This window comes from Oreochromis aureus, linkage group 20, assembly GCF_013358895.1.
Source record: "Oreochromis aureus strain Israel breed Guangdong linkage group 20, ZZ_aureus, whole genome shotgun sequence".
In the NCBI taxonomy this organism is placed as follows: Eukaryota; Metazoa; Chordata; class Actinopteri; order Cichliformes; family Cichlidae; genus Oreochromis; species Oreochromis aureus.
Genome location: NC_052961.1, coordinates 3591958 through 3664046, shown reverse-complemented (window position 1 = coordinate 3664046; position 72089 = coordinate 3591958). Strand labels below are relative to the sequence as shown.

Genomic DNA, 72089 nt, shown 5'->3' with positions numbered 1-72089 from the left:
TCGGATGAGAGGTGAAACGTCTTCAGTGACGATGACCTGGATGACTGAGAACCTTCACAGACATGGTAGCACATATATTAAACATGAAACCAGATTTCGTGTTCAGTGAATGACTCTCAAGTTTTGTTTAAAAATATTCATTCCCACTGTATTTCTCCCACACTGCTGCTTTACACAGTTTCGTTTAATTAATAAAATGTTCAACTAAATAAGCGACTGGTTTTCACTGCTTGCTTGCTTCCAAAAAAAAGCAATCGCATGCATTGTGAGATTGCTATTACTGTTGAGGATAATAGAATTTAGACTTTAACACACACACACACACACACACACACACACACACACACACACACACACACACACACACACACACACACACACACACACACACACACACACACACACACACAATATGAGAGAAAACTGTTTCTCTGAATATTGACCATCATCACTGAGCATACTTGTTTATTTCTCTAACATCACAGCAATGATTATGCTAATCTAGATTATAGTTGAGTTGAGTTGAGTTTGAGTGATTATTTTATTATTAATGTCAAAGCTGAAAGAGGCTACAGAGAATTTGAAGCATGAAAAGAACATTTCTTAAAATTTGTCATGATAAACAGCAAAGATAAGATACTTTATACTGTCTGATAAACTCAATTTACAAAAAATATATTTTCGTGATTATGGCAATAACAGATGTGCGTCTACATCCTTCCTTTGTTTCTCTTGTTGCATCACATATTTTTTTTTTTTTTTCAGTCCGACTCATCAAATAGTGGTTTGCTGTCTGTTGAGTAAAAAGAAGATTACATGAGTAAGACTTACAGCTGCTCCACACACTTTATATATAAAGGGGAATTCTTCAGTTACATATTCAATTTTCAGAACATTTTACAAATAAAATGTGTGATTAATTTATACAGTAGGATATTGTGGACTGTTAAGCAAATTATTATACAAATTTATAATAAAATGTTTACATTTAAAGCCAAACATTACTGAATGCTACATTAAAACCCTTTTTGTGAAGTAATGTTACAGTAATTCAGACAGAATGATACATGAGATATTTCAACAATAGGCTTCTTCTTTGCCCACTGCTGATTTATGGATTGTTCTGCTTAATTCACAGGTGCTGGCTCAGTTCAGACTGTAACTGTCTGCTCTCTGTGTGAGCTCTTTATGCTCACTTTGTCTGTGAAGTGAAAATAATCTGGGCCAAAGTGAACGCTTGAGCCAGTTTGGGGGAAAACAGATACAGCAGAGACCTCCAGTGGTAGATGTATAGATCACATCTTCACATCAATGAGATTTCAGCATTATCATTTCTCATCATATTTGTATTTATTTAAGTTAGATGAACTTAAAATTGTTGGTAGGTGAGATGAAGTGTGTGAGTGTATTTACCTTCTGTCACTGACTGAAGTTCAATATTTTGTCCCTGCAAAACATTTTTAGACCTTCATCAAAAAAGTTAACTTTCACATAGAAAAAGGAAGTGACAGGATTTCTCTCTGTGTTACTGCTTATTTAACACAATTTCTTCTCTGATGTGGTGGAATGATGGTGACTCAGAAGAAGCTAATAACTCAGACAGACAGCAGTAACATTCTGCATGTAAATAACACAAAGCTCTTTACCTCGTGATGTGCTGATCTCGTCCCTTGTTGAGCAGGTTCCCCTGTTTTTGTGCTCTCCTCGCTGATGTCCTCGTTTCTTGCTGCCATCTTTTGTTGTTTTGCTTTATTGATCATTTCCTGAGCAACATTAAAACAGCCGTCCCAGTCGTTCTTTTTTATTTTGGTCATTATTTCTTTAGTTAAATTCTCTTTTGCTGCTTTCCTCAAAAGCACATCCAGAGCTTTTTTCTCTTCTTCCAAAATTAATCTGTAATATAATGTTTTCCTGCTGCAACAGCTGAACTTTTTTTCACAGCATTTTCTCCATCCACATCCGCATGACGTTAAAAAAGCTGCAACAATTACAGCCAGGAGCAAAGAGTAACCAATAATCTGAAAAAAAGAAGCAGCAAATATGGTAATATGTATCCAGTACATACACAGTAATGTTGTAGTATTGATGTGCATTTACTGTAAAGATCATAGTAATTTAAAGGGTTAGTGCAATCGGACCTACTGTGCAAGAACCAAAAAACTCACCTGTGATGTGTTTTTTAGATCAGTGATTTCAGCAACTTCTTCAGATGTGAGGTTTTCTTCTGTTTTGCAGGGTAACATTTTCTTTACTTCATCAATCTTACAGCAAACATACCAGTCTCCATCAATGAACACAGCTACAACCCACAGCAGACCAATTAAAGAAGCTTTGATAGTGCGCTTGATTACAATGCATAAAAAGTAGCACCGTGTTTTGTTGTTCTTCTCCGAAATGTCTTGTCGATGAAGAGCATAATAAAAACACTAAAACAAATGGCAGAGCCATGTATTCATTGCATTGTTTTGTTTGGTCTTTGCAAGTGCATGGCATGTCCCTATGAAGCAAAACAATGTAAGTAAAAATCCCGATCACTGTGGCATAAGTGCCAAGTTCTTGACAACGAAAATGACTCAGGAGATCCATCTCGAGTGTTTCGGTGTCATCTGCTGAGATCTGCAGCCTCTGTCCTTTAAAATGATACCACACAGGAAAACACATATTTCCTGTTTTTTGTACAACAACTTCTGTTGAGGTGGTTATATTTTTTAAATTCAGCTTCTGTATCTCTCTCTATATATAAACACTGCTTTAAAAAAAAGTTCACACTTGAACAATTTTAACTTTGTTTAATTTTGTCTTTGAATCTGAATCCAGCACTCAAAGGTTCGATGATTTTCGTTTCCACTAACCTAATTTTGTTCTTAAGAAATTACACAACATATGTGCAGAAAGATTTTCAACTTGATTTCATTCTTCAGGATCCCGTGTGTGATTTAAGGTTTCCTGTATTGAGTGTGTGAGTCTGCGCACCAAATTTCAGTTCTTGTATCTTATTGGTGTTTTTGAATGTGGCTCATTAACATTTATAATGCATTTACCGCTGAGACAGATCCTGCTCATGTTAGCAAAAGTTATTTTAATATAAATATTAATTACAATTAAATGCTGAGTCATTTACATTTACTTTGCAAGCTTCACTGTAATTTGTCACATTACTGTCACAGAGTGGAGAGATGATTTATTATTAATTCTAAAGATTAAGTTTATTTCCTCTTTTTTTTAAAAAAAGTTATGGCTTTACAGTAACACAGTGTGTTTGATCCAGTAAATGAAACAAGTTCCCTTCTACTCTTCACTACATGTCAGAGGTAGTAATAACTGAAACATTTTATTTATTGATTTGTTTGAGCCATTTTAAAACTGATTGCACAAGACAGATATATAAACAGGAAGCAACAATCGCAGGAAAAAAATGTATCTACAGATAAGAACTTGTTGCCTCACAAACCTCCAGATAAGGAACAGTTACCATTTGTGTCAGGAAATGAAAATCGAATGTAGAAATTATTGCAATCAAAATGGTTGCGATAATGGGTGTGACAGCATATAACTCTCCTTACTATATTGGAATTCACCATATTGCGTTTGTGGCCATTTGCTCAGGTATTTGACTACACAAAGAAAAGTATTATGAGTATACAGCCTATACCAATGTGCTTCCATGCAGTCCTCCATGAAACAAATGGCAAGTGAAAAGTGGTGAGTGAGTCCCTATAGCAGCGTAACTGAGGGCTGGTTCAGGATCACCTGATCCAGTCCTAACTATAAACTTTTAAAAAGGAAAGTATGAACCTCAATCTTAAAAGGGCATCTGTCTGTCACCTCTCTGGGGACATCTCAGGCCCTCAAGGTATGGAGGCCTATCTCCCCCCACCACTCCCCCTGCCAGTGGCAGATGCCCTCAGACATCGGTGCATTGGTGGTTCTTGGTGTCCGGGGATGGGCGTCCAGGTACGCACCGGCTCACTCCTGGTGGCTGCTTGTTGGGGCCTGGAGCCTGGGCTCGCTCAGGCCCCTTCGGTGGTGGGGTGCCTCGGCCTCTTGGCCTGGGGCTCGGTCACTCAGGCACAGCTGGCTGCCGGGCGGAGCTCACAGGCACGCCACTGCAACCCTCCTTGGCTTCTGCTCCGCGGCTGCTGAGTGTCCCCTCATCTGGGACTCTCCTCAGCTCTTTCCGGGATAGTGGCGGTTGCCCCTCTGTTGGTCTTCCTTGGTCTCTTGTGCTCCGGGGTCTCTGGATGTCTGGAGCCTGGATCTCCTCCATACCTGCTTCATGCCCTGGAGGACGGGGCTGTGGCCCCCCACACCCTCTAGCAGATCATTACATGAAGGAACCTTTTAAATACAAGTGCGCTCATGCTCACAGGTGTACAAACAGGTGCTCACACACACAAACTACACCCTTTTTGGCTCCTACCTCAAAGCACACTGTGTGCTGTCAATCTTACGTGCTGCACAATAATGTTTAATATTTAGTATTTAGTGTTATATTCACATAGATTATTGTGATGATATTGTTTATTATATTGCTCTCTTTTTTTGCTTGTTTTCTCTTTTTTCTTTCTGAACAGGTGATCCAGGTGATTGATATAAGTATTTTTGTCTGTTTGTTTTGTTTGTTTTGTTTTTGCCCTTTATCACCGTTCCTCTTCCCCTGACTTTCTTTCCCTACCTGTCTTTCTTTCTCCCTTTTCTTTCCCCAGTCATGTCTGTCCCGTGTAGCAAGGCGAAAATAAAATAAAATAAACAATAAAAGGTGAATCAAATGGACCAATACGACAAGGCCGGGATGGTCCATTTGGTAAAGTAAATCTGTTGGGCATCTTTCTTTGCCTTTAGACAATAATTCTGATGGCAAAAGAACCAAACGGGACAAAAAAAAAAGAAAAAAAAAAAAGGGCGCCTGTCTCCTGAATCCAAACTGGAAGCTGGTTCCACAGAAGAGGGGCCTGAAAGCTGAAGGCTCTTCCTCCCATTCTACTTTTAATTACTCTAGGAACAACAAGTAGGTCTGCAGTCTGGGAGAGGAGTGTTTCACCCATAAAGACAACAGACAAGAACTCTAATCAGCATCCAAGGAGAAAAGAGTTCAGATATGATGGGGCCCAATCATTCAGAACTTATGTAAGGAGAAAGGTTTTAAATGCAATTCTGGATTAATCAAGGCGCAAATGAAGCAAAGCTAATATGGGATGAATATGATGTTTCTTTGTATTCCATGTTAGCACTCTCACTACAGCATTTCAAATCAACTGATCCAGGCTTTTCAGGTAGCGTTTACATAAAAAGAACCAGCTTGATAATAAGAAATTACAATAGTACAGCAAAAGTAGTACACTAGTAGAGCCCCAAATATTTTTTTCCTCTAATCTGCATCCTCAATCTTCATACAGATACTGATACTTAACATATTGTGCAACATGCTTCATAATCTGAAAGTGGTTGCACAATATTTTCAAAACAGTACATTAAATGTGTTTCATAAAGTGGCAAAACAAATATTTAACCTCTTTAACTCTAAGTACATGTTAGAATTCTTCTATAATAGTGCAAAATCTTTATCAAAATATAACATACCCAGACTCATTATCATTCATGATAAGTAATTATTAATTAATTCACTTTAAAGATGGAGTTGATTGCTTAATTATTCATATACTGTATGTATCTACATAATAAAAGAAAGTATTCAAATACAAAGGTATGGAATACAATATCATCACCCAAAAATGTGGAGTAGAAGTAGAAAGCACTATACCACAGACATGTTTAAAGAACAGCTATCAATCCATGTGTTTTGTCAAAGGGCCTGAGGGCCAGTACGTGTGAGTGGACCCAAAAGCAGAGACAATCGAGACAGCGATATGTTTTAACAAGCTGTACTGAGTGCACAGGGATTGGAGATAGCAGAACATACTCTGTGCCAGGAAATCACCGAAATGGAGGGAGAGTGAGATTAGATGTGAAGTGGGAAGGGGCTATACTGGGGAAAGGTGAATACTGAATCTGTGGCCTGGGAGGGTAGCCCGGTGAGCATCAAGTGGTAAGAGATCGAGTGAGGTTCCAACCTTTTCTTTCCAGAACTTGTCCAGAAACTTGAGCTGCAGGTGAGTGAGGTGGTGTCATGGCAGAGAAACACGAGGTAGCTGACAACTGGCAGAGAAATGATTGCAGTGCGGGTCTTTATATACAGCCTCTTAGACTGCCGTTGATGGATGCCAGGTGAGTAACAACAGGTGGGGAACCAAGGCTCCGCCCAGAAGCAGGACACAGGTAAACACAAGCAGGCAGTGGAAAAACACCAGGCACTCACCCACTTCGTGACATTCTTTATACTGTGACAACCCACTCCAATTGACTTCTTTTCGGCCTGTTTGTGTAGCAGATGGTATTTGCAGGCATTTGAAGGCTGGTGTGGTTTGTTTTCCAGTCAGTGACACTGGGCCCAGTATGCAGTGCTCTATAAAACCCCTCAGATCTCAGCTGTGGCGTAGCTCTCCTCCCTGAGACACCCTTTTGGATTTTGGTTTGGGTTCGTGATACAAACAACAACACTATCTAATATTTAGCAGGTATCTGTCCTTTCTGTGAAACAACCACAGTCTGTGGATTCACTTTGCTAACCTAGCTAACTTAGCATTCCACCCTCCCATCCAAAACTGTCTCTTCTGCCGTCGGTCATCTTGTTAAGCAGAAGTATTGTAAATAATGCTGTGAAAATATATTGAAAAAGAAACAGTTCAGATTTTGCTCATTTATTACAGGTACATATGTGTCCTACTGCTTGCCTGATTTTTATGTCAATACCTGATTTTTTTTGGACCTAGTAAGTTCACATTTACCTTTTGGATGTTTCGCCATTCAGTTTATTAGAAATCTCTTGATGTGCACAAAGTATCACAAGAGCCATCGCCATCACTTTCATTTTGTTTTCATTTATTTTTTTAGAGAACACAAGCTGTAACTACTCAGGATGAAGCATCATTTTTCAAAATTTTATTTTTTTTAGGGACCTTGAACAATATATATATTTTTAATTTGCACAGTGAGATTTTTCCATCTGCATCCGTTTTTTATTCATTTATTTTTTGTTTGTTGTGCAATTTGTAGGTTATTTTTAATGTTTTTTCCTTAATCCGTTTTCTTTTTGTACAAATTTGTAGGTTTTTTGATTTAGCATTTTGTGATATCAAATGGAAAAAAAAATATTGTGGCAAAAATAAAATGTTTAGGAAAATTCTTATTCATGGCATTTAAACCTACAATACAATCAAATGTGTTAAGAAAAAGTGAAAGGTTATCAGTGCACTTTAGAAGCTGCTGTAAGTGAGGAAGGAGGAACTTGGGGAACCTGCTTTCAGACAGAGGCCACTCGAGGTCGCTGCTGCATCACAATCCTTTCACATACGGTAATTTTACTTTGTTCTGTTTTCATGTTATCTCATGATTTTATAAATACAACTCTTTGGTCAGCAGCTGATGCTTTTTAATGTGTTATTTAAATAACTTTCCCGATGCTTTTCCTTTACTTCACATTTTAATAATGACATGAAATTACCCTCACAAAAATGCCCAGGAGCTGACTGAAGTGGATACTGACTGCTCTTCAGTAAAATCATATACACTCAAATCACACACACACACACACACACACACACACACACACACACACACACACACACACACACACACACACACACACAGACAAAACAAACAAACTTAATTATTGGCCATTCAGACTAAAAATTGTTATTTTCTTCTAAAATTCTATATTTAAATTAATTATTTCATTGACCGTTCATATAAATAACCAACAAACTTTTAGTCAAGCTGAAAAAAAAATGACAGATTTTCTTTGTGTTGTTGTGCACTGTGCACACACAGGAACACTTGTGGTTTATGTTCAAGGTTCTTAAGCCAAATGTTTCCTCCTGCACATATTTATTCAAATTCATGCATCATGTCCTGTCATCTTATCTTTGCACCGTCTTGACCTTTTCCTCTCCCTGGGTCAGGGTGGATATCTTTGGTATTCGTTTATCTTCTTTACTTCTTTCTACCTTATGACTCTAAGTAGTCATTTTCTAACATCAAGAGATCTATAATGAAATCTTCTCTGCCACTCTGAAGAAAAAAAAATAACTTTAAATAGGCCCAAACTCAGTGCTGAAAATGTTGGGAAGCTGTAGAAAATGCAAATAAAAACAGAATTACAACTCTCACAAAATCATATTTTACTCAGAGCAAAACATAGAATCAGACGTTTAAACTGAAATATTTTATTATTTAATGAAAAATATAAGATCAATTTGAATTTGTAGATACATCTCAAAAGCTGCGATGGTGGTAACCCACCACTTCACAAAAAAGGGCTCCTATAAACAAATAGCTGGATGGGTCACTCCCCTGACCATGTCAAGGGGGCAATCCCTCAGGGGGGAAACTGAAAAACAACACAACAAAAAATAAAATAAAATATTCCTCATTAGATTATAACAACTAAAAAAAATTTATTTACCTAAATTAGATGGCCTATATCAAATATATTGGATCCTAACAATAACACTTCTGATTGGTGCCAACATAATAAAAAGTGTAGGCCAAGTTATAAAAATAAAAGTCAATTCACCAAGTCTTGAAAAATAAAATTGAAAAACAGAATAAAAAAAATTAAAATGAAGAATAAAGTAAAACATCCATCCAGATCTTTACAACCAACAACATAAAATTTATCCTAATTGGATAGCCTAATTCAAATAAATTTGCAAAATAAAGTAAGAGTAAAATAAGACGTCTCCATACAATATAGCCAGTATTTACAAAGCTAAACAGAGTTGGCATAGGAAAAAAACAAAAAAAAAAACAAAAAAAAAGAATTCACTGTGTCTTTTCCTACAATTCTCAAATTAATTTGTAGAACACAACAGATTTAGAACAGAACATTTTAACTTTTTTCTTCTTTTTTTTGTCTTGTTTTAAATGTGTTTGTTTTGCAAGGAACTGAACTCTCAGTCTCCTTTCTCCTCAATCCACCCTACAACAACAGTCTCCTGCTTCCCTTTCCAAAAACTCTTAATATCCAGCCTTATGTGATTATAAATGGATATGGATGAATCTGTAAGACCTTTTATCCGACCTCTCTCTCTCTAGACCTCACGTCGCCTGTCAAGGTGTATAACTTGTCTGTGGTCACTTGCGTTGTTTCTGGAGCTGCGTCACTTGATGTTCTTTTAGGCAGATTCGTCAAATAATGGCATGGTGTCTTTGTTTTCTACAGGGTGGAAAATATTTTTGTCAGAAAACATAGAACTGTGTCTGTACAGAGTAAAATTATTACATTTAAACTGGAGTGAAAACTACAATGAAGTATTGAACTGAATAAAAATAAACGAGACTTGAAAATTGAAAATCCAAGAAATGAACATAAAACAAAGATATACCGGAAATGGTTTGACTGTTTAACTTAAGCCTGAGGAGCCATTTACTGGGCTGTCTACAGGACAGTGGGTGTTTTGTGATCTTCTAAAGTTGTACTTTGAACTGTGTACTTCTGGACCCTGTTCCAGGAAGCATGCTGAGCTAAGTACATGGATGACTAGAAAACGAAAAGATTCATCAGAGGAGCTCTGATATCATGATTCACCATGGCAACATGTTAAAAAAAAAAAAAACAGAGCCTCCATTTTAATAGACTGAGGAATGTGAACATGTGACACTGTGTGTCATTTAGAGCAGTGGCGGAGCGGGGGGTGGGGTGGCTTACTGGGCTTAAGCCCGGGTTGTTTTTTCAGAAGCCCGGGGTCTTTTGGAGTGTAATTTTTTCATAGTTAGATGCCTGGCTGACAACTGTATAAAACAAAAACTACACACAATATCCGAAGCACATAGTGCACACTGTGGGAATTTACAACTGTGCGTAAATCCCCCCTAATATTGGTATGATCCAACGTCAGACTGAGCGAGGGGGCGGGGGGGAGCTGCTGCCTCGAGTGCGCTGTTGGAGAAGCGCAGACAGAGGAGAGCTGAAGTCTGACCAGGTACCAAAGCAAATCATTCGTACTGTACAAATTATGTAAATATGACGGTGTATCACGAAAGATTGATATCAAACTGATCACTTGACCCATATTACGTTACTTGCTCTTCAAGTGAATCAACAAATGGCGAAATGAAAAGCCGAACAACAACAACGCCGTTTCTTTAGAGAGTCTTAGCTTACATGTGTGTTTATTTCATATTTTCAGTTGTTACCCTGCACGGCTAAATAAATCGGTTTCAGTAACGTACTGATATACAAGAATGGACATAAGGAGCTTCTTTCAAAGACAAAACTCTGGTAGATGTTATTTTATATATTATGCTTTGTATGTTGTTCAATATATTTCTATGCAAAACAAGAGGAATTTCAATACACAGCAGTATATTCACAGTTTTATCCAGATATTTACATAAACTTTATGGAAAACACAAGAACATTTTTTGACTGTACAACATCAATTTAGAGTAAACTTGTTTTGTTTTGGATAAATAAATATTGAAATATCTTTTGAATGAGTTAAATGTCAGAATAAAGAGAGAGAGAGCTGTCTATCACTTTCATCATATTTAGGAGTACATATACATTAAGTTTATTGTTAATTATAAGAAAACTCCAGACGATTCCATTCTGAGCTGAAGAAGCTTCTGATAGGTTCGTAGAGTCCATGTGAGTAAATTGGTGGCACACCTGTGGATGCATATAAGGCAAAACACAGAGCCTGTGTTTTGCCTTATATGCCTGTCAACCAAAACACCAGGAAAAGAATTGTGGAGCTCCATAAATGTGGCTCAATTTTGGATACAATTTTGTGCCATTTACAATAAAGAAATACAGATAGTTTCTCTCTTTACTCTTAACGTTAACAAATATGTTTTTTATATTTATCAACCTAAAAAAATTTAAACATTTAGTCTGATTTGATGTTACAATTAAAAAAGTGTTTGTGTTTTTAGCTGAAGAGTATAAATATCTGGTTTCAACTGTATATTTGATGATTGTCAGCACAGAGAGGGAGAGAGAGGAACAGAGAGGGAACAAGAGCAGGTGAGACACATGTTAGGCAAATGGTTGTTTACCAAAAGTATCACCGTATCATAGGTACTCATGTATCTCGTACCTAGTGTTTCTTTTTTGGTTTGTTATTTTTCAAATTCTATATTTATTAAGTTATGCAGGCTTGTTTGCACAACAAGGCTAAATAATTATATAGCCTTTTCTAAATAGTGTACTTTGGTAGAATTAAAAAATAAGTGTAGTGCAGGTCTATGATGATTTTTAGTGCTACAATCATCTAGTTCTGATTCTGGTTCTGTCTTGGTTATGTCCTAAGTAGTCCTGTTTGTGAACTGTTGTAGTCCTGTTTTAATTCTGGATCAGTTCTGGGTCTGGTTGAATTTAGGTTTAGTCCTCATGTCTTGATACAGCCCCGACTTTGTTCTGCCTTGCTGCTTAATTTAAAAAAAACTAGTTTAAGGTGTCCTGCAGATGTGATATATATTTTTTCCTATATGAAGTCATTCTTTTTTGAACAAAACTGAAAACAGAGGCAATTGATCTTTCAGTCATTTCATTTAGGATGAATCATTAATTTATTATAACGTCAGAGAGGCTATTAATGCATTCTAAATTGATCTGTAGATTAGTAGTGATGTAGTGATGGGAATTCCGGCTCTTTTTAGAGAACCGGCTCTTTCGGCTTCCATCCGGCTCTTCAGGTTGTTTTGTTGCTTTAATTAATTTATTATCAACAACAATATAAAATTATGCACAAAATGAATTACTAATGTAAAAAAATGTTTTTTATTTATATATATTTATTATATAAATATGCTTTTATTTATTCACTCCACATAAAATTTAAAAAATAAATTATAAAATACAAAAACCAACTATGTACAACTCTACTTTTAACTATTTAAATTTTCAGCTTTTTTCCTTTTAAGCAAATTTAAAGTGAAACAACACAATACACTGCAAACCACAACACAATAAAATATAAATTAATATGTAAAACAAAAAGGAGATGCACGTTCTCTGATGGGACAGTTCTCAGGTGCCTGTGCAGGTTGTTTGTGGAGCCGGCTCTATATGATATCCTTTTCTCGCAGACTCTACACTCTGCTTGTCAATAAAATTGAAATGATTCCAGATTTAACTTCTTTTCTTGGTGTCACTCATCTCCATTACTATACCTTTCTAGTGTGATGATGTTTTCTCTTGTTGTTGCCTCTGGCTCTCTTTCTCCCTTTCCTTCCTGCGCTACTGTAAGTGTAATTAGCGCCCCTCCCCCTTCTGCTCGGCAAACATAAGGCTCACGTGCAGCGTGAAGCGAAAAAAAGTGAGAGAGAGAGTGAGAGAAGAAAAAAAAAAAGAAACACGGCTCTCAATAAGGAGCCGGCTCCCGTCGTCCACGTCAATGATCCGGCTGTAAGAGCCGTTTCATTGGCGACTGACACATCACTATTGTAGACACTCATTATGAGGGAATTCTTTGCCTGGGTCCAAGCTGTCCTGAATCCTGTAAGTATGAAGAGTAAGGAAGGGTAAAACAGAGACTGCTGCGGTGATAAACAGTAAATGTTTTCACTGCAGAGAAACTGCCTCACAGTCTGACGGCTGCATTACTGTCCACAGAGTCACAGAGTTAAAAAGATGGAGACCATAGATTTTATTTTATAAATTTTATTCTGATTCCAACAGACTTTTCATAACATCAGTCGTCATAAGTAAAACAAAAGGGGAAATAAGAGGACTGGGAGGTGCTGAAAATTAACTTTAGCTTTGATAACTTTATAAATGAGGAAATAAAACTGCTGTTCTGGTGCAGCAGGAGAGCAGGAGACAAACAACGTGTGAATATTTTATACAGTAACACATTGTGGCCAATCTCTAAAGTGATTAAAATTAACTCCAACCCTCAACAGTGCAATATAAAAAATCTCATTATGAGCTATGAGATATAAGATATTTCAACCCTGTGAAAGAAATTATTATTGTTGTTATTACAATTATCTTTATTACTTTAATTGAGTAAACTAAGTAACTGTAACTGTCCTCTGTCACTGTCTGCTGTTTTCTGAGTGACTTAGTTTTTAAAGTAAATGTCTAAACTGAGTTACAGCTGCTGATGAAATTTAGACAGTCTGTCGTGTCTTTATGCTCGCTTTGTAGATGCAAAAGAGGCTTTGCATGGAGCTGGGCCAATGCAAGCCCTCAATGTGAGACTGTCTCATTGAAAACAAGAAAACTCAGAGACCTCTAGTGGTAACTATGTCCTAGCATGTTTGGTGCCTTGGGCAATCACTAATTAATGTTATCTTGTTGTATCTCTGTTGTGGTCAGTGCTATCCTCTATGCTGTTGCATGCTGCGGCAGCAGGTTGAGGGTCACAGATGCCAACAGACTAAATAAACTGATCCACAAGGCCAGTAATGCTGTGGGGATGGAGCTGGACTCAGTTAGGTTGGCGTCTGAGAGGCAGATGTTGTCTAAGATAAGGATAATCATGGATAATACCTCCCTCCCACTCCATGACATGCTGGCTAGTCACAGGAGCACGTTCAGTGAGAGACAGATTACCAAAAAGCACCACTGACTGACACAGGAAATGATTCCTGCCTGTGGCCATCTCCCTGTACAACTCCTCCATCTAACACACTGTAAACACTACAATAGTTACACCCCTTTTACACACACTCTCTTCTAGTCTGTAATATTCTTTTCAATTTTCTTGATATTTATTTATAATCCCCTCTGTTAATCCTTGATATTTAGAACTGAGTGATCTATATATATTTTAGTGCTATTTCCTAAATGTGTAAAATCTGTAACATAATGTATTGTTTGGAGTTTAGTCTGTTACTGTTACTATTTTTACAATTTCTTCTTGGAGCAACTGTAACCCAAATAATTTCCTTAGGGATTAATAAAGTATTCTGATTCTGATTGTTTCAGGATGACCTGCCATTATCCAATGACACATCTGCTTACCTGTATCTTTTGCTCATTTCTCCTCATCTTCTTTTCTTTTTTCTAAACTGAGCACCTGATGGCTGTGAACTTTTATTGTCCATCTTTCATTGGTTTTAATTTTGCACTCCAGTATGAACACAAATCCCCCAACCCGAGGATCACCACAACATAACCTAACAGACCTACACCTTAGTTCACAGATTTGGTTTGTCTAGGGTTTATTTCTGGGATTTCGCACAACCCAGGATTCAAATCATGAATACATAATGGGCTTGGATTTACATCATTATGAATGAAATGTGCTCTATTTGGGAGCAGCCGGCCCCCCTCCCCTTTCGACGGGTTGAGTGAGACTTTAAATCATCAAACTGTAAATTATAAATTTTAAATTGTTACTGATCCCTTTACCCCGAGTCCTAAAGTGTATATTTATTTTCTTACTCTTCTTATATATAGTTTGTTTACTTGCACTGCTGTAACTGGAGCCTCGTCGTCTCGTCTCTCTATTACTGGACTGTATGTAGCGGAGATGACAAAGTTTAATTTGACTTCAGCAGCGAGCAGGCGCACCGAGGGCTCTCGCGCTCACTTTTCGCGTACAGAATTTCGAAAAAACATCGGTGCAAATTATAAGTCTGTATCATAATGTCTGGTGTTTTCGTTTTTGTTGGTTTTTTTTTTTTTATTTTATTTTGCGAGTTGGTTATTAGATGCTGCTCCAGCCAGCCAGAGAATCCCCCGCCGCCCCGCCCTCTCCTCCCTGTGCCGCAAGCAGCAGGCGCACCTCGCAAACGGAGGGCGCCCTTACTCCCAGCAAATGGGCGATAGAAAACCGATCGGTGCCTATGACATCCCCAATATGCGCTGGCTGATGTCGGGGCAGCGTGACGAGCAACTTTTTTTTTGTTGCTTCTCTGGGCCGCCCTGGGCAACCGCCCATGTCGCCCATATCAAAAACCGCTACTGACCACCATCATCACATCAGTGACAGTTTTTAGTATTATCACAGTAAAAGTGAAGTTAGCTGTTGTTAAGAGAGCTGTACGGTGAATTAAGGAGTGTTGGTGCGTTTACCTTGTGCCACAGCATCAAGTTCATAGTTTTGTGCCTGCAAAAGATTTTTATCAATTACTTAAAAAGTTTACTCTGATAGAAAAAAGAAAAAGACAGAATCTATATGCATTAATTATTCACTTTTCATTGCATTTCTTCACAGTGTTAGTAGTTAGAGGTAACATAGATCATATTTGCAACCGAGGGGAAACACAGAGTGCTCTAATGATGGTCTCAAGCCCAGATAAATCAGAGAGTTACATCAGGAAGAACATCCAGCATAGCAATCTGTGTCTTTTTGGTTTCATAGTTAACTAAACAACAACAACATATGTTAACGTTATTAATCATGAGTTGCATTCATATGATGGCGACCTGGATGACTGTGCAGTTCTGAATGCAACAAAAAATAGTTTCATTAATTTAGACTGACAGAGTCTGGCAGCTGTAACATCTGGTATGTAAATAACACAGCACTTTACCTGCTGATGTGCTGCTGCTTGATGATGCTGTCCCCCTCTGTTGGAGCTCCCCTCACTGATCCAGTTGATCTGCTGGTTGGTTGCTTCTGGTTTTTGATGTTTTGCTTTATTGATCATTTGTTGAGCAACATTAAAACAGCCGTCCCAGTCTTTCCTTTTTATGTTGCTCATAATTTCTTTAGTCAGAGTTTCATTTGCTTCTTTCCTCAAAAGCTCCTCCAGAACTTTTTTCTCTTCTTCCAAAATCAGTTTGTAGTAAAACGTTTTCTTGTTGCAACAACTGAATTTTTTTACAAACCATTTTCTCCATCCACTCCAAGTCATGAAGAAAGCGACAACAGTCATGCCCAGGAGCAGAGAGTAACCAGTAAGCTGAAAAGGAAGCAACAAACATACAAAACATACAACATTACATTACCAGCATTAATGTGTGTTTACCATAATTTCATTAGAAAAGTAGAATAAGAGCACATATATACAACAAGAAATCCTCACCTTGGACTTGATTTGCACTTCAGTTTTTTGAGCTTCTTCTTCAGTTGTGACGCCCCAGGTTTTGCAGAACAGCTTGCTCGTGTTTTCATCAGTGTTACAGCAACCATACCAATCTGTGAAAATCAACAATGCTACAATCCACAGCAGACTGATTAGAAACGCTCTGATTACGCGCTTGACTACAAGGCACAAAAACGTGGATGCATGTTTCGCGGTGCTCCGAAATGTCTGGTCCATCAGGAGCATCAGGAAAAACACTAAAAAAACAGGCACGACGATGATTTCATTGCATTCAAAAGTGCGCCCTTTGCAAGCGCACATCATACTCCGCAGAAAGAAAGCCATGCCGACCATCCCGATGACTGTCCCGGGAGTCCCGATTTTTTCAGTACGAACATATTGCAGGACTTTTTTAAACATCTTGAGCAGTTCGGTGCCTGCTGAGGCTGCAGCTTCTGTCCTGTAAAATTACGGCCACGGAAAAAGAAATATTTCCTGTTTTTCACACCAAGTATCACTTTGAAATTCTTTGAAATTCAGCTTAATATCAGGCCTATAGCAGCTGTGAAATGTGAAAAGATAAAGTCCTTCAGTCCAACTGACGATAAGAGCCCTCTTCTCCCACCCTCACATGAACGGTGCTCCCACTGGCAGCAGGACGCTAAGGCAACGTGACGTCATGAGAAGGCGTTTAAACAGCATTCAGTTCAAAATCATTTACTGTCGTGTCAACGAATGTCACGCTTTTCGTTTAGCATCTAAGGTGATTTAAACCACGTAAATTTTATACTGTGAAGAAATCACGTGTCACAGCGAACTTTTTATTAATAACGAAAAATCCCAGAAGACAGAAGTGTGACAGAGTTAACAGATGGCAGAGAGACATCTTATGATGCATGGTTTAGGGCAGGAGGCAGAGCTGGTGTTGACAGACATATTTTAACGTAATGTTTGCACTGACTTTAAGTACATATGCTAGAAAAACTTAATTCAATTGAAATGATTGGACATTTGGCTAAGAACAGCAGCAAGTCGATCTATAGGTGCTGTTTGGTTTGTCAGCGTTTTGTAACCCCAACACCACAGGAAGACAAATGTTTCCTGTCTTTCATACCAACTATCACCAGATGATCTCTAATTTCCTGCTTCTAATTAGGAAAGACTGAGGTTATTGTCCTAAAAATCTTTCAGGTCAACAGTTGCCTTCAGGCCCTTTATATTAAAAGATAAAGACCCTAAACTAATGGTGTAGGACAGAAACATGGTCTCTAACTAGATACTTACTTTGGCCTCCAGTAACACTATGATGATACTCGGAATAACTTATGACCAGGATGTGTTCTTCAGTGTGTCTATTAAAGAATTATATAAAAGTGCTTTCTTGCATTTACAGAAAAAGTAGTTTTTTTTTTTTAAACAAGATTAAAAAACATTTAATCTGTACAATAATGCTAAAATAAGACAGAATGAAACAGAATTTCAAGGGAGAGTGGAGTGGAGAGGGAGAACCTTCATCTTTAAGGCCTGTCTTTTAACACTTTTTTTTAAAGATTAGTTTTAAAACTTTACCTTTTGATAAAGCTTATAGTTAGCCCTGGATCAGGTAACCCTGAACCTTAGATATGCTCATAGGTCTAGGCTGGGGGGACCTACCCATGGTGCACTGAGCATTTCTTCTTCACTCACAACCCTTTTTTTTTCCCAAAAAGGATTATTTGAGCCAAGTGAAACAGTGAGATACAGGCCAAAAGCAGGTATCTCACATCAGATTTCTTTTCTCCCTTTGTCTCTCTTTTCTCTGACATGTTCATGTCAGATGAACAGAAAAATTGTCCTGTCTGAAAATGACTTAATTTTATTCCACATTATGAAAATTTATAACATTCTTATTTGTCCAATACTGTCATATGTGAGTATAGTCCCACCTAACAATGATAGTATGGTTCCCTACCCATAGTTTATCAGTACCTTTACCAAACAGTAGCATAAACCCTACAGTTATGTATTTACTCTATCCTTTATTAAAATATCTCCTAAACAGGTTTTATGAGTGCAAAACTACAAGACGTGATACCACTGGAGAGAAATCTGCAGGCCAGTGTTTTTCTTCATACTATGCCAATTTCTTTTTTGCATCTTTGGAATGCATCATCGAGTTCAGTGGTTCAGATTAAGAAAGGGGATGGAAAGTACATTTTCAAACACTCTTGGGACATTATGAATACTTTCTTATGTGATTTTAACTCACAAACATGCCTGTAGTTTTCAGTAGCTGCAGTTTCTCAGGGCCCAGTAAAATCCTTTGAGACCATCTGAATTTGCTAATTTTTCTACACAAACAACTTTTAAAGAAAGTCCTGCAAATTGTATAGAAAAGCAGAGAAGTGTAATTTTTTGTGTCATCTGTTTTTCAGGTTTACATTTTTAGGCTACATCTTTGCAAGTTTTATAGACTTACTGAGCTTTATAGATGCAAAAGATTTATAAAGGATTACAATAAAATTTTGTTTTTAAATGATGTTTTTTGGGTTTTTTTTGTTTTTTTGTTAAGGGGACAAAAGTTATCTAAAGCTTCCTGTCCCTGTGTGAACAAGTAATTCACCCCTAACCTAATAACTGCAATGGCAGCAAGAACTGCAGTGAGACTTTCATGGTGCTGTGGAGAATTTCCTTCCCACTCTCCTTTGCAGAAGTGTTTTATTTTAACCACATTGGAGAGTTTGAGCATGACCATCCTCTTTTAGGTGTTAGCAAATGTGAAACAAGTCTATTGTTGTTTTTGTGGCTTTTCATTCTGAAACTCACCCACAGATTCTATTTTTGCACACTGACCATAAATGAGACAAATGAGGCCTGCAGTTCTTTAAATATTGTTCTGGGTTCTGAGTGACCGCCTTGATGAGTCAACAATGCGCTCTTTGAGTTTTTTTAGTTGTACAGCCTTTACTGGGAAGTTTCAACACTGCTCCTATTTTCTCTGTGGATAATGGCTCCCTGTGGTTCACTGGAATCCCAGAGCCTTAGAAATTGTTTTTAAACCCTTTACAGACTTATAGATAGCAAAGAATTTGTTTCTTAGTTGTTTCTTTAGATTGTGGGATGTGTTTTGCTTTTTGAGATCTTTTAGCCTACGCCACAACTTCATTGCTGAGGATGTTACAAGGAGGAGTAAAATAGTGGCACAGTCTACAGTGTGCATATGGACATTACTTGTATTTTTATTCTACAAAACAAGAAGAATATGACGATAGGTGTTTATTTTGAGAGAATGGAGTAACCTGTAAAAACTATTTACGTACTTAGATTGGCTCTCACTTGGTATTGGCTCTCTCTGCAGTAGAGTATAACTTCCTTTTCCTACAGCCCGGGGATGTTTTGATGTAGCTTATCTGCGTAGCCAATTTAATTAAAAACTTAACGATAATGTCTTATTTCATAGTGTAATTCATCCACCCTAAAAAAAAAAACAGTTTCATTTGTTATCAGCCTAAGTCAGGCGATAGTGGTATGTCCCGGGGTGTGTGTCTGCAGGGGAGGGGTGGAGCAGCGGAATGTTCATGGGGCAGCGCCAGAGGAGGCTAGCAGAAACAGCTGACTCCTGTCACACTAATTATGCTTTCCCCCTATTTCAGTAGCTGTTGGGGTCTGAGGTCTCTACCAGAGAAGCGGTTTCAGCATCTCTCCATGTTTTTAAGAGGTTGAGGTGATAAATCTGAGTGGCTCCTTCCATGTCTGACCGTGCCACTTCATAGTCAGCGTCGCCCACAAGCCATGTGACCACAAAGGGCGTCTTGAACTTCAACATTATGCACTCCACACTGTACATTAATGCCACTGTTTTGCACATGTCCAACTACCAACCTCTATATTTTATATATTTTATTTTATTGTTTACTCTATTTAATTTGTAAAATATGTATACACACACACACACACGTAGAAAAACATATTTAGTATACACATCCAGTAATGCATATACTCTTATATATTGTACATGTATTTATTACTTTCAGATTTAGCATTCTTATATTTTGCTTGTTTTACGTTATTGTATTTTTGCACAACTCTGTTGCTTGTGAAGCTTGCACACAAGAATTTCACTCGCATGTACTGTACCAGTGTACCTGCACATGTGACGTGACAATAAAAGTGATTTGATTTGATTTGATGCATGCTCAATCATCCACGTAAGTAAATCCCAACAGTTGATTCTGTTCATCTGGACGTAGCGTTTTCATTGGGAGAAACATTTAGTCACTCATCCAAGTGACTTCTTCAGTCTCAGCTGACTGCAGGTTTCCCAAACCTTATAAACAGCACATTTGCACAAAGACTGAAACCAGCCCACTAAATGAACAATGGGCTGGGAGGTCAGTTCCTTAATCAATAATGTGAAAATTCTCATGATCATTGATCAACAACTACTGACCAAAGACCACTGATCAACGGCCATGAGTACCATTCCCAGAATGTAAATAACCCTAAATGCCTGTATTTACTTCCTTGCACCTTATTTTGACACTCATCGCTGTCTTCTACTACCAACTTCCTGTTTGGGTGTAGACGCTTTTATTTTGGTGGGACGATTTCCTGTAAGACTGTTTTTGGCGCAGTTTTTCAGCGGCAGTCGCGGGAGTTTGAAATGTGATGGTTTAACGGAGCCCATGGAGATTTCTTTTGTCATTAGCAGCCCCCTTGATAGAGGCACAAGGTATGTTTGCAACATAAATAAGGACATGTTTAGATGTTTGTGCGACAGAGGCTATATTTGTTAAATTTTATGTTGAAGCTTACTTTATGTCATAAGGTTTAGGATTGTAAGAGTGTGGATTTTTTTTTTTTTTTTGCTTACACACTGTTTCTATGTATACATCTCCAGCTCTTACGATCAGATTGATGGTTTACTGCCATTAAACCTTCAAAACTTCATCATTAAAGTGTCATCCTTCATTGGTGGTGGGGGGGGGGGTTGCTACACAGAAAGTTGGGGAGAATGTTGTTGCTGTGATTTGGTGCTGTACAAATAAAATTGAATTGGATTGAATTTAACCAATTCAGACATTATAAAGGCTAGGTTAGGCTTCCAAACAATATGAAACCCAGCTGGGTTTGATGATGCTGATCTGTGAAACGATGACATAGAAAAGCGCTGCACAATTCCAATCAAAGCTACTTATTATACCAGACAGCCAGCAATTGTGATTAATACCTATTTTGAAGAAAAATAATGTTAACATTCATGTTGCTTACAAAAAGTCAATTTATAAAGAAAAACACATTAGGAAAAGACTGCTGTGTTTACTGTAATAACCACGCAGGTTTACAGCTGTTTGTGGGGTCAGTTGACCTTTTGTGCACAGCCCTCAACTTTGGATGTGTTTGGCTGATCATGTTCATGTCACCAAGTCTGTTCTTCATGCTATCAAGCTAGAACCTGGCATAGTTGTTCTAGCTTGATAATATTCTGAACCATGAAGAACCTTCCTGAAGTTTATGCTGCAATGAATGCTGCATTCTGTAACACTGGCATGATGTTTTACTGTGAGTCTGGCGTTTTGGTTAAAGTGAACATGAGGCCTCCTGTTTCTGTTTTCTTCGAACCAGAAGTGTAAGTGAGAATTTAAAAAAAAAGGAAAAGTGATTTCCCACTAAAAATGTTAAGAGATCACCTGTAATTAATGGATTTGTTTTCCTAATATGTTTTAACAGTATAAATATATTCCTTATGGCAGCACAGTATGTGAGTAATGGGTCATAGTGAGGATGACATCACCTGAAAAGTTGTGATTTGGCACTATATAAATAAAATTGAATTGAATTGAATTGAACCTGATACACCAAATAAAGTTTTCTGGTGAAAGTAGAAAAAAAACAGAGAATAGTATGGTATCTGGCGGCGCCTAGAAGCACTCTGTACGCCACCTGTCGAAACTGGGGTGACGCGCTCCAAAACCTCGTTTAGTCATGTTCACATGATCTGGGTGTTTTGAAATGCACTTTGGAGCAGTGTTTTGAATCTGCACTTCAGACGCTCAAGACAGTGTTGAAACATCTATTTCGAGCTTACCATCTCTATTGGTCAGATTGTCTGCTCTTCCCTGGGGTTTTTTGTGTGTCTGTGATTAGTTTAGCTGAGTTCAGTTTCTGTAATTTGACATTTTAGTTTCCTTTGTATTGCCTGATCCATTCTTGTACCTGGATATTCAGCCAAATAAACGGCTCTAAGCACCTGCATTTGGGTCCTCCTTACTTCCTGCCCCACGGAGTCAAAATCTACTTCACATACGTTTTTTATTTTTAATTTAAATCAAATCCATGTGCAATGCTACTCAAATGGGATACTGTAGTCCAGAGTAGGAGGTATGGACTAAAGAAAGCTTATTTAAAGAGGGTGAAGTGACTGGTTAAGAGTAGGGCTGCCACGATTAGTCGACTAGTCACGATTATGTCGACTATCAAAATCGTCGACGACTAATTTAATAGTCAACGCGTCGTTTGAAACTTTGTAAGATCCCAAAAGACGCAGGAATAAGTAGTAGGATTTAAGAGTGTAATAACGGACTGAAACACAAGATGGCAGCACTGCATGTACAAGGATGCCAGCTGCCGTTAAACCCCGAAGAAGAAGAAACTGTGTCCCAGAATTCATAGCGCGGCCCTGCTCAGTTTTCAACAATGGCGGCAGCTAGTTAGCGTTAATGTTACTCTTATTATTCTTTCTGGGTCACAAAATAAACGTTTAACATATTTTCGGGCGAGAATGTAGCTGTGTGAACTTCAAATATCTGCTCAGTTTATCAAGACACCACATGTTTTCAAAAGCGCTCCGACGTTTTCGGAGACGTCTGTTACCCACTAGCTCGATAGCTAGCCGGGGTTCAAGGCTCACTACAGCCGGTGAGAACACCGGACTCCCTGCAAATCGTTTTCAAACCCACCACTGTCTTTCGCTACTCAGGTTAAACATGATGTACAAGTCACTTAGATAACTTAAAAATGTTATTGTTTGGCTTTTTTCAGTATTTTATTTGTTTCTGAGTAAATCGGGTTGGCTGAGATTAAAGTTATAGTTTTTACACAGCTGAATAAACGTCAAGCAGACAACTGATTATCAGAAGTGTGAGATGCTCGAGAATATACTCTGGTGTCCTGTTATATTTTAGATAGCAAGGAGCAGACGGCTGCGTTTATTAAACTCCACCGAAACAATCTGCAAATTTCATTTAAATTTAATAAACTATCCTCTTGTCTTTATTTTTAGTTAGCACCATGAACACTTAAAGCTGTAAGCTAATGATAGTTATATAAGAGCAGACGCGTGCTGGTGCAATAAGCTGTACGTTTTACGTTCAATGGATGCATGATCTGATTAGTCGACTAATCGCAAAAATAATCGGTGACTAGTCGACTATCAAAATAATCATTTGTGGCAGCCCTAGTTAAGAGTTTTATTATGTTACACCTACATTAACCTCCTAAGACCTGAACTCTTCCACGACATGCATTTTTAATTTCTCTTTGATATTTGGGCATATTGGGGCCATATGAATGTAAAAACAAAGAATTTCCAGAAATTTTTTTTTTTTTACCTTATTTTTGTTTTTAAGAAAAATGAGAGCCACAAATGAGGATATTCATTTAAAATTTTGATAGAACAGTAGCAGTATAATGTCCTCGTAAGTGGATATCAGGCCCATGTAGAGTAAAATTGAGTATTTTGGTCAAAATAACGAAAAATGTGATGTCCACATATGTGGACGGCAGGTCCTAGGAGGTTAAACCACGGCAGCTGCTTCTTCTTTCTTGATTGACAGTAACATTAACATTGCAAAAGCAGCAAAACCGATCTCGTTAAACTGCCCAATCCCAAAACTCCTGCAAACATGTTAAATGCAGGCACTGAGCACTTATCTAAATGAAATATATTAGCTGATGTGTTCTGCATACATTATTTTCAGATTCATGCTGACTCAAGCTTATCTCTCCGGATAATCAAGTGATGCTCCCCTTGGTCATGATCAAATGGATTTGGTCCAGATATTCAGTTCTACATCTGCACCGTGCAGGTGGACAGTGCAAAGTTTAACCCATTCATACAAAACAGTCATGTTAGATATTTTAGTTAAAGATTAAACCTACCACTTTAATTCTCTACATGTATCTGAAGGTTTCCAGGATACTCATGCTGTAAGCATTTCTAATACTGGAGGTTAGGGTTATAGTTCAAATTGAGTACAAATGGGTTCATACAAGTTGTGCTGAAATAACCGTAATAACCGTGAAGAGGAACAAGAGATTCCTGTGGGAACAGAAAACAGATGTACTGTTAAGTAACACATCGAAAAACTATGGAATGGTAAATGGTAAATGGCCTGTATTTGTATAGCGCTTTACACATTCAGTCATCCACCCATTCACACACACATTCACACACTGGTGATAGCAAGCTACATTGTAGCCACAGCCACCCTGGGGGGCACTGACAGATATTGTGTCTCAATATCGAGAATCCATTTTAGAGGATGGTGAAACAAATGGTAGACACACACGTACCACCTACAGTAACCCTCTGTGAAGGAAGTGGACTTTGAGAGCTCGTTTGACTGTTTCCCTTGGGGTATCCTGTGTAGAGTGCTCTGAGAGTATGGGATACCAGGCCACTTTGGGGTGGGGTAACGGTTTTACAAAGCAGCATGTCCACTGCTAATGTTGCTTTCTCAGTTCTGTCCAGCTCTATATTATTAATTCTTTACGCATTACGCATGTGCTGTTGCACTATAAAGACTCCTGGACAGTCCCCTAGGCTCCATAGAGGAGTTGAGTGAGAGGAGGATGTTAGCCAAGCTAATGTGGAGTATGGACAACACCTCTCTCCACCTGCATGAGACTGTGGAGGCCCTGAGCAGCTCTTTCAGCAGTGTCTGTTACAGCCATAGTGTAAAACTGAGTCCTATTGTCAGGCTGTACAATAGGCACACAGGATAATTGGAGATTAAGTATCGGAATTTCAGGAGTGGGACCATGCCTCCTAACACGCTCCTTCCGGTTCTCACCTACATAGGTTCATTCTTGTTTACATGCTCCAGCCTCCCTCCCTCCCCTTTTCAATTCTTTAACTTCTTCACTTCTCTTTAGTACATGGGGATCTGCCAGGCAGGCCTGGGAGCCATCGCCAGTCCCCTTCGAGGCCTTCCCCAAACCTCAGCTCAATTCATGTCCAAGCATTCAGCTTTACCTACTAAAACATTGTCAAACCTAAAATGAGGACGTGAGCCCAGTTAGTGAAATATGGGTTAAAAAATACATGTGTATTATTGTCACTCTCACTGCACTTTATGAACATAAGCAAATAATAATACTAATAATAATAATAACATTGGTGTATGCTATTGTATATAACAACCATCTTTATAAAGCATTGATTTGGGCTTTTTTGCCCAGTATATCTCTAATTCTCTTTTCTTCCTGCCCCTTCTGCTGCTGTAACAAGTTAATCTCCTCAGTGTGGGATCAAACAAATTATATTTGTATGTCTGTTTAATTTATTAAAGGGAAAAGCTAGCCAAGCTTACCTGGACCTGTGAAAAACTAATCCCCCTCCCCTGTTAAAATAATGTTTGATTAACCAATTAAAAAAACAAACAAAACTAAGTTCTATTTCACTAACCAGTGACTTTGTCGCTATATTTAGCGAGTTTTCAGACCCCCTTAGGGACTTTTTTTCTATAAAGCGACTAGCGACAAATCTGGCGACTTTTTCTGGTGTTATTGGAGCCTTATTTATGACGACTTTTTGAGGTGAAAGCGCGTATCGCTCTTACTCTCAACAAGCAGCGGGTGCACCTCACTCGTGCCAAAGCGCTCACAGGCGGACGATAGTCCTCCCCCAGCTGCTATCAGGGCAGGAGATGTTCACATCTATGCGTTCAAACGGCAAATGAATCGCGCACGAGCAAAGCGGCCGCTCCCGCACTGACTGTAACGCAGTCAATTCTTCTTTTACTGTTATGCTGTTTTGTGGATCACAAGGTTTAAAACTACTTATAAACACACACACTCACACACACACACAAAGTAACTCCACCAGAGTGTCACTTTTGCCGGTCCAAACCCGGATAAAGGAGCAGGGTTAGAATTGTGACATTAAAAAACAATAATTGCTAAAAGAAATTTAATTTGTAGTTCTAAATAAATTCTAAATGCATTTAAGACGTGCTTTACTCACTTTATGTCTTGTTCCACGTTGTTATTTCTCTCTTCAACAACGTAGGTAGGTTACAATCACATTAGCATGACCAGTTATGCAAATTACGCAATGACTTCATTTAGCGACTTCTAGCGACTTTTAGGACAGCCAATAGCGATTTTCCTTACTGAGGAGTTGGCAACACTGTCACTAACCACCCTTAGGCCTTATTAATGTCAGACCTCTTTAAAAAATGAATAAAGAAAAAAATACTTAAATAGAATGTAAAAAATAGATTACATGAAGGGTTCGGGGCATTTCTCACTGTGGGGGATGCTCTGAGAAAACCCAGGACAGAATGATGAGATTACATGTCATGGCTGGCGTCGGAACGCTGGATTGAGAGTCAGATCTGGAGATGTCTATCTGGACTACTGCCGTGTAACCCATACCTGGGTTAGTGATGGAGGGCGGACGCACGAAGTGCAAATTGGGCAATGTGTTTTTATTGAATATCTGTACTGATTTTTGTAAATCTTTTCCCTCTGATGAATGGCCCCCGTACGATAATAACTCAAAAGACTCAAACTAACAGTGGAAACATGAATAGTCTTGAAGCAGTGTATGTTTGATTGTATTAGATAGTAGATATATTCTCAAGATGCATATTTTATGAATGGGTGATAGTGTGAGTGTCTGTTTTGCTGCCCCAGGAACTGGAGGACTTGCTTTGGTGAATGGAACCATGAATTCTGCCGTCAACTAAAACATCCTAAAGGAGAATGTCCACCCATCTGTTCATGACCTCAAGCTGAAGCACACTCGGATTCTGGACAATGAGCAAAACACACCAGCAAGTCCACCTCTGAATGGCTTCATAAAAACAAAATGAAGTCCAAGTCCAGACTTGAATCCGATTGATATGCTGTGATGAAACCTGAAAACGTGGTTCATGCTGGAAAACTCTCCAATGTGTCTAAATTGTAACGATTCGGCAAAGATGAGTGGGCCAAAATACCTCCACAGTGCTGTAAAACACTCATTGCCAGTTATTGCAAACACTTGATTGCAGTTGTTGCCGCTCAGGAGGCCCAACCAGTTATTAGGTTTAGGAGGCAATCACTTTTTTAACATAGTGCCATTTAGTGTTTGATTTTTTTTCTGCCTTTAATAATAATAAACATTTTCATTTAGAAAATGTATTTAGTGTTTACTTGTGTTGTCTTTGGCCAATATTTATGATTGAAAAAATTTAAGCGTGACAAACACCCCAAAAAAAAAAAGGAAATCAGGAAGAGGGCAAACACTTTTTTCACATCACTGTACTCTATCCAATATATTTTACTAAATCATAGATTTTTAAAGTCAGAAATTCCTTAGTGGCTCCTGCGTGTCGCTCTCACCATTTTCCAAGTAGACGAGACTAGACAAGGACATGAGAAGCCAAGCAGGAAAGACAAGGGAGAGGGAGAAAAGTGCGACCGCCTTGGTCAAGAGCCAAACGAGGGTATCATCTATATTGATGGCTTGGTGATACATTTCTTATCTGTTCACATTCCTGCAGAAACACAAAAGTCCACACACAGAATTCAGACATTAGAAGATTCATTTTCACTACTCAGTCTCATTTATCATTTAACATATTAATCAGACTTGTAGTTTGATTTATGTGTTATGGTCCATGGCTCTGTGTCTGGGCAGTGTGTGGGATGCCCTGGTGGCCACACCCCCAGGCTGGGCCATCACCATCACACCTGCGTCCCATTCCAGGTGATTACCAGGAGGACTATTTAACCCTGCGCTGACGGATGCTCCACGCCAGTCCGTTAGTCACCCATCAGTGGTAACTAGGCTCCCTGCAAAGCTTTGTGTATATCCAAGTGTTGCATGAACTGTGTTAATGCTGCCTCTGTGTGCCCAGGTTACTATCTGGCATTTTGTGCCTGCCACCGGCCTATCCTCATGCCTGCTCGGATCTCTGAGTGCACCATCTATCCTCGTCCCTGCCTCCTCGTATTTGCCTCCCACGGACACGCTTCACCCCCTCCGAGTCCCACGGTCCGGCTCTCATCGTAAGCCAGATTACTATAGCCCTGCCTCGTTGTGTCTCTTCATTTCCCTGCTCACCAGTAATTTTCTTCCCTTTCTGTTGCAGCCTCCCATGGTCCCGAATACAGCTTCGCTGTGTATTTTGTCTTCCAGGTTTCCTTCAGTTGCGTGATTTTGCTTCCTTGGTTGTTCTGGGTCACCTTTTGTTAAATCAATAAAATCTGTACTTGCTCACATTAAGGGTATTGAGTTTGCTTTTGGGTCCCGCTTTAGTGTATGAACTGCGCTTCATGACATTATGTGTTTGATTAAGAATAAAAAAATTTACTATTAGCAAAAAAAAACCATACTCACAACTCTGCTTTAGTACTCTGTATTATTCTCAAAACGTAAGGCTGAATGTCAAGACCATTTACCCGACTCAGATGTGATGCAAGTGGAAACATGGGAGACTCTGTCCCGCCTCTTTTAACAAAACATGGAAGCAAAATGTCATTAGGCTACAGAGAATATGAAGCTTAATAGAAACATGTTACACAGTTTTGACCAAAGTGGATATAAAGGGAGACTACATCTTTCACTGCTTTGGGAATGCCTCAGTGGTAGAACTGGAAAAGGTTTAGGAACTGGAGTGGCTAGAAAACGTGACCAAGGAAATGATGGTCTGAGGAGCTCTCCTTAGATTGCTGGTTTGTGACCATTTACCATTTTGCAATTTGGAGCATAGTTACCGCAGAAAAAAAAGTCAGTCTCTCAAATACAGATGTGACATTCACTGCTATGAATGTAAACTTATTTGAAACACCGTGTGGAAATGTTATCAAAACGAGCAAGTATTGATGTGGGTGGATTGCTCAAAGCTGTAAGCATAGTACTACTAAAGGGTGAATACATACATATATGCTACCTGCAGGGGGCGATGTGTCCTAATTCTAAAAACATGGTGGAAGGGTGATCTTTAATCTTCAACACTCTTATATGGATCATCCATCCATTCTCTTCCTCTTATCCTTTTCAGGGTTGCCGGGGGGCTGGAGCCTATGCCAGCTGTCTCCCAGCGAGAGGCTGCGTACATCCTTGACAGGTTGCCAGTCTGTCGCATGGCTGACACAGAGAGACAGACAACCACGTGCACTCAGATTCACACCTATGGGCAATTTAGAGTTACCAGTTAACCTAACCCCACTAACTGCATGTCTTTGGACTGTGGGAGGAAGCCAGAGTACCGGAGAGAACCCACACAAACCCGGGTAGAACATGCAAACTCCACAAAGAAAGACCCCGGCGTGATGGTGGAATTGTTCTTTTTCTGCATAAGTGAGATTTCCCTCAGGTTTGCAGGGTAGCGTGATGTTTTTCTTGTCAATCTTACAACAGAAGTACCAGTCTCAATGAACTAACACAGCTACAACCCACAGCAGAGTAGTTACAAAAGCTCTGATAGCGCACTTGACTACAACACCTGAAATAGTGCCATCGTGTTTTGTATTTCTCTGAAATGTCCTGCCTGTCAACAGCATCAAGAAAAATAATATTCAAAAATGACACAGCCATGGCTTCATTGCACCGGAAAGTTTGGGTGCTGCAACTGCACGACAGTTACTTGTTATAAATTTTGGCAACAAACGTCAAGGTGGCTAGCACATGGACAGGAAATGGGTCATGAGAAATATGTTCTAATATCAGTTTTTTCATGTCAGACATTTTGCTGTCTGCGGCTTCTTATGAAGATATTGCCCTGCTTTTTTTTCTCAGTTTAAGTACTATTGTGCAGCATTTGGTGATCTTGGCCCATGAGAAGTCCATAACAAATAACTTGGACATGGATAAATTGTCCACATCGAAAGGAGCCGGTTGAGGTGGTTCGGGCATCTGACAAGGATGCCTCCTGGATGAGGTTTTCCGGGAATGTCCCACGGGAGGAGGCCCCGGGCAGACCCAGGACACACTGGATGATTGGGTTCCCCTGAGTGCAGGCTTCTCATTGAGAACAAGGTGTCTTCCCCACACCCGTATCAGTTCCCCAGGTGAGGGGGCTGGGACCGGTTGGTCCCTGCTTTGGCTAGTCCTTGCACCTGTACCTACTCCTCGGGTGGGGATAGCAGATGCCCAGCCGTTGCCGGTGCCTGTCCCAGCTGCCAGGGTGAGAGCAACTGTGAACCAGTTAACTCCTGGATCTGTAGTTACTCCTCAGTGTGAGTGGTTGGTGTTCGGTCTGCCCTGGCACCCATGCCAGTCCCCAGGGCAAGGCCAGCCAGGACACAGTTGACTTCTGCACCCACACCTACTCGGTTGGGGGCGGCTAGTGTCTGGCACATGCCTGCACCCATTCCTGTCTCCACTGGAGGGTCAGGAGAATCAGTTCAGCTGCCTGTGGCTCACAGGCAATCACCACTCCAACCACCGCTTCCACCACCTGCTCAGCCACCTGTGGTTTCCACACTGCCGTCTGTTTCCAGTGGGGCTCAGGACAGCTGCTCCAGCACTCCCTCGTGTCTGCTGGAGAGTCTTTCCAGCCATCAGCTCCACCTACAGTTCAACCACCTGTGGCCGCTTCGCTGCCCACAGCTCAACCGCCCTCGCCTGCGACGCCATCATCTCGTCCTGCCTCATCTGGTCTGCCTCGTCCATGTCCTGCTTGGCCTGCATGTCCATATCATGCTTAGCTTGTCTGTCCACATCCTCCATGCCTTGCCTGTCCACATTTATTTACCTCACCATACCATCACTACCTTCCTGGCCATTCATTACCGAGCTTCAACGTTGCCGCTGACACTTTCCACATGGCCTGCCTCCTGGACTGTTTTGCCACTGCCGCTTCCCATCCTGGTGGACTCTTGAACTGTTGTGTCGCAGCCACTTTCCAAGTGGCCAGTCTCCCAAGTGTTCCGTCACCACCGCTTTCCTCGCAGTTGGCCTCCGGACCTGCTACGCCTGCACCGCCACCGCTTCCCACACAGTCGACCTCATGAACTGTGTCTGCGCTGCCACTTTTCTACACGGCCAGCCCCAGAGCGGGGCTTTGTAGGTTTTTTAAACTTTTTTTGGCTTCATGTTCTCTGGTTTTGGACTCTGTTGGGTCTGCTGTCTCAGACTGTGATAAAAAAAGAAGTTTTTCCTTTTCACTGTTGCCAAAGCACTTATTTAAAGGGGGTCATATTGTTGGAGTTCTCTCTGTATTTTTATACCTTACAACACTTTATACCTTAAAATATAAAGTGCCTTGAGGCCGTGGGAGGTACCTATTGCAATAGGATGGAGCCGTAGCCATGCAGTCAGTTCACAAGGCTTTAATGTTAATATAAAATTCAACAGGTAACAGTAGAACCTAAAACAATTAAAACTCTACTTTATTAAATACGGGTAAAACTGTAAAATTGTATGATTGTAAGTGTATGTAAATAAGATCTAATTTAATTAAATTTAATAAAGTTTGTTGACTAGAACTATAAACATTAGCTGAGTAACAAAATCCATGAACACAATTCAAGGGTTAACAGAGACTGTGATACTTGGTATGAAAAGCAGGATACATTTGGCTTCCTGTGATACGGAGTTGTGTCAGGAAGAGCATCCGGGGTAAATTTCTGCCAAATCAAACATCACTTTCAAACCTGACTGAGCTGCTGCTGTTAGACAAATGTGCCAGCTTGAAAGGAAAACTGACCAACAGCTAAAGTCTAAGTATTATTTTCATCCCTCACTCAGTTTTAATGATGGCATGATTTTATCAATTTTAGATCACTTCACCTAACTGAGATTTAACTCTGACTTTATTGTTATAAAAAATGTAATCATATAAAATACCATGTCTATACTGGTTAGGTAAATGTGCTATGTAGCCGGTGTATCAGAGAAACTCAGGAGAGTTTTCTCCAAGCACGACATCCCAGTGTACTTCAGACCCAGCAACACACTCAGACACAAACTGGTTCACCCGAAAGACAAAACTCCAAAACACAGACTGAACAACGTGGTGTATGCTGTACAGTGCAGCGAGGAATGCCCAGACCTCTACATTGGAGAGACCAAACAGCCACTTCACAAGCGCATGGCACAACATAGAAGAGCCACCTCCACAGGACAAGACTCAGCAGTCCATCTGCATCTTAAGGATAAAGGTCACTCTTTCGAGGATGCCAATGTTCACATATTGGACAGAGAGGACAGATGGTTTGAAAGAGGAGTGAAAGAGGCCATCTATGTCCACTGTGAGCGACCATCTTTGAACAGAGGCGGTGGTTTACGACACCAACTGTCTGCCATCTATAATCCAGTTTTGAGTTCCCTCCCCAGACGCCTTAACGCCCACTCACATCCTGGGCCATCTGACCTCAGGAAATCACATGATAGGGTGGGGCCAGGTTTCACAATGAGCTCACCCGAAACCCTGGCTGATTAGGTCCCACACCCACTTTCACACCTTGTCGCATGTGATTAGAGGATCACCAGGGGGTCCTTTGTCCCTCTTTGGGGGGATACTCCCACTGGGTTTAAATCTGGGACTCTCGGCCATTTGACCTTAGAACTGAAGAAGCTTCTCGGATGAGAGGTGAAACGTCTTCAAGCAACTCAAAGAAGTCCAGACGCTTTTCTTTGCAAACTCCTTTGACTACGATGACCTGGATGACTGAGAACCTTCACAGACATAAATGTGCTTTCTGGCCTCTGCTGGGTCCCAACAGGACCCCTGAACACTGATGGGGACCTCCCTGTATGTTTCTTGCTCAACATGCTAACACTCTTTGTCTTTACTGTTGGGGTTTCTGAGCACACACAGGTTCTACCGGTGCTCTATGTTCTCATGTTTAAATGCTGGGGATTTGTGTGACCTTGGTGGAGGTGAAAATATCTTCACAATCTTCACACTACCTGTTGATCTTTGTGTGTTCCTTCGTGTCCTCTGATTTTTTTGGCTCAACCTGTATTTGATCTTCTCTTGCAGGAGCAGGACACTTATCAATACATCCCTGAAACCCATTAAAATCTAATAATGATAAAAAATAAATAAGTAGCCTATACAAAGACATAACGACAACGATGACTAGATTACTGTATTTCAATGCATTTTAGATAGCTCTACACGATACGCCTGCATTTTACATTTATCTGTGGAGTTAATTCGATAATAAAACATAAAGAAGTTCTATTGTAAGTTATTTATTGGAATAGTACTTTGATAAAGAAGAATGATCTGCAACCGCTTACTGTTTGTCTGTTCGGGGCTTTTCATCTTTATCCATTCCTGATCTGGATTTTTAGTTTCAACATGGTTTCATTAATAAAAAGTCGGTCATGACACGCCATCTTTTCACAAAATAAAACAGGAAACATGGAAACTAGACTTAACAAACCTAAAACACATGATAAAACTAGACAAGAACCCAAACATGGAGACCAAGGAAACAATAATAAATAATGGCTGCCTTTAACCTCAACTAAAAGCTAAATATTAATAACACAAGAACTATAATCACAAATCTAACATGAAATGAATACAAAACTATACTCAGAGCGCTGGCTCAGTGACCCAGCCTGTGACACCAAAAATAACTGAATCAACTTATATTACTATTACAGCTAGTAACATGATTTTTTTGTCCACGACATTTGTACATTTCTTACCTCTACGGGAATCCTCCATTGCTCTGAGGATTACCCAGAATTTCTTACCCTTTGTAAATATTGCAGGGTGACTTTTGCAACAGTAGGTGGTGCCAATGTCCCATTTAGCGGGATTTAACTTGAACTCTATTTAACTATGTTACACTTCCATGGCCTTTTTAAAAACCTGCTCTAACAAACAGAATCATAGACTGAATGCTTTGTCATGCAAACACATTTTCTTTCACAAGAGGAGCACTATGGCACTATCCACTCTCTGAAGGCTCATATTTTAATCGTGTTTTCATAATATTATCTGAGTGGAATATGAAAAGCAAAGAGACAGAAAGAAAGAGAGAAAAGAATCGGGAGGTGGGTTGAGGCTGAAACAGAGAGTCATGCTGTATCTCCAACTGCTGCATCTTTAACAAAACACACTCAAACCATACACAGCACCTGAAAGATAAGACAAAGAAAGGTACACAAACAAACATTGCATTTTCTGTGTGTGTAAGACAGCGAATGTTACTTGAAAACGAGGGTGAAAGACTGCTATAATGCCCCCAGTGAGCCAGGTAAAGACCCCAGATGCGTGGCCATCCACAGCTCCACAAGAGTGCTGAAGATCTGAGGCCACACATCTTGAAAAAAAATGACGCCCTGTCGTGCTTGAACATGTTGCTGGTTTTTCAAAGTAACATGCTGATGGTCTAAAAATGTGGGAGCAATAGGTTGGTATTTTATGTGTGTGGGTGTGTTCCTGTCTTGCTTCAACATGCTGATGCCTCAAATAACAAATGAAATGCATCCCAAAGCATAAAGACTGTTTGAACATCTAGGTTTGTCACTAAAAGTAAAAGATCCAAAAGAGAAACAAGTAGTTGGGGATGTTTGGTTTAAATTTATGGTAAATGGACTGATTCTTACTCTTGGGGAGCACTCAAAGCGCTTTATACAACAATAAAGCAACTTGGGTTAGTATCTTCCCCAAGGACATTTAGCATGCAGACTGTGGGAGCCAGAGATCAAACTACCAACCTTCTGATTCGCAGATGACCTGCTGTACCTCCTGAGCTATAGCCATCCCAACCTGTATCTATTTATGTAGATACCGGTTGGTTTTCCAAAGCATTTGTTTTTCCTACCTTTTAATAACATTATTAAACATATATAGTTCTACTGCCTTGTGCTGAATGAGCCAATCACGTGACCAACTCTTGATTGGAAAACGTATTTATTTATTTATTCAAGTTCAAAAAGTAATGGTGTACTTGAGTAAGTACAAATTAGTCTTGATGCATGCTCAATCATTCAGGTAAGTAAATCCCAAAAAGTTGATTCTGTTCATCTGGACGTTGCGTTTTCAGTGGGAGAAACATTTAATAAGTCACCTGGATGACTGATGAAGTCTCAGCTGACTGGCTCAGCAGGTTTCCCCAATCTTATAAACAGTACATTTGCACAATGACTGAAACTAGCACCACTGAATGAACAATGGGCTGTGAGGTCAGTTCTTTGATCATTAATATGCAAATTGTCATGACCATTGATCAACAACCACTGATCAAAGACCATTGATTAATGGCCATGAGTATCATTCACAGAGTTGGGAATGGCTGCAAACAACCTCTGGCAAAGCAGATGGCACAACACAGAAGAGCTAACTCATCAGGCCAGGACTCTGCAGTCTATTTACACCTACAGGCCAGTGGACACTCTTCAATGATGAGGATGTACACATCCTGGACAGGGAGGAACGCTGGTTTGACCAAGGAGGTCATTTACTCACGGCCATTGATCAATGGCCAGCCAAGTGTTTTGTTTTGTTTGTTTTGTTTTTTAAGTTTGATGCTTGCCATAAATGTCTAAAAATCAAACTTTGGCTTAATTTTTTTCCTAACTCTCTCTTCCTCCTCATCTGTCTGTAGCTCTGATCTATCACAGGTCAGTGATGCTTTTAGTTCTTCTCTTGACTTTAGGTAATCACCTATTCAGAATTCACAAAAGATTAATAATTACTTCATTGCCACAAATTAACATAAATGTTCTGATGCAGAGTTCTACTTCAGTTTCTTGGAAGAGGTAGGTAGTGTGACCAAAGTGAAGCTTTATGGATAAAGCAGAACAAAGTAACTGGTACAATTTTCATCTCTAAATGGATATTTACCAGTTCTTGGGAGGACTGAAATATCGTTCTTGAGTTTATAGTCTTCTCCTGTCCTCATTTTTTTAAACCACTCTGTTTTTTCACTTATCGCTACTATAGTTAGGCCACCTTGTAAATCCATCGTCAAACCAGGACTCAGGTATGATGTTCACAGTCTTGCTGTTGATAAATTAAACGATTAAAAACATGTAAAAAAACCCAAATCAAAACAAAACAAAATGTGACACGAAACATTTTTTCATTTTAACATCTCTAACATCTAACATCTCTGAATAGATGGTGTTCATTATTATTTTTTATCATTATTATTATTTTCTTTTTTTATTGTGACATCCCTCGTTACATCTGATGTTTTCAGCAAAACACTGAAGTTGGACTTGCACGTAAAAAATAATAAATGTATAAGACTACAGTGCTGAATTCAAGTTTCACCTGCTTATATCTTATGGTCGTCTGCAGTACGGGGGCCCCACAGGGAACGGTTCTGGCTCCGTTCCTCTTCACCATCTACACTGCAGACTTCTCCCACAACTCCACCCAGTGCTTCCTGCAGAAGTTCTCTGATGACTCTGCAATAGTCGGCCTCATCACTGATGGGGACGACAAGGAGTACAGAGGACTGACTCAGGACTTTGTGGACTGGTGCCAGCTGAACTACCTCCAGATCAATGCCAGTAAAACCAAGGAGCTGGTGGTAGACTTCCACAGGCACAAACATCCTCCACTGCAACCACTGAACATCCAAGGTATGGACATTGAGGCTGTGGACAGCTACAGGTACCTTGGTGTTCATCTGAACAACAAACTGGACTGGACTCATAACTCAGACGCCCTCTACAGGAAAGGGCAGAGCAGGCTGTACCTGCTGCGGAGACTCAGGTCGTTTGGAGTGGAGGGCCCACTCCTGAAGACCTTCTATGACTCTGTGGTGGCCTCAGCCATCTTTTACGGTGTGGTCTGCTGGGGCGGCAACATCTCTGCTGGGGACAGGAAGAGACTGAACAGGCTGATCCGAAGGGCCAGCTCTGTTCTAGGATGCCCTCTGGACCCAGTGGAGGTGGTGAGTGACAGGAGAATGGTGGCTAAGCTGTCATCCCTGTTGGACAACATCTCCCACCCCATGCATGAGACTGTGACAGCACTGAGCAGCTCCTTCAGTGGGAGACTGCGGCACCCACGGCGTGGGACGGAGAGATTTCGCAGGTCTTTCCTCCCCACTGCTGTCAGACTCCACAACAAAGACTTTTGCAGCTGATCAAACACACACATCCACACATGTGCAATAACACTAATGTGCAATAATCTTTTCTGGCATCGTTGTATTTTTACTCAGTTGTATATAGCATTTGTATTCTATTTTTATCTTATTGTATATTTTATTCTACTGTATATAGTATTTTATTTTATTCTATTCTGTACAGTTGTGTACTGTATTTATTCTTATTTTATTTTATTCTAATTTTTGCTTCATAACTTTTGCACTGTCCACGTCCTGCTGTGACAAAACAAATTTCCCACGTGTGGGACTAATAAAGGTTATCTTATCTTATCTTATCTTATCTTATAACAGGGCTACAATAACCATAAAACAACAAATTCTGCAAAGCACAACAATCCCCTTACAGTCAAGCGTTTTTAATAGTACAGAATAGCTGATTGTAGAACTACCCTAGAGGAAGAGTTTGTCAGTCTGTGTGAGATCTGAATGACAACATGGTTGCTCAGCTTTAATAATCTATATCTGTATATATGAAGAAGTTAAATTCCAACACAATGTTTGATTTAAAAAAGACATGAAACAGTTTATTGAAAATTATCTTTGAACTTGTAAAATTAAATAAAAAACAGTTTTCATTTTAACTTTGTCACAGTCTACTGCAAACACCACAACACAACAGCTATTATTATTTTAAATCTGTCACTTGTGTTCTGACGAGTATTAAAACTTCAGGGACTGTATCAGATTTTGATCATATTGTGCAGTGGTTTACAAATGCACATTACATTAACACAAAACGAGCTTAAAACAGACTTCTGCATTATACTTTGAATATTATTTATTTACACCTCTTGATCAACACGCTCAATATTCTGAAACCTAAATTTAGCTTTTTTCACTGAAGGAACTTTCTAAACAGTAAATCGGCCTCCATGCTTCACTTGCTTCAAGTATTTCTGTGTGTGGCATTCGCTGTCTGTGTTTCCAGTTTGCACCTTTGGATCGCTGGATTCGCTCTAAAGCTGGTCGTCCTCCCTCACTCTTTGCCTGCCTGTCTTTGCCTACCAGGTGGCACTGCTCTTACCTCCCAGTCTCCTGGAATAACATTGGAATCTCAGCTGTCTGTCCAGAGAGCTGCAAAGGACCTCCGGAAAAGGAAAAGAAAGATATTCTTTTCCTTTTCCTGAGCGGTATTCTGTTCCGCCTGTTCCATCACTCAGCCACTCACGTGAAGAAGCACCCCTCCCTCTAGTCTTGCTTTGTCTTGTCTTGACTTCTATACTTTTAATATTTTATTGTTCAAGAGCAATGAGACAGATGGACCGTGTTTAAGGTAACCTCACAAATGTCACAGATGAAATAGTCAGTGTTTATTTGCTGGTTGGGTGGTAGCAGCTCCTGAAAAGCAAGTCTGCCACACATCTGTTCCACTGTCACCAGTTAATTCTCGACACCAGTTAATCTGGAACACTGGCAGTTTGACATAGAATTATTTGTTATTGACTCCAAATGAGAGAAAGTTAAATGCTGCTTACTTAAATGCTGATTAATGACGCTAAGTGTTAAATGCATTGTTATTTCCAGGATTTGATTGCTTCCTGCTATAGTCTCTGCTCAGCAGTTAGTGTTGGTTGTTCAAGCAGAACTGAAATCTTTGAGACTGAGATTTAAGTTTGCAACTTCAACATGAAGGTTTCCATGATGTAATGGTTAGTAGTAGTTATTGTCATGGTCTGACCTAATGTGTGAGTGAGCTAACTGTGCTAATGTATGAGGGGCCGTACAAGCCAAAATTCATTCTTTCACTCTCACATAATTTGTGCAGTAAGTAGTAACGAAAATGACATTAGAACTTTTTTAAATAATGTATTAGAATGTGTGGAAAAAATTCAAAGAGAAGCTACAGATTCTTTTGTTCGTCAGAGGCTCCATAGAGAACTTGGTGATCACATTCAAATCTTATCTGGAATTTTGTCCATCTCAAGATTTGTTGACGATGCAAGAAATAGAGAAGCAGTGAATACATTACAGTCCTTAAATGGATGGCTGACATTTTTACTGACTGCTTATAAAACCAGACAAGCAACTACATGTGAGAACAGACTTGTCTTGCTACCTCCACCTCTCATGACTTGCTCTCAAGGTCGACCGCAATACAGCATTTAAAGAGAGCAAATATCTCATTTAGTATCTCTTGGAATGAACTGGCAAAGCATTGCAACGTGCTTAGGGGTTAGCTCCCGTACTCTGTACAGGCACAGAGAGGAGCTTGGCATTGAGCCACTGACTTATGCAACATTATCCGAAGAAAACCTGAACAGGGTTGTTAGTGAAATTCTTCAGTATACCACAAATGCAGGTGAACGATATGTGCATGGCAGCTTGAGGTCACATGGGTCACAAATTCAAAGGTGGCGTGTAAGACAAAGTCTACAAGAAACTGACCCCTTTGGACGTTCCCTCAGAAAACGCAATGCAATATGTCGACGACTGTACGGTGTTCCTTTCCCCAATCAGTTATGGTGAGAAAATTCTTACAGAAAAACAGTCCTGATTCTAAGTCTATAGCGAAATGGATTATCTAAAGCAAAATAACTCATTGTTTTATTTACTCAAACTTGTGCATAACCTTGACCACGTCATAGTTTCCCCATACATAACTTATACTTATTTCATTTTTCTATAGGCATATAGATGGAAACCACAAACTTGTGAGATGGAGGATGGTGTTCCATGGCTGTGTGGATGGTTTCAGTAGAACCATCATCTACCTTGCTTGTTTAGATAACAACAGGGCATCAAGTGTTTTGTCACTGTTCATGGTTGGTGTTCAGAACTTTGGAATGTCATCCAGAGTGAGATGTGATCACGGGCTAGAAAACACTGGTGTTGCCCGTTTCATGCTTTACAGGCAAGGACTGAACAGGCATAGTGCTATCACTGGCAGGTCAGTGCATAATCAAAGAATTGAGCGATAATGGGCAGAATTAAATCGAGTGGTCTTATATCATTTTGTTAATCTTTTCAATTTTATGGAGGAGCATAGTGTATTAGATTCACTTAATAAGGTCCATTCATTTTGTCTTCATTATATTTATTTGCCCCGTATTCAAAGAGCTGCCACAGAATATCAGAACCAGTGGAATAACCATGGACTTTCAACACAAGGAGGGCAAACCCCTCTTCAGCTGTGGCAAAGGGGCATTATCAACAATGCAGGAATACATAACCCAAATATGATTGGTATTTGTGAAAATGATTTTGGTATTGATGAATGCAGACCACTGCCAGAGCTGGAGACAAACAATAATGTTGTTGTTCCATCAATTAACATTTCCATCAGTGACACTATGATGGTTACACTTCAGCAGACCTTTGATCCATTTGAAGATGATGGCAATAACGGTATAGATTTATTTTGCAACCTTGTTCGTTTTCTTGAGGGACAATCCTAAAATATCAAGAAGGCCTCTGGTGAAATTTCATTTACTGTAATTGTGGTTGTGCAGCTTAAAAAGAATACAGTGCCATGACTGTTGTTAGTTCAGTATTATTAGAACTTTAGTCACAGCTTTAAATTTCAAAAATGCTACTATCAACCTTTACCTGCATGTTGACGGTTTGTATATAATTTTAAAGAATTTATGAGTTGTATTATGTGAGTGTGTTTAGATTTTACAACCATGTTTCATTTTAAAACACCTTGTTAAAAGAAAAAATAAATTTGTGCAACCACATTTTATTGAGGTTTTTGGTCATCACAATCACCAGGTGTATTGCCTTGGAACAAGATGACTCAAACTGACAACATTAATGTTAATACAGTCAGTAAATACATCAAACATGGATCACTGATTAAATAGAATAGAAGTGTCAGATAAACAATATTGAAGAACACCAGAGAATAAACGCAACAAACAAGTACAAAGCTAGAAAAAAAATCACAATGCACATAAATTAATACAATGAAACTGAATTTAATTTAATTTTGTTAGTCCTTATAACTATTGTATACTTGTAGAAAGGTACCCTGACAAGCAAAAAGACTTGAAGCAAATGAACATTTGTTAAAAGGTCAATGCAAAAATGGAGCCTCCAATCACAAAATAGGTGGGTGAAATATGAAATATGGGAACATAAACTAAATTCAGCTTGGTCTCAAGTGTGTTAGTTGGTGTTTTAGGTGGAACATTTTTGTTTGATTTCTGGGAAAGAAAATGCAATGATATTCAAACAAAAAAACCAAAAAAAACCCCCAAAACCTTACTTAATCATTGACACTCATTTATTTAACTGAGTGTAAAGCTCAGATTAGCATTCTAACCTGGCCAGGAATTAAGCTATTCCAAAACCATGTGTATTACCTAATGCAAAGTCCATATTCTCCTGAAAGTCTTAGTAAGAGGTATGAAGTGGTAACTTTAAAGAATTGATGCACGTATTTGCAATGGGTATTTTAGACATGGTTTGTGCATCAGGCTCTTGGTGAAGAAATTCTAGACTAGGCCCCTCCTGCTCCACCAGGCCCAGGATCCTCCAACAGCCACTAGGACCAGGATCCTACAGCAGCCACTAGGCCCAGGATCCTCCAACAGCCACTAGGCCCAGCATCCTCCAGCAGCCACTAGGCCCAGGATCCTCCAGCAGCCACTAGGCCCAGGATCCTCCAGCAGCCACTAGGCCCAGGCTCTTCCAGCAGCAACTAGGCCCAGGATCCTCCTGCTCCACCAGGCCCAGGATCCTCCAACAACCACTAGGCCCAGGATCCTACAACAGCCACTAGGCCCAGGATCCTCCTGCTCCACCAGGCCCAGGATCCTCCAACAACCACTAGGCCCAGGCTCCTCCAGCAAGGCACCAACAAGTAAACCGATAGTGACTTCAACGGGCCATCACAAGGTAACAACACTGTTTGAATGCCGTAAAAGAAGGATGACATCTTTGTTGAAAGTATCATGATAATATGTCCTCGCCCTATAAAACAAAACAGCAACTATATTTCAGATTTATGTATCCTTGTTTTATTTACCTATACTTAGACACTATCAGTTCCTTAAGAAAGTTGCTAATGCCACTTGGTAGTGACCAGCTTAAACTGTTGTAGCTTTTATAAATAAAATAAAATGTTACTGAGGTCACACTTCATATTAAAAGTATCACAGCTAGCCATTTAGTCCACTTCAATATGTTTAAAGTTGCTTGTGTATGTAAGAGTTGAGTATAATAGCAAACGCAAATAACAGAAACATAATTTGAAAGAAAAAAAATGGATAAAGTAAAAGCATGCTTATAAATTGCCTTTGAAAAAAAAGTGGAAAATGTACATAAAATAGAAAATATTTTGGGGTTTGACCATTTTAATTAACTGAAGCTTGAATTTTTAAAAAATGTGTGTATATATACACACATAAAAAAAACCACCCATCTCGCCCCTGCGGGCGGTTTATCCTTCAAGCTCGGGTCCTCTACCAGAGGCATGGGAGGGTCCTGCGCAGTATCTTAGCTGTTCCCAGGACTGCGCTCTTCTGGACAGAGATCTCCGATGTTGTTCCCGGGATCTGCTGGAGCCACTCGCCTAGCTTGGGAGTCACCGCACCTAGTGCTCCGATTACCACGGGGACCACCGTTACCTTCACCCTCCACATCCTCTCGAGCTCTTCTCTGAGCCCTTGGTATTTCTCCAGCTTCTCGTGTTCCTTTTTCCTGATATTGCTGTCATTCGGAACCGCTACATCGATCACTACGGCCGTCTTCTTCTGTTTGTCTACCACCACTATGTCCGGTTGGTTAGCCAGCACCATTTTGTCCGTCTGTATCTGGAAGTCCCACAGGATCTTAGCTCGGTCATTCTCCACCACCCTTTGGGGCATCTCCCATTTTGACCTCGGGACTTCCAGGTTATACTCGGCACAGATGTTCCTGTACACTATGCCGGCCACTTGGTTATGGCGTTCCATGTATGCCTTGCCTGCTAGCATCTTGCACCCTGCTGTTATGTGCTGGATTGTCTCAGGGGCATCTTTACACAGCCTGCACCTGGGGTCTTGCCTGGTGTGACAGACCCCAGCCTCTATGGATCTTGTACTCAGAGCTTGTTCTTGTGCTGCCATGATTAGTGCCTCTGTGCTGTCTTTCAGTCCAGCTTTGTCCAGCCACTGGTAGGATTTCTGGATATCAGCCACCTCTTCTATCTGCCAGTGGTACATACCGTGCAGGGGCCTGTCCTTCCATGATGGTGCCTCGTCTCCCTCCTCTTTCTTGGGTTTCTGCTGCCTGAGGTATTCACTGAGCACTCGGTCAGTTGGGGCCATCTTCCCAATGTATTCATGGATGTTTCTTGTCTCATCCTGGACTGTGGTGCTGACACTCACCAGTCCCCGGCCCCCTTCCTTCCGCTTAGCATACAGCCTCAGGGTGCTGGAAACCCTCCATGCATGGTAAGGAGCTTTCTTGTCTTGATGTCAGTGGCTTCTATCTCCTCCTTTGGCCAGCCTATTACCCCAGCAGGGTACCTGATCACGGGGGGGCGTGGTGTTGATGGCCCCGGATCTTGTTCTTACCGTTCAGCTGACTCCTCAGGACTTGCCTGACCCTCTGCAGGTATTTGGTGGTTGCAGCTTTCCTAGCGGCCTCTTCATGGTTCCCATTCGCCTGTGGGATCCCCAGGTACTTGTAACTGTCCTCTATGTCTGCAATGTTGCCTTCTGGTAGTTCGATCCCCTCAGTTCTGACTACCTTCCCTCTCTTTGTTACCATCCGACTACATATATAGATATATATATGCTGAATGCTTGTAAATGAGAGCAAAATGTAGGAATGTGTGTGTTAAATATGTGTAAACATGAGAATAAAAATATCTAAATATAGAAATTTTAAATAAAACTAAAATAAAACTATGTGAGAGTGAAAGTATATGTATATGAAAGAAGAACGTATGTGTGTGAGAGTGAAAGAATGAATTTTGGCTTGTTTGTTCAAAAACATAACAGTACAATAACATTACATATTCACTGAGTACATATGCACATCCTCACCTTTGACTTCATTTGCAGCTCAGTTATTTGAGCTGTTTCATCAGCCGTGAGATCCTCAGGTTCACAGAACAGCTTCCTCTTTTTTTCATCAGTGGTACAGCAACTATACCAGTCTGTGAAAAGCAACACAGCTACAATCCACAGCAGACTGATTAGAAACGCTCTGATAACGCGCTTGAGTACAATGCATAAAAGCGTGGATGGATGCTCCGCTGTGCTCCGAAATGTCTGGTCTATCAGGAGCACCAGGAAAAATACTATATTTATTACTTTTTATATTAGCCATTTTTATATTTTGCTTGTTTTACGTTATTGTATTTTTGCACAACTCTGTTGCTTGTGAAGCTCGCACACAAGAATTTCACTCGCATGTACTGTACCAGTGTACCTGCACATGTGACGTGACAATAAAAGTGATTTGATTTGATAAAAAAACAGGCACGACCACCATTTCATTGCAATCAAAAGTGTGGCCTAAGCAAGCGCACATCTTTTCCCGCAGATACATAAATGCGAAGAAAATCCCAAAGCCTGTGCCAGTGGTGCCGATTTTTCCACTACGAGCATATTGCAGGAGTTTTTTCAACATCTTGAGCAGTTCGGTGCCTGCTGAGGCTGCAGCTTCTGACCTGTAAAATTACAGACACGGAAAAATAAATATTTCCTGCTTTTCACACCAAGTATCACAGTCTCTTTGAAAGTCAGCTTGATATCTCAGTCCTATAGCAGCTGTGAAATGAGCAAGTCATCCAGTCAAAGTGATGAAATGAGCTCTCTTCTCCCACCCTCACATAAGAACCATGAGTGTTGCTCCTACAGGTGGCAGGATGCAAATGCAATATGACGTCATGAGAAGGAGTTTAAACAGCACTCTGTTCAAAACTGTTTCCAAAGTCGTGTCAGCGAATTTCAAAATTTTCCCAAACACTTTATACTATGATGAGATTGTGTGTCACAACAGGTTTTTTGATGAATGAGTTGGAATGATGAATTCTATCAGCACAACAAATACTGAGTATCAGGTACTGTTAGGCACTAACACTCATTTAAATACAGTATTTTAGGCTTAGATTCTGTTAGTTATCGTAATCTATGCTTCATAATATTAATTAGATTTTTATCAGTTAATTTTTTCAACTGCATTATGACTAATAACAAAAAATCTCCACAGTTTGAAACGTAGAGTGTTACAGATACAAAGTGAATTTATGTTATTTATGTCATGAGATGTCAAAACATGTGTTTAACACCATTTAGTCACCACAGCCTGTGGAGTCTACTGTAAAGAGATGGCAGTGGCTCAACCATTCAGTGTTGAAATCTGGAGCAAACATGAACAATGGTAAATGGACGGATTCTTATATAGTGCTTTTCTACTCTCCCGGAGTACTCAAAGCGCTCTATACAACATGCCTCATTCACCCATTCACACCCACTCATACACTTCTAAACTCAAGTGCAACTAATAAGCATTCACACACATTCACACTCCGATGAACGCATCAAGAGAGGTGAAGAAGAAAAAGAATGCAAGCAGGGTGGAGCGGGTGGAGATGACTGCCAGGGGTGATTTGTGGCAGAACAAGTGAAAGTTTATAAGATGGCAGTGAGACCTGCTGTGATGTGTGGTTTGGAGATGATGCACCTGACAAAAAGGCAGATCTGCAGGAGGCGGATTAATGCTACTATACTAAATTTAATACAGACAGTCAGGTTTGTAGGTGCTGTTTGAGTTGGCATCATCTCACGCCAGATACCCTTTCTGGGGCAACCACAACAGCACAAGAAGACAAATGTTTCCTGTGTTTCATGCAAATTATCATATTTTCTGTTAGCAGTGGTGGTCAGTCCATGGTTTCTGTTACAGCAAACATTTGTAGGTCTGGTTGACCCACTGTGGCTTCCATTTTTAAATCAATGCTGTCAGGGACGTGGGTCTGAGCGACACAGGGTCCATGAGCAGTGGACGACTCATTTGATACTATATGTGTTTATTCTGCACTGTGCTGCTGTTCCTGTGTCCATGGTTGCGTGTATACTCAGGTGTGTGTGTGTGGGTGTGGGTGCAGCTGTGACAGGCACCTTCAGGCCTGGTGGGTGTGGCCCTGCCAGTTGGCTGGCCACACCTGAAGATCATCACACACACCTGGAGGTGATCAAGCCTTGTCGGGGAGCTACCTAATGTGCCTGAGTGCTCCTCGACGTGGGATTGTTGCATGAGACTCCACATCAGTCTTCAAGCTCTGTTAAAAGTTAGTGTGTGTATGCCCACAATTGTATGGTGTCTTGATGGCTGCTTCTATTGTTTCACCAGGAGGAGCGTGGAATGCTTGAATATTTATTTAATTATCGATTATTTGTTTTTGCCAAGTCTACAAGAGGGGGACAATCTGTGATATTTATTTTTGGACACTGGAGAGAAATGTCGGGACTGTTTTGTGAGAGGAAAGGGTTTTTTAGAAGCTGGGACACCAGCTTGGACTCTTTACTAGCATAATGAAATGTCAAATACAGGAGAATAAAAGGCCAAAATAACGAAGATTCAGTTTAGTTCAAATCTGACTTTTAATAAGGAAACAGCCAACAGAACAATAAAATGATGAAACACAAAATAATAATATAGAATATCACATTGCAACCAGAGATTTAAACAGGCAAGAACATCAGTGGCTCCACATCCAAGACTGAATTCATAGTATGATTGGATAAAGACAAATAATGTAACAGTTAGATTTTTTGCAGACTTTTTTTTTTTTCTTTTTACCAGATTAACAAGATGGTAGTATACCCTTATGTGACGAAATAAATACTTAAATCTTTTCAGGCCAGTAGCAGATGCAAAAATATCAGGAAATATATGTTCTTTCTTTTCGTTCTTACTACTTACTTGTAGCATTTGGATTACATTTGCAAAAGACTGAATTTACTAAAACAATACATACATGTAACAGAAATGTAAAATATTCTATATGCCATCCTGCTGCAACCCATGATATAAAAAAGATGCAGATACTTCCCTTTGTTTCTTACTTTCTTTTGGGCACCAGAAAATCGTGATTCTCACAAAGAATACATAACAATCCATTAAATGTTTTCTTCTGAATTAATAAGGCTGGAGTCCTTAAAATCATTCATAGAATAGATGTTTTAAAATGTAATTTTTGTATGTATCATATAAATGTATTGTATATTTTTATATAACTTATTATATATGTATTGTATAAATGTTTAAATGTGTTAAATGTGTTATGATTGATTTTGTCAATGACTTTGAAATTTTCAAGCTAATTTTAGCAAACCGTTGATAAACATGCAAATTGTCCTTTTTTGCAGCTAACTCGTCAGGTCAGAAACAGTCAGTCATTACTGAGGCCTGCTGTGCCCTCTGTCATGGATTTAGCTGTGGCCCCTGTTGCAGATGCTTCTGTGCCCCCAGTTGGACATTGTTGGGGATTTTGCTGTGAATCTAGTATTTTCTGTTGTTTAGAAAGTTTGTTTTTTTCTGAGCTTTCAATCATGTTGGCAGCAACATCTCCAAGCTCTGTTATCCATTTCTCTTTAGTTCCATATTTATCTTGTGTTCCATCTTCTTTTCAATCTATTTTCACAAGGATGGTGGTCCACTCTTCTTCTGCTTCTTCTTTGAAATGCTCTTTCAGTAAGTTTTCTCCCTGTTCCAAGATCACTTTGTCATAAACAGCTCTTCTGCTAGAACTGCATTTACAGCAATCACACCACAGTGACACCAGAGCCAACAGAAAAATTATACCGAGGAGCACAATGTATCCAGTAAGCTGAAAAGGAATCACCAAAGATCAGTTAGAATAGGATGAAACAGTGTTAAATGCTTTGAAAAAAAATGTCAACAAAAAAAGGAAACACTCGCCCTTGATTTGTTTTTTAGAGAACCAATGGTCACATTTTCCTCAGCTGTGATGATTTGTTTTGTTTTTTTTTATCTTTGCAGGCTAACTGTGATTGTTCTTTCTCACTCCAACAGCAAACATACCAGTCTCCATCAACGAGCACAGAGACGACCCATAGTGCACCAACACAACCTGCCTTGAAAATATGACTTCAGAAAACTCCACATAACTCTGTCCTTTAATGTCGAACTTCACTGGCTTCACTGAAACACAGCAACAGTCACATGTTGTCCGCTGCTCCTCTTTTCTAGGACAACACCTACAATTCCAATTACACTCATATTCACTGCCATGCTTACGTTTATATACAAGTGTATACTTGTAGGTCTCCTGTAATGTGTTGTCTGTCCAAAGCATTAAGAAAAATAATTAATGAAAAATATATTTAATTAAAAATAATTAAAGATGACCAGAACACGTGTCTCGAGTTACATCTTTGAAAGTGCATTGCATATCACTATCAAGTAAACTTTTGTAAGTAAAACCGCCAATGATGGTAACAAAAACAGCGAGCTACTTAAAGGGAAAATTTGTCAGAAAGTTCCAAATCTTTGGCAGACAGTTTGTATCTGATGAGCACTGCAGCTTGGAAAGTGAACACGTATCAGCAAGACCACACACATTTCCCTTTTGAAAAGAAAAACAAAACAAAACTTTGTTGTGAAGGGGTGGGACTTTGTGAGTCATAATGACTGATATTTGTTTCCCAATCTACCCCAATCTAATAATTAGAATTAACAAAAGCAGATGAATAATACTGAAATGGTCAGCATTTAGATAGAAGACTTAGAGGGTGACCAGGGACCTAACTGTCTAATATTGTGAGGTTGATGCTGAGTTTCCTAAAGGCACCATTAAAGGTATGTGGATAATGTTTCTCCATCTCTGAGTATTTCTCATGACATAAGGGGTGGGACTTTGTGAGTCATAATGACTGATATTTCTTTCCCAATCTGCCCCTCCCTTCCTTCCCTCCCCATCTCCAGCTGCCTCCCTATTCCCGCTCCACCACAATCACCCACACATGCATGGCCTTGGGGTAAAGGTGTGTCACCAGGGTGCAGGGGAGGCATCCCCCCCTCTGTCCCCTTCTGACGTTGGTGCTGAGTTTCCTAAAGGCACCAGTAAAGGTATGTGGATAATGTCTCTCCATCTCTGAATATTTCTAGCAACTCTGAAGTTAAACCCACATAAACAACATAAAACCATGTAGTTCCTGTTCTTGAAACCTGCTCAGACTACACTTTATCATTTGCATTACCCACTATTTCATTTTGGTAACGCAGTTAAGTGGCAGTCTGTGCATATATGTATGCACATTGAAAATTGTTTATCAGCCTTTATTTATTAGAAATCCTGTTTTGACACTTTTTAACTTGAATGACTACAACCTGGAATATTTCAATTTAACTATAGGTTATGTAATCTATGCGTTATGGGTAAGGGACTGTTCAGTTTCAGTTTTATCTGTCATATGCAAGTTAGCACAGCGTCAGCATCATTGCAATGGAATGTATTTGATGAGCAGAAGACAAGTCACTCAGCAGTATAGTACAGTAAAAAATATATGTGAGTGTGTGTGTGTGGGGGGGGGTATTACAGATGGGATAAAGTGGCAGGAGTGAGTGGCAGTGCAAACTGAGTAGTACAAGATTTTAGAGTTAGTACAGTATTGCTCGGAGTAAGGGTTTTCATTTGTATTTAAATACTAAAAAGAGTGGGGTGACCAGTGCAGAGTGCAGTATGTACTTGTGAAACAGTAGGACAGCTTCTGAGTGCATCCTGTGGAGTGTGGTGTATGTGTTTAAGTGTTGTGGTTGAGGTGTCGAATGGCTTGGTGGTAAAAACTGTTTTAAAGTCTTGTAGTCAAAGCAGACAGATTCCTGTAACATCTGCCAGATGGTAACATGAAGAACAACTGATTTGCTGGGTGGCCGTGGTCCTTGATAATGCTGTGTGCTTTGCGGAGGCAAAGAAGATAAATGTCCTGAATGGCAGGAAGCCTCATGCCTGTGATGTGCTCTCCTGCTTTCAACGTATTTAGTGATTTACAGCTGCTGGCAGAGCAGCTTCCAAACCGTAATGCAGTTCCTCGGCAAGCTTTCGATCGCACAACTGTAGAAATTTGAGGTGATGTTGTCATGCATGCCAAACTTCCTCAGCCTCCTCAGAAAGTAGAGTCACTGGTGTCTGTGTGGGGGCTCCAGGAGAGATCCTCAGTGATGTTGACTCCAAGGAATTTGAAGTTAATGACCCTTTTGACCATGACACCATTGATGGGCTGGTGTTCCCTGACTGGTTGTTTACGATAGTCCACTATCATTTCTCTTGTTTTGCTGACGTTGAGAGACAGGTTACTTTCCAGACACCACTCGTACAGTGCCATCACCTCATCTCCTTAGGCCGTCTCATCGTTGTCTGTGACGAGGCCTATGATGGTTGTGTCATCTGCAAACTTGATAATGGTGTTGGACTTATGTTTAGCGACACAGTCGTGTGTGAACAGGGAATATAGGAGGGGGCTAAGCACACATCCCTGTGTTTCGGATGAGTGATGAGAAGGTGTGCTTACCAGCTCTTATCACCTGGGGCCTGTTTGTGAGGAAGTTCAGAATCCATCTGCAGATGGGTGTTCTCAGCCCAAGGTCGATGAGCTTCGAGGCAAGTTTTGAGGGGATGATGGTGTTAAATGCCAACCTGAACCTGAATTTAACCTGAATTGCACCTGGAATCCAATACCTTTGCCGTAATTTAGACAGCATGTGGTTACGTCCACCATGCCCTGTTTTCAAGTACATTTCAGAAATATGAAGATCCCTAGCTATAATACTGGAATGCCTTGCCTTTTCAGGCATAGCTGCTCTACTAAGCCTACCTCCCACTTTCGACACACCATTCTCAAATTTAGGATTAAGATTATAGAGCTCGCTACTCTTCTTCACCTTTTCACCCCTCTGCAACCTACTGATCTTATCTGAATATCTCTCCTTTTGACAAAAGCAAAGAACTGCATTCTCTGCCTTGTCAAGTTCTTCTACTGAGATAAATTCTTTAGCAGTGTTACGGAATAAATATATATTGTTAGTGCTTATTTTCTGTTTATATTGTTTTATATAGGCTAGGGCAGTAAAAACGCCACTTTCAGTTAGAATGTGTGCTAAAGGGCACAGAGTACTGTGTAAGACAGGAAACTGCAGAAGGAGACGCTTTGTGCAGAAATTTATTTTGCGACCCAGAAAGAGTAATAAGAGTAATATTAAAACTAAGTAGCTGCCATTGTTGGAAACTGGAATTGGCTGGGCCGCGCTATGAATTCTGGGATATGGTTAGAGCTGGGTGATAAAACGATAACGATATGTATTGCGAAATAACTTTTTCTCGATAGAAAAATTAAACTATTGCGATAGGCCTCATCTCTCTTGTCCTCTTAAAAAAAAAGAAAAAAAAAAGAACAGCCAATCAAAATTAAGTAGCGCAGAGCCGAACCAATCACAGCCGCAGCGTCACGTCACGTGACTTGTTACGTACAGCACAAGTGCCAAGGCGCACATGTGTATTTGTTTGGGAAGCAGCCAGCCGGGCTGCCCAGGTAATGGAGGAAATGAGTTTGCCGACTAGAGAAAAATCAACCGAGAGCGTGACCGAAGGTTACCGAAGAAAAAAACAGATGATGGTTCCAATGCTGGAGAGCTTGTCGAACGGAAGGGCCATAGAAGTTCCGTGTGTGAAGGTATTTCGCTATTTCAAGTCTGACAAAAAACAGAGTAGCGCGCACTGTAAATTGTGCCGAAAGCAAGTCTGGAAATACAATAAAGCGGTGCATGCTCAATCTCTGACTGAAGGCGCTGATTCGTCAGTCGGCTTTTGTCAGACTAAAGTAACTGTTAAAACTGTTTGAAAAGCTAAGCTATACAACAAGGAGAGATTGAGAATTTCCTTTTAGTTCTCAGTTTATTTGATATTGACAAAAGTTAGTCAATTTTGTCTGTTCTTCTGTAAAACAAACTAGGATTTATTTTTAGAATTAAAATTTTGTTTCTAAGTGGAATTGACAATTTAGTGGTCTGTTTTGTTTGTTCTATTTTGAAACTTAAACGCTTTAGCGGCTGCCTTTTGTGTAGTTTGCAATATTTGCCTTTATTTATCTGAAACTGAAGTCTCATGTTCCTTAAGTACATCTGCCCTGTTGAACTTATTATGGGAAATAAATATTTAAATCAAAACAAGTTGCTGATTATTTCACATTTTACTTGTGAGCAACGGCACATTTAAATCTTACAAATATAGTTATTTGGCTTATATCGTGATATATATCGTTATCGCCTGAAATGAAAAAAACATATCGTGATATGAAAAAATCTTATATTGCCCAGCTCTAGATATGGTTTTTAATTTTTGTTGTCCGGGTGGAAAATCGGGAGGAATTCGGGAGAATGGTGACTCTGGGAGATTTTCAGGAGGGGCACTGAAACTCAGGATTCTCCCGGAAAAATCGGGAGGGTTGGCATGTATGCCTCTCCTTCCTGCTCTGTTCCTGTGCTACTGCGAGTGTAACTACCGCCCCCCCTCTGCTCGGCAAACATAAGACTATTTGCGCCCCTCCCTCCTCTGCTCAGCACAAACACAAGGCTCACGTGCGGCTTGAAGTCATTCACTTCAAACATCCGGCTCTGAGAACAGTTTCGTTTGCCACCGACACATCACTAGTGTATATCCTGTTTTTAAAATGGTCTTGTTTTTTATGTTGATAGTTTGTTTCTGCTTCTTGTCTGATTGTCCTCACCTGAGATTATTTGATTTTGTTGCTGTTGTTTTTAGGGATTATAGGCCCACCCTTTGGGGAGGTTATGTCATTTTTTGACTTTTGTTAATGGCTGCAAGAACATAAATATAGGACATAGTACTCCTGCATTGGCATTTTCCCCTTCTTCATGCAAGCCTTTAAATGATGAATTTTTGGTTATTCTTTGGAACAGTAGCAACTGTCATGGTTCTGAGTCTGTGACCCACTGTTACTGTCATGGTCCACGGTGGGTGGCTGAAATTTCCATGAGGTTCCTGAACCTACCTGGGATCCGCCCCTGGACAGGGCCACCTTCTCCAGCTTCTGCACACCTAGAGCCAATTGTAAGCAATCACTCAAGAGTGATTTAAGCCACACGCTGATGTTCATTCTCTGCCACTTCATTAGCAACCCATGTTGGTAACCGGGCCTCATGCTTCAAGTTCTCTCTGTGTTTACCTTACTAAAGAAACTTTCTTGTGCTGCAGTTCCTGGATTCATTTTGCCTCAAACCCTCAGCTCACGCTCCACCTTCGCACTCAAGATACCAAACAGTCATTCTGAGAATCACTCTGTACCTCACCTGCCTGCTCTCCTGCCATCACACTCCATCTGCAGGCCACGGATCTCAGGTAGCCCTAGCCACGCCATTCAGCACCCCTGGATTCTTGGGCCCAGGGAGAGAATCTCTCTGGGCTGAGGCTTACCTGTTGCCCATCTGCTCCCAACCTGCTCGTATGATGATTTTCTGGGTGAGTTTAACCTTCCTCTTGTATTAGCTTTCTGGTGTCATCTCTTATGTTAACGGGTCAGTTTTGACCCGTGTATTAAATCAGCTATAAAATACAATAAAAACAATAAGTTATCATCCAATTTGTTTCTCAACTCTTGGTTACCTTGTTAGGCTTCCTTATCCATGAAAATGTTGGTTTTAATACTTTTGGTGTGGACCTCTGGGTCTTTTTTTTTTTTTTTTTTTTTTTTTTTTATAAAATGCATTCGTGTGTGCGTGAATGGGTGGATGACTGGATGTGTAAAGCGCTTTGGGGTCCTTAGGGACTAGTAAAGCGCTATATAAATACAGACCATTTACCATTCGAAATTTAAAATGGGTTGGTGTCGACCCTAACACGAGAGGAAGGTTAAAAAGACCTTTACTCATCCGATATCTGAGGGCAGTTCTGATGAAAGGTTGCTAGGGTTACAGCAGGGAAACCGCAGGGAAACCGCAGCATCGCCCGAGTTAATTATTGACTAACCTATCGCAGCCGCTGAGCCCAATTGGCCCGATCATGCCCTTCGGGGAGTGTTCCGTCGCACGCTAAACGATGAGCTCAAAGACCAGCTCGCTTCCCGCGATGAGTCTTTTGAAGATCTGGTCTCCCTTTCCCTTAGGATAGATAATCGCCTGAGGGAAAGGGAAGCGGAAAATAATTACAGACATTGTTAACCCTCACCCCATACGTCCCCACTTCCATCACTGTCACTTCTGGTGTCTAAATCAGCCCCAGCTTTCATAGAAACAGACACCATTGCGGAGCCCATGCAAATCAGCGGCTTCCGTCTCTCACCAGAGGAGAGGGAGCGACGGCTTCGGTCGGGTGCATGTTTTTACTGTGGCCCAGGGGAGCATAGGGTTGGCACAGTGCCCAGTTCGGCCAAAAGGCACTGCCCGCTTGTAATTTCTGGGATACGGGTTGGCGGATTGTCTTCTAGTCTCAAACCCCGGTTAATATTACCCGTCACCTTATGCCTGGATCAGGTTTCTCACCCTCTCCATGCTCTCGTTGACTCCGGAGCAAAGCAAAATTTAATAGACTTACCTCTCACTAGGTGCCTTCAATTGCCACTTGAAACACTCGATCCTCCCATCCCAGTCACTGCATTTAAAAAAAAAAAAAAAAAAAAAAATTCAAATATTCTGTCACATAACCCATCAGGTGGGCCCCGTAACCCTTGTCACCTCTGGAAACCACCGTGAAGCCATTAAATAGACTGGTCTGGGAATGAAATCACTCATTGGAGCCTATTCTGTCTAGCCCATTGCCTCACGTCCACTCTAGCTCCAGGTTCCCCTGACACAGACTCCCCTGACACTGATCTGGTTGATGACTGTGCTATCGACCTGGTGCTCCACTTCCCTCTAGCCGGCTTTACAACATCTCCAGACCTGAAAGGGAGTCCATGGAAAAATATATCCACAAGTCACTAGCTGCAGGTATGATCCGCCCATCCTCTCAGGTGGGCCCCAGCTGCTTCTTCATGGAAAAGAAAGATAAGTCACTCCGTCCATGCATTGACTACAGAGGGTCATTACCCCTTATCAGCTCAGCCTTTGAACCCCTCCATGGAGCCACTATATTCACCAAACTGGATCTCCGCAACCCCTACCGCCTGGTCCGCATTAGGGAGGGGGATAAGTGGAAGACAGCTCTCAAGACGCCCCTAGGGCATCTTGAGTATTTGGTCATGCCGTCTGCCACGCAGCTGTATCATCGGGAAGTGATAAAAGCCCCGTTCAGAACCTGGTCAACGACGTGCTCAGTGATTTCCTGAACCGATTTGTCTTTGTTTATCTTGATGACCAGTGTTGGGACTAACGCGTTATTAAGTAACGCGTTACAGTAACTACGTTATTATTGTGGTAACGAGCACGGTAACTAGTTATTATGCCAAAAGCAGGAACGCGTTACTCGTTACTGGGATTTAGATAGGCTCGTTACTCGTTACTTCGTGTGGTGGATATCGCGGGGCTTCCACAGATTCAATAACATTAGCAAGTGGTGGAAGCCAGCAGGTGGATGAAGGAAAAGGGAGGCAAGAGGAGAGACCCGAAGCGGCCGCCGGTCCGAGTGTCAGGTGAACTGAACTTCAGGTAAGAAGTTATGACCTGCAGTCTATCAGGGTCAGATATAAACCAAGTTTAGGTGGAGTTTATTTTCGGTACGCTGACATTTTCGTACTGCGTGCTAGCTAGCATGACAGAGTTTCTATACAGCTGGGTGGGTGCTATGTTACTGATGTTGAACTTTATTTTGTTCATACGGTTAATTATTACAGTTGCCAACCGTCCAGTAAAAACAGAATCGTCTGGTATTCAGAGAAAATATTACGCGTTTCGTACTGAGGTGAAAAGGAACACAGTTTGTCCCGGACTTCAGCTACAATGAAAAGACACAAAGCTGAAGCTGCACAGCTGCCTCTTCTTCTCTCATTCTCTCCTGTTTCTACTTCAATCATGAAACTGATCAATGATCAGCTGATCGGCTTTTCTCTTTGTTTATTTATCGCCCACTTTGCGCCAGAAAGAGGAAACCAGCGGATGTCGCTAAACAACAGCAGCAGCACGTTTAAGCTTGATCAGCTGTTGTTAGAATTTATTTAATATTAATTTCTAGTATCAGCTGATGTTTGCTGGAGCCACAGCTGTAAAGCTGCTGGTCATGATATCGGTTTGGATATGTGGTGAGAGGGAAACATGCAGATGAAACCAGGAGATGTCCTTACTGAATCATCAGAGTTGAACAGGTGATGGAGAAACAGGTTTACCTTTTAGGTGACATGAATGAGTTGAAGGAAGTTATGAACTGTTTCTGAGAGACAAATAACACCAGGATCCTTTTCTACATAGCTGACAGCTGGTAACTGTGCAGGGGCGGATCTAGCAAAGTGTTGCCAGGGGGCCAGGTAGGGCATTAACAGGGAAAGGGGGCACAAGGAAATACTTTTCTTTATTATTCTCATTTAAAATGTCTCGCTTTTAAAAAAAAAATAATTATCTGAGTCTTACAACAAACAATTGATAGATTGATACATATATACCATCAGAACAGTGTACATCACTGTCACAACAGTGTTTATTTTCATTTAAAGGCTTTATGATTTTTCCTATAATGGTGGGCGGTCTCTAGTCAAAATGCCGGGGACGATTTTTTTGTCCCAGTCCACCTCTGTATGCAGCTCATCTGCAGTCTGGTGTTACCTACATCTTCCTATTCAGAAGGCAGAATTTCCAAGTTCTGAGTACAATCAAAAGCACCACGACTGCAGTTTTTGTGTTGGATGTAAAAAGCAGGCTAGAATCATGGCGGCGGTCAACAACGGTCCAGGCGTGGGATTTCTCTCGTGGAAATGTGCACATTATTTTTTCCTTTCTGTTGGTAGGTGGCACAGGGCACGTGTGGCAAGTAAGCAAGATAGAAGACTGGCAGTCTGGCTGGGTATCCAGTTACAGAAGCAACACATTAACAAGAGAATTCTGAGTAAAACCAAAGTTACTTTCCCTAGTAACTAGTTACTCTGAAAGTAACGAGTAACTTGAAGTAACTGAGTTACTTTTTTAGAGAAGTAACTAGTAATGTAACTAAGTTACTAATTTAAAGTAACTTACCCAACACTGTTGATGACATACTCATTTTCTCCAAGACCTGACACCCCCCCCCCCGAGCAGTCCTCCTTCCTTGGCTATATACTCGCAGGGTGGCAGGTGAAGACTGATCCAGCCAAGATCCGCACGATTCTGGAGTGGCCCACGCCCACGTCGATCAAGCACCTCCAGCACTTCCTCGACTTCGCCAATTTCTACCGGGGGTTTATTCACAACTACAGCCAGGTAGCCACAGTGTTGGGCAGGTTACTTTAAAAAAGTAATTAATTATAGTTGTAACAGAGTTACAAGATTCTAAAAGTAATTAATTACTTGAAAAGTAATTATTGCGTTAAAAGTTTAAGCCTCTGGGGTCCAGGATATAATTGGCCATTTTTGACTACTTTTGATGTTTCCTCTACATTTCACCTTTAAACTATTTACTTTGCCTTGTTTGGTATCATCCTTTTTAGCACAACCTCACATGTCTGAATTTACAGTTATGTTTTCATTTTGACATACTGTATCAACACAGCTGATCTAAAATCAGACACAAAACAAAGTCAGAGTAGAAAAAGTTATATTTTACTATAACAACCACAAACATGTTTATTGAATCATATTTCATAACTTTAAATTCAAATATATATTGTCAATTTTAAAATCATATGCACAAGTTTCGCAAACAAAGTTATTTGCAGCCATTTACCTTTTACCCTTTGTTATAACCAGTTCAAACTATTTACAGAACACTCAGCTGTTCTGCATTCAATAAGATGCCACACAAATTATTTGTGCCACTCCCAAAAAAATTTTGTCCAAATCTGTAACCTCAAAACTCGCTCTCTTTTTCTGCTGTCTTTCTCTCACTCACCATCACTCCTAAAACTTCCCCCTCTTCCTAAACAACCAAATGTCATGTTGACATATCATATTTTTTTTTTTTTTTTTTTTTTTTTTTTTTTGATTGGTTGACATGGTGGATTCTGCCACCAAAACAAAGGGGCTGGTTTTTTTTTTTTTGTTTTTTTTGTTTTCTTTTTGGTCATAAGCAGAGAGTGCTTGCTAGCGCTGTCTTTAGACAGTAAACGTGACAAAACTATTGAGGGGGGGAAAAAAAACACAGCGTATATATTTATCATGACTGGTTTTACGTGGCCTATCAACACAATGGAAAAACTGGTATATATCACCTTGTTGCTTTGTCTTTAAGTGGTCATGTGATTGGCTTACCACAACTACTTCATTCTTCCTCAGTCAAACAGCAGCACTCATGCGATTGTTTCGCCCCCTGAGCTCCAGGTGTTGTGCCAAAAAGTGATAGTCAGCGAGAAAGTGATTGCCGTCCACCGGAGCGCGCGCAACTGCTTAAAGCTGTAGTGCCCAGATTACGTAGTGCTACTTCCGTGCAACTGATATAAGATTCTGTAAGCTGAAGACGGCTTCAACTATCTGTTTGTTGAAAAATGGTAACACAACCGCACTGCATTTTCTTGTTAGTAACGGCATTGTAACGATAAGAGTAAATAGTCTACTCGTTACTGAAAAAGTAATGCTGCTACTTGTAATGCTGTAATGACCGTGTTACCAGCTCACTCCTGCACCTGTAGCTACTCCTCGGGGGGGAAGTGACTGGTGTCCAGTCTGCCCCGGCACCCATGCCGGTCCCTGAGGTGAGGCGTGCCAAAAACGCAGCCGACCTACGCACCCATACCTACTCCTCTGGTGGGAGCGGCTAGTGTCCAGCAGGTACCTGCACCTGTTCCTGTCTCCTCTGGAGGCTCAGGAGCACCAGCTCAGCCACCTGCTAATCCATCACTTCATCCACCACTACAACCACTATTTCTGTCATTACTGGCTCACTCTTAAGCTTAGTCATCTTAGTGAGCCTCCAGAAATGATCCGTAACTGCTGCCGCCTCCCACGTGGTCGACCCCTGAACAATGTCTACAAAAGCGCCATACAAATACAGGCCATTTACAATTTGAGCCCATACTCAGGTCCCAGTATAGTTTTGTATTCTTTCCTTTGGGTCAGCAGTAAAGCTGTTCTGCAGTTTACTTTCCACGTTTGGGTCCTTTTCCTGCCTGCATACAGCCCATTCATGACAAAATAGTTAAATGGGTTTCCTTTTTAATTTGTGTTTTTAGTAACTGTGGATTTCCTACACTGAACACATGTTCCTTTTCCTGCATGCACTTTTTTTTTTTTTTTTTTTTTTTTTTTTTTTTTTTTGCATTGACAGAAAGTTTGCGACGAATAAATTACTTTAGTTTATAGTCTAATTATTTCATTGATATAATTTGTAACCTGGAAAAACAGCTGAATTCAAGCACCAAAACATATGCTGCCAATAACTGGCAATAACATAAAAAAGAGAAACAATGTACAAAACTGGAAGACTTGTGGTTTATGTTCAAGGTTCTCACGCCAAATGTTTCCTGTCTCACATATTTATACAAATTTGTGCATCACATCCTGTTATTTTATCTTGGCACCATTTTGATGTTTTTCTCTCCTGCGTTTCACTTAAGGAAATGTATTTGTATTCTACTGCTGCAGCTAAAATATGCACTCTACATTGGTCTGGTCATTTCTTTTCTCTATACAATTACAGAAACCTGCATGAAACATGTTGCTTTTTGCAAAATTAATTGTCTAAAAATATCACCAAAACGTCACTACAGTTCATAGTATTAAGTGGAGTGGCTTATCATGCACATCTTTGGATAAGATGTTGTCCAAACATCTTATCCAAAGATGTTTGTGATAAGTTATCGGGCCATAAGTGTGAATGTTTTTCTATTTTTGTTAGCTGATAGAGGGCTCCAGCCCACCTGCGACCCTAAAGATGATCGAAGAATTCCTCATCATCCTGCTACACTTAAGAAATCAGTGCTTTAAAAAAAGGAATTACTTAAATTTGCTAAATGGTTTACTTTTTCAATTTCTATTTTTAGTGTTGAAACAATGAAAAGTGGTCACTGTAGTGATAGTTTGAGCCTTTGTTGTTGGTGTTGGTTTAAATCTTAGATTTTCTGTCAAGCTTCTGTGTTTCCTTTTCTAGGTCACTTATTAACCAAATCAAATCACTTTTATTGTCACATCACATGTGCAGGTACACTGGTACACTACACTGGTACATGCAAGTGTACCAGTGTACACAGTGTAACCAATCAGGATTCAACCTACACGCATTATATATGAAGCTACAGTACCTGCTCGGATCAACTCACGGTGGTATGACATGAGTGGGGCCGTTATAGCAACGGGGCCGAGCGTCTCATGATAAGTATGTGAGACGAACTCCACAACAAAGATACACGCAAGGTAATGTTATACCTGCTGCTCGGTCTGTGGCTTTCCGTCAGACTCGGAGATCATGGTGTAGTTGTTCTAGCCGTTTCCCTCATTATCCTGGTTTTTAAAAAAGCTGGTTTTGATTTTGACGAAAGAGATGCATGACTCATGACTGATCAAGTGACGTCACTGACGAGCCAATCAGTGCCATGGAGTCACATCTTCAGATCATCTTGGATCGCTTGGAATCCCGGCAAAGTAGGTACTAAAATAGTACCTGATACCAGGTGCTATGACCTAATGGAAAACTCTCAAATCTGTGGTGAGCCGACCCAAGTAGGTACCAACGGAAAGGGGCTTAAGAGTGAGAGCTAAAAGTTTTAACCTAGAATCAATTTTACTCACAATAGAACATCATTTTTAACATTTGACATGTTTAAGTATTTTACTATCTTTTTATGGAAAATAATAAGTCAGTTTGGATTATGAGCAATATGTTTCAAAAAAGTTAGGACAGGAAGAACCAGTGTTTGGATAAATGGCCAATTGATCGCTGGAGGAACATTTTGAAAAGTGGCAATGGGTATAAAAGAGAATCTTAGAGATCCAAAAATTCTCAGATGTAGAGATGGGCAAGGTTAACCAATCTGCATAAATAATTTTAAAATAATGTTCCTCATTGTATAGTTATGAAGCATCAGAATATATCATTATCTACAGTGCATGATATCATGAAAATATTCTGAAAATCTAGAGAAACATTATTATCATTATTAAATCTCTGTGCACAAGGCCGAAAATCAATACCGGATGCCCATGATCTTGAGACTCTCAAGCCACACTGCACTATCAACGGAGGACGGAGAGATTTCGCAGGTCTTTCTTCCCCACTGCTGTCAGACTCCACAACAAAGACTCCAACTGATCAAACACACACATCCACACGTGTGCAATAACACTTGCAATAAGTGCAATACTCTTTTCTGGCATCGTTGTATTTTTACCCAGTTGTATATAGAATTTGTATTCTATTTTTATCCTATTGTATATTTTATTCTACTGCATATAGTATTTTATTCTATTCTGTACAGTTGTGTAGTGTATTTATTCTTATGATATTCTAATTTTTGCTACATAACCTTTGCACTGTCCACTTCCTGCTGTGACAAAACAAATTTCCCACGTGTGGGACTAATAAAGGTTATCTTATCTTAAACAAATCTACAAATGATGTTTAAAGCTCTAGCATGCAGAAAAAAAGTCATATGTGAGCTTAATGCAGAAACACCAACATGTTCTCTCAATCAAACCTCATGTGATATGGACTGAGGTAAAATGACAAACTATTCTCTGGCAAAGACTCAAGACTTTGTAGCAGCTAAGATCCTCTATCAGAAAACAATGGGACAGCACTCCAATCCCATAGTCCAGAAACAGATCTATGCACTGCTGTTAAAAGAACAGGGATGCTACGCAGTGGTAAACATGGCTCTGTTCCAGGGTTTTTGGAGATGTTGCTAACATTAAATTCAAAATAACCTCTGTTTTGTTTGTGTAGTGAAAGTAAATGCAGCATTCTATAAGTGCATCACCCTTGCTTGTCTTTATTTTTTTTTATTTCTTGCTTCCAGGCTGGACTACTGTAATTCTTTATTATCAGGATGTCCAAAAAACTCGCTGAAAAGCCTTCAGCTGCTCCAAAATGCTGCAGCAAGAGTCCTGACAAGGACTAGAAAGAGAGAGCAGATTTCTCCTGTTTTGGCTTCCCTTCATTGGCTTCCTGTTAAATCCAGAATTGAATTCAAAATCCTGCTCCTCACATACAAGGTCTTAAATAATCAGGCCCCATCTTATCTTAATGACCTTGTAGTACCATATCACCCTATTAGAGCACTTCGCTCTCGCACTGCAGGCCTACTTGTTGTTCCTAGAGTATTTAAAAGTAGAATGGGAGGCAGAGCCTTCAGTTTTCAGGCCCCTCTTCTGTGGAACCAGCTTCCAGTTTGGATTCGGGAGACAGACACTATCTCTACTTTTAAGATTAGGCTTAAAACTTTCCTTTTAGCTAAAGCATATAGTTAGGGCTGGACCAGGTGACCCTGAATCCTCCCTTAGTTACGCTGCAATAAGTCAAGGTTGCTGGGGGGGATTCCCATGAATCACTGAGTGTTTCTTCTTCAGTCACCTTTTCCACTCTCTGTATGATAATACATTTCTCTGCATTAATTATTAGTTATTATTATTCTCTGTTTCTCTTTCACAGCATGTCATTGTCCTGTCTTCCTCCCTCACCCCAGCCAGTCGTAGCTTGCTCATAGGGGTCATATGATTGTTGGGGTGTTTTTTATTTCTTTTTTTTATGGTAAATGGCCTGTATTTATATAGTGCTTTACTAGTCCCTAAGGACCCCAAAGCGCTTTACATATCCAGTCATTCACCCATTCACACACACATTCACACACTGGTGATGGCAAGCTACGTTGTAGCCACAGCCACCCTGGGGCGCACTGACAGAGGCCAGGCTGCCGGACACTGGCGCCACCGGGCCCTCTGACCACCACCAGTAGGCAACGGGTGAAGTGTCATGCCCAAGGACACAACGACTGAGACTGTCCAAGCCGGGGCTCGAACCGGCAACCTTCTGATTACAAGGCGAACTCCCAACTCTTGAGCCACGATCGATAAAGACCCTATTGTCATAGGGTCTTTATCTTACAATATAAAATGCCTTGAGGCAACTGTTGTTGTTATTTGGCGCTATAGCACTATAGTATTAATCTTCCACCTCAAGCTTTGCCTCTTTTTGTTCGTGCTACTATTTCCAAACTATAGGCTACATTATAGCCGGGGCAGATGTGTGGTGGCCTCTCCCTCCTTCGTCCCACGGTCTGCCCCCTGTGATGTAGGGTCCTCCCTGTGGACCCTGCACCTGGGACAATGAGCGTGGGTCCTCCTGTACCACTAGGGTTATGCCCCAGCGGGCTGATGTCCCTCCTGTCCCTCGGCTCATGCAGTGCTATGGGTTCCACTTCCTAATGTCTGGTTAGGTAGGAGTGGCATGTGCTATTAGGCCTTTGTTGGGTCTCAACAGAAACTCTGAACAACGATGTAGACCTGTTTCTTGCTCAACACAATAACACTCTAATATCCACTGTGGCTGAATCTGTTGGGGTTTCTGAGCTCACACAGGTTCTCATTGTCCCTCTGTGCTCTGAAATTTAAACTCTGGGGATTCGAGTGAGACTGATGCAAGTTAAAGTATGTCATTAAGCTTTCTGTTTTATCTACAGGAGAAGGACACCTGTCAATACATGCCTGAAGTGCATAAAAAGGGGGTTAGGGTCATAAATAAACAATGGGATCTATGGTCAAACTACTGTATTTGAATGCATTAGTTGCAGTCTGAATAGCTGTACCTAAAGCCAATGCACCTTGGTTGCACTGGTTGAATTTATAGGATTATAAAACTTTATTAAATGTCTTGTTAAACAAAAAGCTTGAAATGCTTTTTGCATGACAGTCCAAATGATCCACACCTCATGGTATCATGTTGTGTTTGATTGTTAGGGAATTGGACTTTTATTATCCTCAAAAAATACATGCATTCATGATTTACTGAGACTGCAGCAAATGAAAGAGGAATGAACAACTAAACTTATCATGTTTTCGATTGTTCATTTCTTTTATATAAGACCTTTACCATTTTAACTTAACTTGTCAAACTGCAAGTAAAAGAAATGAAAAATGACATGAGGCCTAAAGAGGAATGGTAGGTTAGAGAGAGGAGGAAACTCATTTACAGTGTTATGACAGTTGAATATTATCAGTACACAGAATACCCATAATCACTGGTAATCAGCCCCATACCTTTGGGTCAGATGGGACCCTCTATCGCTCTGTGAAAAGCATTAGCAGAGAGACAGTCTACTTTAATTTTTCCTCTCTTAAATTTAACTTTATGGTATAAAAGACATCCATTTTAGTGGATGGATTGATTTAAAAACCAACAATGTAATAGGTCAACCAGGCCTATTGCATTGCTAACCAGAGGAGTAACAAAAACTATGAACACAGCAAACAGGTAACCGGAGACTGTGGTAGCTGGTATGAAAAACAGGAAACAGATTTTGTGCCTACAGTCAGTGACACAAGGTGAATACGCCCACATAATCACACATTTTATGTCACTTTACAACTCAGCTTGGTCTGTACCCGCTCGCTGTTTGAGTGCTTTGGACTTCTTTTTTTTTTTTTTAATTTCAAAAAGAAGTGACAGGCCATCTCCTCACAGTGTTAAGTGAAATAGAGCAAGAGTGACTTTCGTTCACACGACACTTTAAATGATTCTGAAGCGAGTGCAGTTAAAACTCATGACATCACGTTGCGTTTGCGTCCTGCCACCTGTAGGAGCAACGCTCGTGGTTCTTATGTGAGGGTGGGAGAAGAGAGCTCATTTCATCACTTTGACTGGACGACTTGCTCATTTCACGGCTGCAATTGGACTGGGATATTAAGCTGAATTTCAAAGAGACTGTGATACTTGGTGTAATTTTACAGGACAGAAGCTGAATCCCCAGCAGGCACCTAACTGTTCAAGATGTGGAAACAAGTCCTGCAATTAGTTAGTTCTGAAAAAACCGGTCCCCTCGGGATAGTCATCGGGATGGTCATTGTCACTCTTTATCTGCAGAACACGACGTGCCCTTGCACAGGACGCACGTTTGAATGTAATGAAATCATCGTCGTGCCTGTTTTTTTTATATTTTTCCTGGTGCTCCTGATAGACCAGACATTTCGGAGCACCGCGAAACATCCATCCACGTTTTTATGCCTTGTAGCGAAGCGCGTTATCAGAGCGTTTCTAATCAGTCTGCTGTGGATTGTAGCTGTGTTGCTTGTCACGGACTGGTATGGTTGCTGTAACACTGATGAAAACACGAGCAAGCTGTTCTGCAAATCTGAGAACTTCACAACTGAACAAAAAGCTCAAAAAGATGAAGCGGAAATCAGGTCAAGGGTGAGGACTTTCTTGCTCTATGCTGATTCTGCTTTTTTAATGAAATTATGGCTATCACACATTAATGCTGTTATGTTTTGCATGTTTGTTGCTTCTTTTTCAGCTTACTGCTTACTCTCTGCTCCTGGGCATGACTGTTGTAGCTTTCTTCATGACTTGGAGTGGGTGGAGAAAATGGTTTATAAAAAAAATTAGTTGGTGCAACAAGAAAACTTTTTACTACAAACTGATTTTGGAAGAAGAGAAAAAAGTTCTGGAGGAGCTTTTGAGGAAAGAAGCAAATGAGACTTTGACTAAAGAAATTATGAGCAACATAAAAAGGAAAGACTGGGACGGCTGTTTTAATGTTGCTCAACAAATGATCAATAAAGCAAAACACCAAAAACCAGAAGCAACCAACCAGCAGATCAACTGGATCAGTGAGGGGAGCTCCAACAGAGGGGGACAGCATCATCAAGCAGCAGCACATCAGCAGGTAAAGTGATGTGTTATTTACATACCACATGTTACAGCTGCCAGACTTTGCCGTTCTAAAATGACGGAATTATTTTTTCTTGCGTTCTGATCTGCATAGACACCCAGGTCACCATCATATGACTGCAGCTCACTATTAATAACTTTAACATATTGTAGCGGGCCAGGGCTGTTCGGGGTTTTGTTATTTACAGTTATGTTCTGTTGCCATGGTTACAGGTGATGCTCTCTCTGCAACTGTGTGTTTCCGGGTGAGAGAGCGCCATTTTTTTGTGTTTTTGTTGTTGCCGCGCTGAGCTTTGGTGTGAGCTGGTGTGTGCTCCGGGGTTGAATGCTAATAAACGGCTGTGCTCCCAAGAAACCTTTGTCTCCTCCTTGTCTGAGCTCGCCACATTGGTGTCAGAAGTGGGATAGCTCACCCTCGCCGGAATGGAGAGAGACACTCAGAGGCTGGAGCAAGCCGTCGAGGAGAGTATTCGCTGCTTGGGAAGTGGGCGATTGAAGAGAGAGCAAGCGAGCCGCCATGTAAGTCCTCCGACGGGTCTCGACGGCGCGAGCGCACCGCGGCAGTGGCCTGTCGCGACCGACGCTAGGACAGTGCTTCATGGGCTGCCTCTGTCGACCGACACGCCGTGCCCCCGACAGCGAGCAGTGATGCCTGCAACGCCAGCTAAGGTAAGGAAATACAACGGGCTAACCCCGCTAGAGCCCTACCTCTCACAAGTACGGCTAACAGCGAGGCATAGTGGCTGGAGCGACGAAGAGGCTGCTACACACCTAGCGCTAGCATTGGAAGGAGATGCACTGCAGGTACTCCTTGACCTAGCCCCGTCAGAGCAGCATGAGCTCCAGGCCCTCACCATAGCACTCGAGAGGCAGTTTGGGCTGCGGCACTCCACTGATCAGAGCAGGGAGCAGCTGACCAACCGGAGCCATCGGCCGGGGGAGAGCCTGGGCACCTTTGCAGCGGATGTGTTGCTGTATGCTCGTTGTGGCTACCCAGAGTTCCCAGCAGCAGCCCGTGAGGAGCTTAGCCTGCATGCTTTTCTGCGAGGACTTTTCCCAGAGCGACTACGCCAACACGTCCGCCTGGCCATGCCTTAGACTCTCCGTGAGGCGCTCCTTGAGGCGGAAAGGGCCGAGCTTGTGCTCACCTCGCGACCTAACCAGCCCCCCCCCCAAACTACCCTCAAATCAGAGCCGCAGACTACGACAGGGTGGGGGAGGTCCCGGAGGTATGCCAGCTGCAGCCCTCGGTGCCCTGGAGGCGTCCCCGTCGAAAGACCGACCGCTGCTACCGGTGCGATGAGCCTGGCCACGTGGTGAGCGACTGCCTGGCGCCCGCCCCAAAGGCCAGAACTATGTGGCCTCAGGGGGATGAGAGGGGGAGCGTCACAGCGAGGGGACCACCGCTCCAGCTTCCTGCCCCCCTCCAAGAATGATGCACGGTGGCGGGCCTAGTCGGGCACCTCAAGGGACTCTACCTGAGCTGCTGTGTTGAGGACCAGCCCTGCCAGGCCCTGGTGGACACGGGGTCCGCCATTTCCCTAATACGACCTGGTGTGTTTCCTTGAACATCCGGGCCGCTTGTGATGGGTTGGTCGCCCACCGACACCCAGCTGATGACAGTGACGGAGGAGAGAACTGACATGCGGGGGAAGAAACCGTTGCGGATCCGAGTGAAGGATCTGGAGCTGGTGCACGACTTCTGGCTTGCTGACATCCAAGATCAGTGCATCATCGGCCTTGATCTGCTGACCCGCTGGGGGGCCTGCGTTGACACCGCGAAGCTGGCTATCACTCTTGGTACAGAGACTCTGGCCCTCCAGTGCGGTCAAAAGCAGGGAACCGGAGACTGCAGGCAGACTCGGCTGGTTCAGCACACCATCGACACCGGCTCTGCTCAACCCATCTGTCTGCGCCCACGCCAGCTGCCCCTCTCGAAACGGCAGGGAGAGCGGGCCCAGGAGGCACGGGGCGTGGCTACTGCTCGGGCCACAGCCGGCGGAGGGGGATGGCTCTCGTTGACCATGCAGCAGCTGAAGCAGGATCAGGAAGCTGATGCGACATTGGCTCAGGTGGGGGCCTGGCTGGAGGTAGCACGACGCCCAGGCTGGACAGGGGTGTCAGGACAGGGGCCCGAAGTGAAGGCCTACTACTCCCAGTACAACAATCTGGAGACCCACAGCGGCCTCCTGTACCGGAGATGGCGGGCCCTCGGACAGGGCAAGGATCTCCTGCAGCTGTTGGTGCCTCGGTCGCTGCGGTCGCAGGTGCTCGAGCTTGTCCACGGCTCGGTGGGGGCCAGCCACTATGGAAATGCTAAAACTCTCCGCCGTCTCAGGGGACAGTTCTACTGGCCTGGTTGTCGACGGGATGTGGAACTTCATCTGCACTGCTGTGACACCTGTACGGCACGGAAGGGCCCCACTCAACGCTCCATTGTCCCCCTACAGCAGCATCGGGTGGGGGCCCCGATGGAGAGAGTGGGAGGAGACGTCCTAGGGCCTTTCCCCGTCCCCGAGGCAGGGAACCGGCGCGTGTCGGTGGCCAGGGACTGCTACAGGAGGCTGAGGGAGCGGCCGCGAGTGGTTCATGACTACACCCGCCAGGCCCAGGTCAGCGCCGCAGTACGACAGAAAAGAGCCTGCAACACCAGGACCCGAGGGGGAGCTTTCGTGCCTGGTGACAAGGTTTGGGTGTACTGCCCGGTTCGCAAGAGAGGGGTGTCCCCCAGGCTGTGCGGTCACTGGCAAGGGCCGGCGGAAGTCATGGGGCGGCTAACAGAAGTGGTGTACCGGATCCGCCCAGGGCGCGTGGCGGTGTTGCACCAGGACAGACTCTCACCATACCGCCCGCCCGCTCCAGCAGCCGCCGGGGCAGGGGATGCTGGTGGCACCCCAGGTTCTCATCCAAGTGACTCTTCCCCTGCTGGTCGAGATCGGCCTGCGCGCCGAAGGAAGACACATGGACATTTGCAGGACTTTGTGTTGGGTAATGGGGTTGTCGGGGACGACTGACCCCTTAGGTGAGGGCTATGTAGCGGGCCAGGGCTGTTCGGGGTTTTGTTATTTACAGTTATGTTCTGTTGCCATGGTTACAGGTGACGCTCTCTCTGCAACTGTGTGTTTCCGGGTGAGAGAGCGCCATTTTTTTGTGTTGTTGTTGTTGTTGCCGCGCCGAGCTTTGGTGTGAGCTGGTGTGTGCTCCGGGGTTGAATGCTAATAAACGGCTGTGCTCCCAAGAAACCTCTGTCTCCTCCTTGTCTGAGCTCGCCACAATATGGTCTTGTAGTTTAGTTAAAAGTTAACTATAAACCCTAAAATACATTTGTGTGCAGAAACAAGATAAATGTCTCAAGCTGTTCCTTATTTGAACAGATGGATCTACACATATAATTTGACATATTCTTATGCTGAATGTTCTTTCTGATGTAACCCTCCAACTTATCTGGGCTTGAGACCATCATTAGGGCACTCCGTGTTTCCCCTCGGTTGCAAATATGACCTAACTACTAAAACTGTGCAGAAATAGAATGAAGAGTGAATAATTAGTTCTGTCTTTCTTTTTTTTTATCAGAGTTAGTGTTTTTACTAATTGGTAAAACTCTTTTGCAGGCACAAAACTATGAACTTGATGCAGTGGCAAAAGGTAAACACACCGACACTCCTTAATTCATCGTACAGCTCTCTTAAGATCCATTAAAGTCACTTTCACTGCAATATACTAAAAACTTTCACTGATTTGATGATGATGATCTTCACAGTTACCACTAGGGGTCTCTGCTGTTCCTGTTTTCACTGAAACTGTCTCACGTTAATGGTTCAGGTCTTGCTTTGAACCAGCTCCATGCAACACTTCTTATGCATCTACGAAGCGAGCAGAGGGTTGAAATATCTTATATCTCATAGCTCATAATGAGGTTTTTAATATTTCACTGGTGAGGGTTGGAGTTAATTTTAATCACTTTAGATTGGCCACAATGTGTTACTGTATAAAATATTCATGCATGTTATTTGACTCCTACCCTCCTGCTGCACCGGAACCACCATAATAACAGTTTTATTTTCTCAATAATAAAGTTACTATCTGTAGGAATCAGAATAAACTCTATAATAATGGATTGCATTTATATAGCACTTTTCAGGACCCTCAAAGTGCTTTGCAATTCCCCTATTCATTCACACACTGGTGGAGGCAGTTGTAGCCACAGCTGCCCTGGGGCAGGCTGACAGAAGTGAGACTGCCATATCTCACCATCGGCCCCTCTGGCCATCACCAGTAGGTGAAGTGTCTTACCCAAGGACACAATGATCGAGGCTGTCCGAGCCAAGGCTCGAACCAGCAACCTTCCGATTACAAGACGAACTGCCAACTTTTGAGCCACGATCGCCCCTATGGTCTCCATCCTTTTAACTCTGTCTCTGTGACTCTGTGGACAGATAATTTCCTTAGGGATTAATAATTTGTTTTATGTTCGTCGCTTGGGTTTTCATATTTCAATTCTTGTTTATTTTTATTCAGTTAAACAGTTCAATTTAGTTTTCACTACAGTTTTAAATGTAATAATTTTGCTCTGTACAGACACAATTCTTTGGTTTCTGACAAACATATTTTCCACCCTGTAGAAAACACAGACACCATGCCGTTATTTAACGAATCCGCCTGAAAGAACATCAAGTGACACAGCTCCAGAAACAACGCAAGCGACCACAGACAAGTTATACACCTTGTCACAGTGGTCGCTTCTTGTCATCACAGCTGAGAGGGGATAAAAAGTCTTAATGTCCAGCCTAATGTGATTAAAAATGATCAGAGTGCTAAAACAGAACTTTCCCTTTTTCCCTAAAATATAAGTTTGATCGACATAATAATGAGAAAAGTTGTTTGAGTAGTACAAATGACTGTTCTAATGTCATTGTTTCGTTGTGTGTGTGTGTGTGTGTGTGTGTGTGTGTGTGTGTGTGTGTGTGTGTGTGTGTGTTAGTGGCTAGATCCACTGATCTCAATGAATGCCTGACTTTTAAATTGATTTAATAAAAAGTTGTATGAAATAAATGGTGAATAACAAACAGTTTTTGAAAGGATGCATTTCTCAGTATTTGAATTAAATAGGGATTATGTTACAATGAATGTTCATGTGAAAATGTGCTAAAGACAAATCTAACTGAAATAGAATTACATAAACTGAGTGAAACATGAAGTGAATTATATCCATATATGACCGAATGTTTAAATGTGATGTGAATTCTGTTATGAATGACAAAGAAAAAATATTGACCTGATGTTAAAGTTTAAACTTGGTGTTAAATCTATGTCAACTAGACAGAGATAGCATGATACAGTGTGGCTGGAATAATGGATCTAATGAATGATTAGATGTTAGTAATGTGACTGGATGTCCCGAGGGGTGAAGCTGGATTCCATCTCTGAAGATGTGACATTCAGTAGCAGAGGGGGACGTAAGGGTCAGCATTAGCATTAGCTCAGAGTAGGTTCATTAGATAAGTGTAATTCAGATGTTTTCATTAATGTTTTATGATTTTTACTATTTGATTTTGCTTGCTAATAAGATTTCCAGCAGCTAAAGCCTATAATTGTGGATATTCACTTTTAAACTCTTTGTGAAACAGTAAAACAGTTAAAATGCGTTATATTACAACATCTGATCACCTTCCCTCAAGACTTGCTGTTCAGTCCTCTAAAGTCCCATGACTGATTGGGACAGTATAGGATTTGACCTGCAAGGCTACTCAGGTATGGTCATCTTTTCATCTTAACACGGGGGACACATGGACGATTTCTAGGTAGTTAGTGCTGGGCGAGTCCCCTCACCCGCATTGGCTCCAGCTGACCTCTGCATTATCAACTGGCTAAGATTCATAGGATCAGAGATTAGGAGTTTTAATCACTGAAATAT

The 72089-nt window shown here is 41.2% G+C and overlaps 2 protein-coding genes across 4 annotated transcripts; one reads left to right on the top strand and one right to left on the bottom strand.

The window, feature by feature from the left end:
• Nucleotides 1–8243: 8243 nt before the first annotated feature.
• Nucleotides 8244–16683, bottom strand: LOC120435298. 2 transcript variants are annotated; one of them, XM_039604615.1, is made up of 4 exons: nucleotides 16045–16679; nucleotides 15550–15921; nucleotides 15089–15122; nucleotides 8244–9274 (listed from the first exon to the last, which is right to left on the bottom strand). In XM_039604615.1, exons 1-4 carry the CDS (start codon nucleotides 16462–16464, stop codon nucleotides 9234–9236), a joined length of 867 nt encoding a protein of 288 aa, XP_039460549.1. In that variant the 5' UTR covers nucleotides 16465–16679; the 3' UTR covers nucleotides 8244–9233. The 2 variants fall into 2 exon arrangements, with proteins under 2 accessions (XP_039460549.1, XP_039460547.1); XM_039604613.1 differs by lacking the exon at nucleotides 8244–9274 and adding an exon at nucleotides 11982–12560 and having other exon boundaries at nucleotides 16045–16683.
• A 36545-nt stretch (nucleotides 16684–53228) lies between these two features.
• On the top strand, nucleotides 53229–71410 carry LOC116309665. Of its 2 annotated transcripts, XM_039604122.1 has the most exons (5): nucleotides 53229–53356; nucleotides 53501–53764; nucleotides 65799–66170; nucleotides 69787–69820; nucleotides 70798–71410. In XM_039604122.1, exons 1-5 carry the CDS (start codon nucleotides 53279–53281, stop codon nucleotides 70836–70838), a joined length of 789 nt encoding a protein of 262 aa, XP_039460056.1. In that variant the 5' UTR covers nucleotides 53229–53278; the 3' UTR covers nucleotides 70839–71410. The 2 variants fall into 2 exon arrangements, with proteins under 2 accessions (XP_039460056.1, XP_039460055.1); XM_039604121.1 differs by lacking the exons at nucleotides 53229–53356; nucleotides 53501–53764 and adding an exon at nucleotides 65109–65695.
• The last annotated feature ends 679 nt before the right edge of the window (nucleotides 71411–72089 follow it).

Excerpts from the sequence above, each read along its gene's own strand:
- LOC120435298 (XM_039604613.1), bottom strand. The coding sequence starts at position 16,464 with ATGTTTAAAAAAGTCCTGCAATATGTTCGTACTGAAAAAATCGGGACT. Across the intron at positions 15,123-15,549 it reads AAGCAGCAGCACATCAGCAG|GCACAAAACTATGAACTTGA; the intron begins GTAAAGTGCTGT and ends AATCTTTTGCAG. Across the intron at positions 12,561-15,088 it reads ACTTGATGCTGTGGCACAAG|GATTCAGGACAGCTTGGACC; the intron begins GTAAACGCACCA and ends TCATACTTACAG.
- LOC116309665 (XM_039604121.1), top strand. The coding sequence starts at position 65,276 with ATGTGGAAACAAGTCCTGCAATTAGTTAGTTCTGAAAAAACCGGTCCC. Across the intron at positions 66,171-69,786 it reads AAGCAGCAGCACATCAGCAG|GCACAAAACTATGAACTTGA; the intron begins GTAAAGTGATGT and ends ACTCTTTTGCAG. Across the intron at positions 69,821-70,797 it reads ACTTGATGCAGTGGCAAAAG|AAAACACAGACACCATGCCG; the intron begins GTAAACACACCG and ends TCCACCCTGTAG.